This window comes from Hesperophylax consimilis, chromosome 8, assembly GCF_061612785.1.
Source record: "Hesperophylax consimilis isolate HC1 chromosome 8, BYU_Hcon_1.0, whole genome shotgun sequence".
NCBI lineage: Eukaryota > Metazoa > Arthropoda > Insecta > Trichoptera > Limnephilidae > Hesperophylax > Hesperophylax consimilis.
In genome coordinates this window covers 20010680-20082768 of record NC_142843.1, presented here as the reverse complement: position 1 = coordinate 20082768, position 72089 = coordinate 20010680, and the positions used below count along the sequence as shown (strand labels likewise).

General features: G+C 37.1%; 3 protein-coding genes across 5 annotated transcripts; 2 read left to right on the top strand and 1 right to left on the bottom strand.

The window, feature by feature from the left end:
• Positions 1 to 15962: 15962 nt before the first annotated feature.
• LOC149421693 (uncharacterized) lies at positions 15963 to 18783 on the top strand. Its single transcript, XM_089634311.1, has 2 exons — positions 15963 to 17380; positions 18778 to 18783. Exons 1-2 carry the CDS (start codon positions 16043 to 16045, stop codon positions 18781 to 18783), a joined length of 1344 nt encoding a protein of 447 aa, XP_089490437.1. The 5' UTR covers positions 15963 to 16042.
• Positions 18784 to 26773: 7990 nt separating this feature from the next.
• LOC149421692 (uncharacterized) lies at positions 26774 to 27616 on the bottom strand. Its single transcript, XM_089634310.1, has one exon. It carries the CDS (start codon positions 27614 to 27616, stop codon positions 26774 to 26776), a length of 843 nt encoding a protein of 280 aa, XP_089490436.1.
• Positions 27617 to 35298: 7682 nt separating this feature from the next.
• Positions 35299 to 63565, top strand: LOC149421691 (bifunctional 3'-5' exonuclease/ATP-dependent helicase WRN-like). 3 transcript variants are annotated; one of them, XM_089635016.1, is made up of 14 exons: positions 35299 to 35620; positions 35730 to 35790; positions 35870 to 36114; positions 36718 to 36844; positions 46468 to 46684; positions 48447 to 48640; positions 56413 to 56557; positions 56932 to 57060; positions 58378 to 58563; positions 59092 to 59212; positions 59299 to 59428; positions 60506 to 60716; positions 61020 to 61159; positions 61277 to 63565. In XM_089635016.1, the coding sequence occupies exons 1-14, from the start codon at positions 35561 to 35563 to the stop codon at positions 62554 to 62556; spliced, it is 3246 nt and encodes a 1081-aa protein (XP_089491142.1). In that variant the 5' UTR covers positions 35299 to 35560; the 3' UTR covers positions 62557 to 63565. The 3 variants fall into 3 exon arrangements, with proteins under 3 accessions (XP_089491142.1, XP_089491141.1, XP_089491143.1); XM_089635015.1 differs by having other exon boundaries at positions 35299 to 35635; XM_089635017.1 differs by lacking the exons at positions 59299 to 59428; positions 61277 to 63565 and having other exon boundaries at positions 35299 to 35635; positions 61020 to 61156.
• The last annotated feature ends 8524 nt before the right edge of the window (positions 63566 to 72089 follow it).

The window sequence follows — 72089 nt, the reverse complement described above, 5'->3', positions numbered from 1 at the left end:
GCCGTGTTGCGCTAACTCCTTCTTTAGCCGACGTTTCGGACAGCGTTGCAGTGTCCATCATCAGGGCAGAGAGGGCTAAAGAAGGAGTTAGCGCAACACGGCATAGCACCCCAAAAACAAACAACAAAAATGCTTTTGGCCGTGAAAATCTAAAAACTTATATGGACAAAGAACGTTAAACTATATGATTCCCAAAACAAACAATTGGTGAACTTACTGAAGACTCGGCTTACTGAAAGAATTAATTTGTATTCGCTTACTAAGATATATTATTCTAAAGACTTCTAAATTTGTTATTTATGTTTTTCATAATTTTTATTTGACTATATTTCGGTAAAATTTTTAATTCTTTGTTTTATACATATAATTGTAAAAATGTAACTGTAAACTCACTATAATAAGATTTATAATGAAAGAACCCGTTAGACAAACTGCTAAAAAGCAGTTTATCGGGATTTTTTACCTTATGTTTGTAAAGTGTATAATGTTTAAAAAATATATAAATAAAAACTTAGTGTTTTTTGTAAATACCGCACAACCATTGTTCACGAGTTCCAACCATTGCTACCAACCGTTTTAGACTATGAGGAATGTTCGTATGTTGTGAGGCTGAAGGTATGCAGTTGGTGGGAAAGGAGATGGGGCAGAGGAAGGTGAGGATATACCTGGTTATTCAGATCTGTTCTAAATATTAAAAATATCGATTTATAAATATCAGAAATCCTAATTGCGGTTTTCTGGGATGATCTGCGTGATGTAAAATATTCCTGCGTAATGTAATGCGTAAAATAATTCATGTACAATGAAAATTTATTTTTTTAAATTATAACTGATTATGGGAACCAAGCGATTAAGTACGTACTTACCAAAATTGTTTTATTTTAATAATAATTCTGTGTTTGAAATGTCTATTTCTTTCGTTAAAGTTTTTGACAGATCTAAATCTGAATCCAGAAAGATGAATTTCTGATAGTTCTAAATAAGCAATCCTTAGACAAATATTTTATGCATAAATTTTAATTCTAATAATAATATGCCGTAATAGTTTTACACTTTCTAACGTAACATTACATAATAAGATAATTCACATATGTTTCTAAAAATACTCCAATTTATTACGGTAATGTATATGACCCATTGAAATATCCCATTAATCAGGCATTGTGAGATTCCCGGACAGTCTCATTCTTAAAGTAAAAATGGACTCGGCTCTGCGTAACCAAATTATATACACCTAAGTATATATGTTATTAGACTAAGGGTGCTTTTATGGAAGGGTGCGCGGTGAATTTCCATTAAAAAAGCATTATTTGACATTTTAAATACATTTAGAAAAAATATTACAACATTGGGTTTATGTTAAACCCAAGGAGGTTAAATATATTATCCTCCAAGGTTAAACCAACAAAATTTAACGTATTTTTGAGTTCACGTCAACATTAAAATTTGTGAACTTTGAAGTTTGAAGATAATTTTATTTAATAAGGACAGCTTATTAACTTACGGGAGGGGGAGAAACTATAAAAAAAAACGCAAGATCCGGGGGAATTATTTTTTTGATCTCACAACATAAGTCAACAACAACATAACATAGTAACACTACATTTAAACAAACGTCACAAGTACACGAACATTATACTAGGCAACATAACAAATTGTACACACATACTGTAAGGACTGAAAGTGGCAAAAGAGGCATTGGCCACGAGGGTGTACAAATATACAATCTCCTTCCAGATAATCTTAAAACGGAGGGTATAAATGTATTTTAAAAAAACTTTTTAATCTTAAGTTATTAGAACAATATTAGAAAACTACTTATTTAATGTTATATATTTAAGTTAAGAAAGTGAAATGTAAATTTCTTTTAACTTAATAAATAAATAAAATAGTAAAAAAATAAATAAAAAGTCACCAAATGGTGATATACCACCATTCACACTTGAAGTTTTGCTTGATATGGCTGTAACCGTGATCACCTTTGGTGATCAGATCTGAATAGCCATGGTCCTTCCCCGCCTTTCTCTTCCACCTCTTCTACCCCTCCTCACTTTCTTGAGCCTCACAATATATGAACCCCCATTGGTTTGCCAAAGTACAGGGAAAAAATATACTTATATTTGAAAGTGCTAATTTATTAATAATCTCTTGAAATTATTCGTAATACTGTTAAACACGAATGAATTGATAGGTTTCCTAATAAACGTTTAGTAAATTACGAATGTATTATCACGATTTAGGAACTTTCTTCATTATACATTACCAAGGAAAATGTAGGTGCATGAACACGTGTTAGAATACATTGTGAATTTACTGAAAGTTTATCAGAAAACGGCCTGCATTCCTGTTTTTAACCGGATTACCAATAATTTGAAGAGATTTTTAATAAATTAGCAATGCTTATACTTCTCCGTGTATCACTGTATCAGTTCTACGTACGTACGTAAACACACACTTCACCACAAACTATATATTTGCCCTAATGATAGACAAAATGTTAGCTAAAGAAGGAGGAAGTGCAACACGGCATAATAACCCAAAAATAAATCGCGTTATTCTTCTGCTTTTTACTGACACTTGACATGAGCCGTTGATGACCTACATTAAGTACCTAATGGATTCACTTAACTTTTGAATGTCACGCTCGTAAACACTTACCTCCAATTTAATATAGTTTTTATTTTCAAAACCATTATTACGAGCTTCAAAATGTCAAAGAAAAACCAGTTAAGTTTAATTAACGACAAAACAGGTATTCGCATACACACCGACTCGTTATAAGCGGATAATTCTATACACGTAAAAAACATAATGATTCATTCTAGCAATGTTGTCAGGAGTGACATGGGTTCGTAGATAAAACACGGGTCCCTAATCCAACATCGTTACTGTGTTTATTAAATATCCTTTTAAGTAAATCTACCAACCACGGGCTTTTAATAAAATTGAATAATCCTTCTAATCTAATTTATGTCCCTTCCCTAAATCGTTACCAAAATGGAAGGACAACCTTTTGTATGAAATATTACGTGATTATGACATTATGGAGACATCTTACAATAAACCACATAAACCCAAACTGATACTGAGAAACCTTGAAGATTTTTTTATCTAAGATAACAATTCTAGTAGTTCTGTGTACAGTAGTCCTAGCGGCCAGTGAAAATGTTTCTAATTTTCGCTTATTTCATAAATCAAAAATAAAAATTTGTAAGTAAGTACTTTAACTATAAATCTTATAACATTTTGTGTTAAAAAATCAAATAAGGAACTAAACGATTTTTCCAAAGAAATGTCACTATCTCAATGACAATTCTTATTTCAATCTTTCTTCAGGCAGGTAGGTACCATAATATTTAAAAGCTCAGTCAAAGTTAGCCAGCCCGTCAAAGGCTTGCTTGAATTATAACGTGAATACAGCAGATTTGCGTAAACGCAAATCCATTCAAAGTTAGCCATCTAGTCAAAGTTAGCAACCTAGTCAAAGTAATGCTTATTTTAATTACAAAATGGAGAAGCAGATTTTAAAAACCTGAAACGGAACATGCCGGCAAATTTACAGACAGATTTTGTTTTTGTTTATACACCGCACGTTTGTGATTTTTAACGTCAAGTAATGATGAACTTTGATTATTTATCTTGATTTCGAGGTTGCAAGTTTGGGAAGCAAACAAAGATTGCAACCCTTTGCAGCCAAAGATTGGTTGGGAAAATTTGGTTGGTTGATTGGTTGTCGAAAAATTAAAAATATTTGTTTTTATTAACCCTTATGAAGGTTCGGGTTGAACTGAAACCGGTTGGTTATAAATGTATACAATAAAGTGGTATTCAAACAAAGTTATTTTATTTTAATTCTTTACTTTTAGTTTATTTGATATTTCACATCTCTGTAGCTCATGATCTAAATTGCTTTTGCGTTGACCTAGAAATTCCAGACAAAATAACACAACAGTATGAGAGTTTTATCAGATTTTCTGCTTTGTGGTTATTATTTTTAAGTTATTCAATATTCTCAGAGGACAATTTTATTCAATTTACTCGAAATAAATGTAATCATCAGATCCTTCTCAAGTACCTATATCTAATGCAATGAATGTTTCTACAAATCTAATCAGAAAATCCAGGACCATACAACTTTTCAAAATCGATGTGAAAACTAGTTGAGTTTTTACTCAATTTCATTGGGGAATTCGATAAAAAAAGATTTCGTCGCCCTCATGAAAAAACTCACCAAATGCAATTTTGGTCAAAATCAATTTATTTATACTGGCGATCTTGTGAAATCGAGGTCTTAATTATTAATAATATATCAAGTTCTTAATTATTAATAATATCAATCCTCACGAAAGATGGCCAGACCTTCGGAGGCACTGATGTTCGAAAAGAATTTATACCGGAACATTGTCCGTCTTGACGATATCCTTTACATGGAAATCGCCAGATACTTTTCCTGTAAGGTCTGCCAGGGTATACACTAAATCCGATTTCTTCTTTATTATAACATTTTGCACGAAGCGTGGGGACAATTTTTGAGAGAAGTAATTTAATGCGTTTGACTGAACAAAGTTTCGTCTCCACACGACGTCCCCTACTTGAAATGTGACGTTTCTTCTGCGTAAGTTATAACGATTCGCTCCCGTCTTGTAGGCTTTGAACAAAGCGTCTGAAACCTGCTTGTATATGTTTCCTAGACCCTGTAGCCTTTGAGTATAAGCGGAGGGCGAAGCTCCTTTTTCCGAGTTAATGTCCCCATTATCTATAGGTATACGGTGCAAATCTCCGTCGAGAATTTGCTCCCTGCCGTGCATAAGGAAGTACGGTGTATAATTTGTCGCGCAATTAACAGTGTTGTTCATTGCGGACTGAACCTGTGGCAGAAATTTAGCCCATTTACGGTGGTCGGATTCCACCAGGATTGACAACGCGGTTCCAAGAGTTTGGTTGTATCTTTCGACGAAATTATTCTGAGGAGTATAATACGAGTTATAAAATGGGGGTGGAACATTATAACTCTTAAGGAGGTCCTTAAATTAATTAATTTTAATTTAAATGGCAAAAAAAATATATATATATTAATTTTAATTTAATTTGTTCTGCATCATCACATTTATCCTCGCCGATTCTCTAACCTAGTTAGGAACTGGGCGATTGTCGCTGGTATTGGTTTTGGTAAAATTTCGAATCATAATTTAAAATTTAACATCTGAACCGGGCGGAAACAAAAATCACTTCTTGGCTGGACAGTCAACGTGTGGGTTTGCGGACTGTACAGACGATGGTCGCAGTGCTTTTCGTTTTTGAATAATTAATTGTACGGAATGTAATTCCCTTTTTTGTCGCCGATGAGTGCGATTTTGCTTACGGGCACGGCGGTAAACGTTTTTGTGACCGAAAAATAACCATTCCCGAAGTGGGTAATAGTGATTTCGCTGGACGGAAGTTGTTACGGACGGACCACGCGACCGCCGTTATACGATTGAACGGGAATCCGTAAAGTAACGGTCAATCCTGCGTAGGATTGGATCATACGCGATTTATATTTTGTGCCATGCATGGCTGTCAAGCGGGAACTTCGTTCTTTTTGATTTCTGGAGTTTGAATCCCGACATCGCACGTGTTCGACGGGCCGAGAAAGAGCCCTATGTATGGGTTGCAGCATCCCCAGGAACGGCTACCCGTTTATAGATAGCTGCAGTTTATAGATGTGGCCAGGAGGAGTATATCCACCTTTCCAGAAGACGAATCACGCTTCTACGGAGTTACGTCAGCCGCCGAATGGCTGTGCGGGACGTTCCGTCGCTTCTCCCATCAAGAAAAGCAGTGTTCGGCATTAGAAAACGCGATGTTCGGCTCCCGTAGTTAAGATACAGATAGCTAAAAACTGGTCGGTCTTTGGGGTAAGTCAAATTATATAATTCTGCCACAGAACGGGAAGTAAGAACAAGTCCGTCTACGTAATGAGTCTACGTAATTTCAATAATTGAAAACCGAATAAGACACATAAAATAAAAAAAGGTAACGGTCTTACCGGGACAACGCCTTTAACCACTCGGCCATTGAGACTTACTGATGCTTCGTGAATGGTCATAGAGCTAATATTTCAGGAGAAAAATCAGGTGACTCTAATTATAATTACAAAATCGACTTTGAGTTTTGACTTTGGCATTCCAATTTTAAGTATGTATGTTGTTGGGCTTAGAGCTTGGGAAGGGAAAAGAGATGGGGAAGTGGAAGGTTAAGATGTATGTACTTAAGATAAATCTTAGGACATTATGTGTTTTTTAATAAATTTATTTATATATTTATTTATTAACGCCCTTTTTCAGGGTTTTTTACATGTGAATATTAAAAAATATACATTATTTATTGTACATAACTGAATTGCTTCATTAACAACATTTTATATTTGTTTAAAGATAAATTGAAAATGTCCACTGACTTGGTATAATTGTTTCCCTCCATTAGTATTCTGGGCAAATAGGAATACATATGGTAGTTATTTCCAGAATTTCTGCACTGAAATAAATCCTGACTTCTAGTATTACGTTGTGGAATCCGAAAGCTTATCAATTCTAGCAATACCGGACTATCAACTAATTCATTTTGAATTTTAAATAGAAATTATTATAAATAATATTATATTTATTGTTTAAAAAAACTCATCATTTGCCATATTCAGTACTAACCGTTAGATAGTATTGCCTCTTTGCGACGATATTTCTTTATGAAAAAATATTATGGGTTTTCAATGATTTTTAATTAATCAATGCATTTTAAGGTCGCGTGGTTTAAAAATGTAACCAAATATTTTCCTACGTATGTACTAGTACCTACCTGAATTGTACTTTTCCATTTTACTCGTATTTCATATTATTTTCTTCTTGGAATGAATGTCTTTGTAATTCTATGTCTGGATGTTGCATGTTAACTGTTTACGGTTCATTTGTTTACCTAGAAAATTGTGTAATTTCCCAAGAGGGATATTATTTTCATTTTGCCCTGTAGTCGCTGTACAATATCCTTTTACTTTCGAAACGGAAACTATGTACGTGATCATATACTTCCACAAATTAACAAATAAATATACCTACCTACTTCTTTTCACATTATTTGGAATATAAAGTACCTACGTTCCTACCCATTACCTACGTTTGACGGAAATTAATCTGTTTCGTTTATTCTCGATGTTTAACACTATGTGATTATTTGCATTTTTTGTAGTTACAATTTCCAAATTAGAGTTGTCAACCTTGTTTAATTTGTAAACTCTCCCTTTGCATGAAGAATTTAATAAAACTTAGTAAACACTATTTAATTTTTAATCTATTTATTGGTATGTTTAGTGATGAATGGACGACTTGCATGCATTTAACTACTACTACTGTGTTTTTTATAATAACTTATGAATTCACAAAAAATCTGAGGATCTTTTTTCACACATGTTTAATAAGTTTTTCTTAAATCCTTTTAGGAAAAATCTTCATGCAAGTGGCTCCTTGTGGTATTGAAAATCTTCTGATGTGAACAATTAATGTTTTTAGAGAAATAAATATGCATGTATATTTTTTATGTATTTATTTTTAAGAATGTGGACCTATTTGATACAAAGTAATAATTCCTTTATGTTCCATTTTAACATTTTTTAACAATAATAATAAATTTTGATGATTTGCATAGCGCCGTTGCTATGAAAAAGATGAAATTATGTAGGTAATTTAAATTCCTTGAATCTGTTGCATGTATTTTAACATATACGTAGGACTCAGTTGCGTGCATTTTTACATATCGGAATCTGTTGCATGTATTATTACATATCCGAATCGGTTGCATGTATTTTAACATATAGGACTCGGTTGCATGTATTTTTACATATCGGAATCGGTTGCATGTATTTTAACATATAGGACTCGGTTACATGTATTTTTACATATCGGAATCGGTTGCATGTAATTTTACATATCGGAATCGGTTGCATGTATTTTTACATATCGGAATCAGTTGCATGTATTTTAACATATAGGATTCGGTTGCATGTATTTTTACATATCGGAATCGGTTGCATGTATTTTAACATATAGGACTCGGTTGCATGTATTTTTACATATCGGAATCGATTGCATATAATTTTACATATAGGAATCGGTTGCATGTATTTTTACATATCAGAATTGGTTGCATGTAATTTTACATATAGGAATCGGTTGCATGTATTTTCGCTCTTAGATTGATTGTGTCTCTAAATGGTGCTGTTTTATTTTTAATTATCTTAACTATTAGTTATTGTCCAATGTAAAAGGATTTTGTGTGAGTTTTATAAGTGCCAATAATTGATTTATTTGCACTTATAAGTAAAGGAGATATTTAATTTTCTCAGGTGATAAACAAATTATAAGTTTTAAAAATGATCATTATTTAATACTTTATATTTCTCTAAGGAAAACGCTTACATTGTTCTATGTTAAAATGTATCATCCTACAAATAATATTCAGATTTATGCAATGTTTTGCTGTGCATAATAACAAAACTTGCATATTTTACGAGACTCTGTTCTGCAGTTTTGTGTATTGTGCATAAAACGGTTTCCTTCAAAATTGCTCTGGCATTTTTGTAGTATAAGTAACGTTAATCAAATGCATTTTCAAGAAAATGCATTTGATTAACGTTACTTATTTGATTAAATATTAATTTGATCTTGATTACTGAGTTCGTTATTTTCAATAATTTTGAGTACAGAAACTCATTAATGCTAATAAAAATATTTTGTATGAAAATCAAGTAACAAATTACTGGCTCAAAAAGGGACAACCCTTGAAAAAGATTCCTAATACCATAAAAAAATTCATTCACTTAGCGTTAGTACTCAAAACCGTAATTTCGATGGAAATAATATTTTAAAAATAAGATAACTTATTGTAAGAATGACACACCTTTACCTACGTAGACATAATCATGGCGTCAAAAATGAAAATGGATTGTTAAAAAATATTTTGACATTTTCCCTGTTTCTAACAATACAACGAAATATTACCTTCCAAACACGACATACACGTAATTCGTAAGTAATAAAAACTTCTTGGTGCTGTCAAACTTTACAGTATCAAAGTTTTGTTCAAGAAAATTGAAAAAAAATTGTCTCAAGAGTCGACATGACTTTTTGTTTATTTAATGTATCAGGTGCGAAATGTTTTATTTTATTTTCTTGTACTGTGCATCTAGGTGCCTACAAATATTTTTACTTGACGAATAATTCCTTTTCTATCGAAAAAAATGTTTATTTTTCTTCTAAAATATTTATGTCTACCATTTCTGAAAAAAAATCAAGTTTTCTACCTGACCATGTATGTACCTATATGCTGCCTTGAAAAACAGATACGGAATAAAAAAAGTCCCATCAACAAACTTTCCGAGACTTTTAAACTCGAGTTAGAGCGAGGCTTCAGAATAGATAGTTTTATATTCTAGATTGGATAGAACATTGTTTTGAAGGAATTTTGAGTTCTGGCGTAACTTTTGTCTAGAGAGATTTGTAATGAAATTATTGGTAAAAGAAAGGAAAATAAATAAATTTATGGTTAATATTTGGTCATAATAAATACAACAAACAAAGAAAAGCATTACTATCTCCTTTAATAACATATTGCCAAACGGCGTTTTGGGGCGTATATAAGTAGAGGTATGTCCATATTCTACACTTAAAAAATATTCAGAAAATAGGATTACCCGTGTCACTTTTACAAAATCTATAATATGTTAACATAGACAAATTAATAGACTAGCGATCAGTCCATTAGGAAAGGTAAACAAACCAAGTGGACGCAGTGTCTTCATGACCGTATCTCTTTCCGTGAGCAAAATTGCGGGACGCTTAAAAAACGACAAACCTAAATCGTGTAAACAAAAATTCGGGCTTATTTACAAAATTTAACATTTTGTTACACTATTTATTAGACACTTTTATAAATGTGTTATAACTTACCCACTTTACTTATGTTCAGATCGCTGCGCTAGGCGGTTCGATAAATGAACATTCAGATCCTGCGCAGAAAAGTTCCACAACGAACTGCGCTGCAAACCGATGCCCGACTTTAGCGAACTTTGCTTTTCTGCGCAGGGTCTGGTTATTTCATTGTGCGGTCTTCTGAGGTCAACGCATAAATAAACCACTCTCTAGATCGATATCTTCGGGCTTTTTGTATGGCCCCATTTTGTCACCCCCTTAACCACAGACGACCACAGATAAAACGGTCGTTTGGTCCAGACAGGTAAATATATCGTGGACCATAAAGAAATCTCAAGGCCATTTAGAAAAAGTGCAAACATAGACAATATAACTGCACCCAGCTAACATCGTTCATTCACTAGCCCAAAAAATTATATTTTAAAATGAAAATATTGGAATGCAGGAACAGGAAAAAAAACCCACAGCTATGCACACATCAAAATATTTTTTATTTTCAAAAAGACAATGTACAGTAATACAAGACAGGGTCAGTACAACCGATGTATTGAGCATTGATTTATTATTGAAGTAGAAGATAATACTAATATATCTAAACAAAACATGAAACAGAACAAGACACAGAAAAATAAAAAGTAACGGTCGCAACTAGGAATCGAACCCAGGATATCTGTCTTACTGCAACAACTTAATAGGATTTAATTTGACCTTGCACAAAAATACAAGAATATATACACAAAATACACATTCAACGTGTTGAAAGATATTCATTGTGTCAAGTAATAGGAACGCCTTTTGACTTTTACATGGTATAATTTAAATCATAATACATAAACCATTATATAAGAAATAAAAACCGTGTACATAATAAAAGCTTGTAAAGAAATATAGCTTGTAAAACAACAAAAGATATTATGAAATAGAAGTTAAGAACATGTAATTAATATTTCTAATTTGGATACTGACAATTCGTGGTGGAATATCTATAAATAGTATAAAATAAAGTGACATTAGCGTCTGTCTGTTTGGTGCGCTTAGTTCACAGCACTAGAAGTTATTCAAATTCTTCTGCAAGGGTTTCATATAATTTCCACAGCTTTGTCGTCAGCAAACATTATGGAAAATGCTGGATAAGGTACTTAGATGATGCAATTCTGGATAGGTTTAAATGACCTTGTTTGATGTAATCGTGGCTTTGTTTGGCAGTTTTAGCATCCTAATACGTGGTATAGTATCGCGTCGGAATACGGATAGGTCTGAAAAGGAAAATTAATTTTTATTGCAATTAAATATCATGGTCACCCTACATGTTTACAGCATTATATTGTAATGAATAGGCTGATAGGTACCATGTAGGTATCCAATTCGCAGAAACGTCAATGTAACAATATTGTTATCTTAATATTTGAATTATTTTTTTTTAATATTTGTACTATTTTAAATCTCTTATAATCTTTGTACTATTTTTTTAATATTTTGTAAAATTATTAACCTCAACACAGGCTTGTCCTAGTGAGGTTAAAAATTATAACTTTAAAAAAAAAGATACAATGTAAAGAAACGATAAATAAATAAATAAATAAAATTATTAGCCAATGAAGTACATTCCGGAATTAGGAACATTGTATCAAAGAACGAGAGGTTAGTACCTGTATTTAACAACGGGTTCGGGTCCTTCTTTCAATTGGTGGAGATAGACAGAATAACACAACACGGCATTAATTTATCACCTTGAAGAATTTTAGCACGCAACATTATTTTTAGATGGGTGAAAGTAAATTCAAAATATTTACGCTAAAAACTTCAACTGACTTCATGCTTCAACTTCCGAAATGGCGTCTTGGAAATTACCGTTAATTTTTGTCGCAGCATAACCCATGCTTAGCTTCTCTTTTGTTACACAAGTCGCTATGGTAGAGAGCGAGAGATCAAACTACATTTTTTGCTCTGAGCCAATGAGATCTGAGCTTTCAGCTACAACAGCTTTGTCTATAAGAATTTGGGTTGGGAATAACTCCTCCCATCAGGGTTACAAGGTCAGACGAGAGTTATACGCCCCTGGGTCAACGTACCTACGACTAATGTTGCAGTTTATTCAAAGCATTCTCAAATCCTCCTTGTGCCAAAAATATGGTCACGAGGTCTGCCTACACACCTAGATTACATGTTAGGGCAATACTACCAATTATGTCTATGTATGTTGCCAACCTCCCGCTTTGACACAAGTAAGTAAATAGTGTTATAGATCACCTTCCGGCACACGGGGATCCAGTAAGCCATAAGCAAAGGGGATAAATTTGTAAATAGTATATTTAACGCGAACTTCTCTGCGAAAATGGGACTAGAAAACAAGTTTCGTGAAAGTTTTTTAGTTTTCCAAAATTTTCGGTTCAAAGCTGTTCTGTTTTGAAATCCGCAGTCAATTTTCATTTACATACTGTGATAATATTTGGTGAAGCAACTCACCTACATTGTTACATATTATTGCACAAGTTTATACCTATGCATTTTCCCTGAAATCCCTGAATTATCTGAACACAAGGCATCAAGTATCAAGCAAATAAATTTTAATTGCAACCGACATTTAATACTCACATAATGAAGAATAATTGAATGTTTTGGGGTTTCCCGAAACATTACACAGGTCTGCAACGTTTTTTTTTTTCTTTGAAATAAGAGGTAATTCCCATGTATTTTTAGTTGCTGAATTCGGGAAAATTATCAAAAAAATTCCATCACGTAAGGTTTTTCCGCAAAACGCAAAATACTGTGGGATTGCCTATCTTAAGTCGCAAAACGGGGTTTATTGCGGAAATATATATTTTTTATTAATTACAACTTATTATAAGATAATATTAAGTTTTATAGACTGAAACAAAACATTTAGTAACTCATGACGGTAAAATTAGTCAGCTTTGAATCATATATATTGGGAGAGAGCCTCGAAACCACAGCGATGACTGCTACTTCTGTTCGTGCAATGTGCAAGGGTATAATACCAAAAATAAAAAACAAATTCGCTACCCAAACATAGATTCAGCACTCCGCCCAGTCCCTCACGGACCTGGCATTCCTACACCACAAGAACCCCAAAGCCTGGACGATTTGCCATCATCAGAAAGTGAATCAGAAGAAAGTTCTAGTGACGAGTTTCAAGTAGGCGACTCCAGTGGACCTCAACAATTTTCTCAAACTGAATTAAATGACCTGATCCGAGATTTAAAATCTTGGTGCAGTTAGTGAGAAGAAAGGTGAGAGGTTTCACCAAGATATCAAGGAAATGGAGAGAAGGTATCAAGGTCGATGGGATATAAGGGTCATTCCGCCGTTTCGTTCAAATCGCATGTTCTTGCAAAAAAGTCATATGAAAAATAATGTTTTTCAAGAAAGTTTTATTAGAAAATGTAGTTATTTAAAAAAGGAAAAAGTAGTATTTACCGGATTAGGCATTTGTTACTTAATAACTTTATGGTATACAAAAAACATGCTAAAATCTCATTACCTTCCTTGTGTAAATGAGGGACCGGTAAATTGATCAATAAATAAGAACATTTTACACTAGTAAAATCACTACATTCATTAATCGACCTGAATGTACAACTAATTTTGCATATTTATTGGTGTTTAATTTATTTTTAAAGTTACTGTATCATAGAAAGAATTGAGATTTTGTTTTTGTCCAGAAAAAATCGCTGTCGTCTTCCGCCAAAGCGGTAATTAAAATTGTGACCGTGTTTGTCACTGTTCGTCAGCTGTACCCCACCCCGCGCCTCCGTTACTAATCAGTGTACCGCTATATCTGGACGGGGGAGGACGTGCGTCGCTGAATAAAGAAATATCTGCGATCTCCGTGCTCGAAAACGACTTTGTCACCGACCAGGCATCATTACCTTCCAGCATTTTTTAAAGTAAGTACATGTTTTAAAAATTCGAATCATAAACCTATAAACTATAATTAGTCGGACTATTTTTTATTGAAACATAAAGATTTGTAATGTCATTATTAAGCGAGTTATTAAGGAAAGATTGTCAAAACCTCATTACCCTCCGTCTCATTACCTCCCGTATCGTAAAATTTTTTGCCGGATGGTAATTTAGAGGTGTAGAGGGTAGTGATAAATTTGTAAGGGTTATTTTTACGTGCATCTGGGACCATTTTTGGGGGTTCATAAAAGTTAATATTATCAATAAAAGCAGTTTCTTGCGTTCTAGCGTCGGACAATTTCAGTTTTGGTGAAATACATATTTTCGTTTTATCTATTTACTGATATGGAAAAACAATCTGTTAAAATTTACCCTGCGAATTTTTATTTGAAAATCGATTTTTTTATTCAATGATATAATTATAATTATTCAAATGTAAACGAATAATATATTAAACAAATGGTTTAACTATTCCCCTACAGTCACAATTATTTTCATTACTTATCTTCATTACTTCAGTTGTCTATTAAAACAGATGAATTTTTACAAAATTTCAAGTTTCTAAACAAATCCAGATTTGAACAAAAATCTATATATAGGGCATTATTAAGAGTCCAACGCAAATTTCTTGATTAAAAAACCATATCATTACTGTTAGATTTTAAATCATTTAGGGAAAAAAATATTAAACAAAGATATAAAAGTAGTGTAACAATTTTTGGGCTCTCCTGTAAAAGTAACGAAATTGAAATTATCCATATTTGTTATTCAACTTCTCACTTGATCCGATACTTATGATAATTTTTCTTTATTATTTGTTACAGGCTAAACACCATAATCCACAATGGCAAAGTTAAATAAAAAACTGAAAAAAGAAGAAAAGTTATCCAAGGACAGGCTGCGTAAGCAACAAAAATATGCTGAGATTAAAAACAATCCGGAACTGTACAGTCTTCAGAAAGCGAAAGAAAAAAAAAGATACTTAATGCGAAAAGCGCAAAAAAAGATTTGCAGCATTGAAGATATGAGTGAAAGAGCCCAGAGAGAGCAAAGACGAAGATGGCGAAAGAACTCTGTAAATTATTGGAAGAAAAAAGAGGAGCAGCGTAAAATAGAAACGATTACAGTAGAAAATATGCCTCCAATTCATGAAAATGTCAAGGAAGTACCCAATAATGTGCAAAATACTCTAGATCCTGACCCTCTCGCAGTCGAGAATGAACAACAAATCATTAAAAAAAATGTGCGTGGTCTAACGAATGTTAGAAAATTGAGGTATAGATCATTGAAAATCATTAAGACGTTACAGGACCAGATAAGCAAACTCAGGAACGAGAAAAGAAACGAACAAAAGAAATTGAAGGCGTTGCAGCTACAAAACGTAAATAGACCAATCGAAGATACAGTAGAGAAAAAAGTAAACGACATAGTTAAATACATCCCAATGAATAAAGTCGAAGATGTAAAAAAGAAATTGTTGTTCAGTGAATCGCTGTCTCGAGGATTAAATGAAAAATACAAGGCTTTAAAAAAAACAGAGAAAAGACAGTTTGCGAATGAAATACTGAGAGACAAGAACAAGCTAAAGAAATATAAAGTACTCAGTAAAGTTCCCTTTCAAATCAGAAAGACTTTAGCTGAAAACAAGAATAACAAAACAAATGAAATAAAACGGAAGATACAAGATTTTTTTGAAGAAGATGTAAATAGCCGGGTAGCTCCCGGAAAAAAAAGAATTTGTGAAACGCAAAGGTTTAAAAAAACAGAAAAGATATATTACAGATAACTTCAAAAACCTCCACGACAAATTCTGCAAAGAACAACAAAAAATCAGCTATTCGACTTTTTGTAAATATAGACCCTACTGGACTGTTTTCCCCAAAAAAGAACGAGACACTTGCCAATGCAAACTTCACTGTAACGTTGATCTTCTCATTAAAGCTCCGAAGAAAGCAAAGATAATTGTAGAAGGATCAGATACAGAAGTATTGAAAAGCCTGTGTTGCGATACTAATAATAAAGAATGTCTAGAAAGATCATGTAGTTCATGCAAAAATAAAACATTGAATTACGGAGAATTTAATAACAGCACAAACATTAACTACTATGAGTGGACAATAGAAAAACAAACCTACAGGGGAAAGGATGGAATCCAGAAAATGAAAACCATAACAACTAAAAAGAAGCTCGAGGACAACCCTCGTAAAATAATCGAAAAGTTAGATGCCACCATGGATGTTTTCTTAAAACACACACGAAACATCGTAATGCAGTACTCCGCTATCAGAGAATTGAAAGATAATCTGACAGACACGGAGGTTCTCATACATGTTGATTTTAGCGAGAACTATTGGTTGAAATACCATGAAGAAATTCAGTCCTTTCATTTTGGTGGCAGCCGAGGACAAGTCTCTCTTCATACAGGAGTACTTTACTATGCAGACAGCCAGACGGGTCTTCCTTCAACCAAATCATTTTGCACGATGAGTCGGTGCCTCAATCATGATGCTTCAGCTATATGGGCACATCTAGTACCTGTTCTGAATATGGCGCAGGATTTGGTTCCATCGCTTGCAACGATTCACTTCTTATCTGATTCGCCATCTAGTCAATATAGGAACCGCTACATTTTCTATATGATAACGAAGTTAATAGATCAAGTTCCTAATATCGAGAGGGTCACATGGAACTACCAAGAGGCGGGACATGGTAAGGGGGCCCCAGATGGCATCGGAGCGGTTGTGAAGAGATCTGCAGACAACTACGTGAAATTTGGCGGAGACATCGGTTCCTTTGAAGAGTTTGCTGAAGTTGTCCGTCAAAATGTTCAAAACGTCGAATTGACTGTCATTGCAGAAGACGAAATATATCGGAATAAATTTCCAGAAAAACTCCCCGGATTTAAAGGAACAATCAAAGTACATCAGGTGATTTGGTCTTCGTCGTTGCCATACAGTGTTGTTTTAAGAAGCCTCAGCTGTTTCAGTTGCCAACACAGCAATCTGTTATGTAAGCACAGCAAACATCTGGGAGTACTGAATGTAGAAAATGACGAAGCCTGTATAGATGTCACAGTTGACATGAATATTGAAAACTTAAGCCTACAAATTGACTCGCCTACTATTTTCAATAATATTGATGACAATATGCTATTGAGCGAATTCGACGGCTCCATGTTTTTGGACGATACTATTGCTTCAACGCCCGAGCCTGTTAAAACTATAGAAAAGAAATGTAAAGTGAAAATACTCTCAAACGTCCCGTTCGACTATCAGCATTATTCCCTTTATAAAAATAGTACGCAAGAATTCAATCCTTTCGATCAATGTGAGTTCGAGAAGTTCATCCGATCCCTAAGAGTAGAATATCCTGATTTCGATGAATCAAAACAGCAGTCCCCCAAAACTGTGGAACTCCCACACATGGACATTGACGAGGAAACCAACAAAGAGGATAAGGAGGCGCCATTCAAATACTACTTAGATGACTGGATAATGGTTCAATATAAAATAACTAACACGACACATCATTTCATTGGGAAAATTATTGGAAAACATGAGTACACACTAGAGTACAAAGTAATTTTTTTGAAAAAAGCTCAAGGGAATTCCAAAAAATTTGTCTGGCTAACAATTAGTGACGACGATTTCATTTTGGAATCACAAATTCTTCAGCGCTTGCAAGATCCAGGTGAGAATGAAAGAGGACAATTCACTTTCAAAAATTTGCCGAACTTTGATTTGAAATAGTTTTCCAGCAAAAACTTTCACAACAAGCAAGAATGATCTCAAGTTCCTTAAATATTATGTTCCTATTTAGATGTAAGACCTTTATCTTGTACTTATTAGTTACATATGTTGTGTTTGTTTTAAGTATCTCTGATTTTATTTTAAACTGCATTTCAATTGACTTCTCATTTTTTCTTATTTTTAATTATTATTTTTATTATTTCTATTTTTCAAATATTACAATGTTTGCTTAGGAATGTGAAAATTTTGTATTTCTTGTGTACAAACCTACTTATAAAACGTAATTATAAAGAATTTGACTATTCCTTATAATTTCTGGGTAAGTAGTATACCTAATAGGAAAATTTTAGTTGTGTTGGGTTTGATGTTCCAGCTGCCTTTTCTTAATTTGTATTTTGATATTTTTTCCATTATTTTTTAACAATTCATACAGATATTGCAAAAGCATAAGTAAGCAGAACTGATTACGTATGAAAAAATGTATTTCTTGTCTCCAATGTTCAAAAGTCTGAATAAAGCATTTAGTTTTTCACTATAATAGGTTTTTCTTCTTTTTCCTAATCCGCTCACCACGTCAAATGATTCTTAGCATGATTTGAAATCTATTTTATTATTCAATTTCTATTCAAATTTCATTATTCACAGACATTTTAAGAACCTTAAACATGTTCACTACCATCTATTAATATTTCATTACCAAACTTCATTACCATCCAAATGTTTAAATGACCATCCAACAGTTTTTCATTACCATCCACACCTTCATTACCTTCCATCAATTTTCTTCGAATCCAAGTGTCGCACAAAGGTGCCCTTTTCACTTTTATACATCTGATAGGTACGGGAACCCATTTCTATAAAAATATATAGTAAAAAGGCAAAAAAAAAATAATCCGCGGAAACAGGCAAATTTGAACGAAACGGCGGAATGACCCATAAATATGATGGGCGACTACTGCTGGATGCTGCATAGGGAAAATATAACGTCCCACAAACGAAAAAGCACAAAACGAAGCTTCCAAACTAAAAAAAGCATATTTTATAAAGATTTATAATTGCATATGATGTAAATAAAATATATTATGACTTAAAATTAATTAAATTTGTATAATTTTATGATTTTTTCTTTTGAACATTCCCTACAGAAGTAGTGTAAGGCGGGTTTTGCCTATATTTTAATTTCCACTTTGCGGAAAATCCTTACGTGATGGGTCAAAATGGATGGCATTCTCGAATTCAGCATTCCAAAATACATATAATTCAACCATTACCATTTAAAAAAAAATTCAAAAATGTCAATTTGCAGACCTGTGTTATTCTCCATTAATCATAATTGGTAAGTTTCTATGGAGTTGCTTCAATAATTTGATTTGTATGTGAATAAATGAAATGATTACCATCACAAAGGAAGAACAAATAAATATATCGTCAAGAAACATAAAATTAATTAAATTTATTTTATTATGTATTAGCTAAATATTTCACTCTCTTAACTGACTGATATATTTAAATTTTTTGCACAAGAAGAAATTGCAATGCGTAATCCCAAATACCTAACCTCCAACGTAACATAAAATGGTTCCTTACGATTATATATTGTTCTCTTGGGCTGGATTTTCATTCCTTGTGCACCCTTTGTTTAATTTTACGATTTTGTTACTGTGACCGGCGCAAACTGCTAACAGCCACCAGCGAACATGCGAAAAATGCGAAATGCGGATATTGTGCAGCGAAGGAGGACGATTCCTGCGGCTATGCGATTCTGGCTAATGTGCCTCTATAAGGTAGGCCAGAAAAACTCCAAAAGGTCTCAACCAGAGCTATGCAAATATGTGAGTGCGGTTCGCAGTGTCGAATACTTGACAATATCTGGCGACGTTCCCGAAAGGAGTTTCACGAAATTCACGTTCAGATATTGGTTCGGGTCCGAGACACAACAATTACAAAACCTCTGCACACGTACGTTTATTCTCTTTTCTGTCTTCGGGCTATCAGGAAGGAGATTATATGGGCTCATGACGTAAACCACTTTCAGTCCTTACTGAATTTGTGTATTATTTATCATGTTGTCTTGTGTAATATTGTAATGTAATTGCGATTTTTTTTTATAAATGTTGTATTCGTGTGAATAAATCCGTTTAGAATTATGTAGATTGATAGGCCATATGTCACATTCGTACAATTTTCTGATTTTCAGATTTTCGATTATTGGTATCCTTTATTGGTAACCCATCTGGGTTATAGTTAAAAAGTTTTGTATTACTTTTTTCTGTATTATTTGTAAGTTGTTTAAATGTGTGATGTGTATTTCCCCATATTTCTAATATGATATTTAGATTGGACTAGATTAATCTATAGTATAATCCCCTATTTAGTAGTGCTGGTAGAAGATGACCTATTATACCAAATTTAAAATTCTACCAATTGCATTATAAAATTAAGTTAAATAGCCGGTTGTCATTCAGTTAATAGTGTAACTTTCACTTTAACCTTGCCTTTTGTTGCGTACTGTATTTTCTTTGAAGATCTCAGTTGACCTTTTTAATTAATTTAAGATTTCTTTCCTTTCAACTCGCGTTAAAAAAGAAGACTTCTCGCCTTTTAATTTGACGGGTCATTTCGTTTTATCTATGTTGCTTTGTAATTAAGTATTAAAACGTTTGAAGGAAAAAAATACATTTTTGCTCCCCATGCTTTTACCCTAGAACCTTATTTCCTCCAATCCTATAACACTTAACCTTCGTCGAGTCAAATACGCCGAAGCACAATTACTATCGTATTTTTGTAACGTATTGACAGAAGTTTTTAAACTTTCTGTAGTATCATTCTGCATCTCGTACCTTGATGTACCTCTTTTCAATTTTCAATTATTATTTTTTTGCATTAAGAATATTTTTTGCAATAGTCACTAGTATAATAGCAACTAGTCCGCTGTAAGTATTTAACATTATTTTTGAACGCTTATCCGAATCGACGAAGGTTTGTAATAATAATAAATATATTCTCTGTAATTTAGTATGTGAATGGCACATGTTGTGCCGTATATGTGAAAATAAATAAATTAATAAATAATAACTATTATTATTTATTCATTCCGGAAAATGGAAAAGTAAATGCGATCCACTCATCCCTTGCGAATCTTAATGTGAAACCATTGTAAAATTATTAACCTCAACACAGGTTTGTCCTAGTGAGGTTAAAATTTCTAACCTAAAAAAATTATGCAATGTAAAGAAATGATAAATAAATAAAATTATTTTAGATTTTATTTAATATGAATCGGTCTACATTTTCAATACCAAAAATATGCTTTGTTAAATTTCATATTGTGTCTCTTGAGTAGAATTAAAATAAAATTGTTATTTACTTTATAAAAAAATACCGTAAACTACCAAATAATGTATTTTTTCGTTCGAATTTTAAAAATATATCATAAGAAACTATTTTTAAGAAAAATAATTTTATGGCTAAGATTATCTGTTACGGTTTCCCTTGATTATTTTTTTTTCTTTCTTGCCAAGCGATTTGTTTGCCTGTTACCTATATTCGGGCTGACATAAGAGACACTAAGAATGTACACATTTTTGGCTTGTGTTTTCTTCTTAAATTAATAAGTTCATTTTCATAAATTTATTTATTTATTTATTCAAAAGCCATAAAATGGCTTTTACAATACAGTGAAAATTAACAATTCAGGTCTGTCAGCGATTCAATGATACTTATGGATAAGAAATAATAATTTTTAATAAAATAATAAATATGTTAGCTAACACTATAAGATATCTGAAGTAAATAGTTTAGAAATACTAAAATATGAAATAGGAGCCATGCAGAAGAATATTATCATTCCTGACATTGACTATTGTGTTTGAGGTATGTCATTATAGCCTTCTTATAACTATATTCCGTGCAGTTGAACACATCTACTATTTCTGAGAAAACATTGCCAACTGAATGCAATCTAGGTATAAGCAAGTATCTAAATGACTCTGTCCTGATATTTTTGTTGCAATTAAAAAGAATTTTGGATCGACTAGTTCTTATAGGTATGTTGAAGGTAATTAGACTTAATAAATCAGGGCTGTCTACAATACCATTAACAATTTTATAAATAAAAATCAAGTCGGAAACAAGTCTTTTATCTGAGAGCAATAATAAAAAGATAAAATGAACTGACTTGCTTTACAGACATCATGCTTACGTTGTACAATATGTACATTGTGTACAATGTACATATAGTTGATAGGATTTTCGAGCACGACCGACATAATTACGCGTAAGACCCGGTTCAACTGTCCAGGATTTGGATTGCATGGTGGAAAATGAAAACATTTTATTCATACTTTATATACCGTAAGCACTACGTTAACCCATATAGCGGAGGTAGAAAAGCGATGCCCCGGGGAACAGGGGTGATATTTGAACCTAATTAAACGGGTGGGGCTACCGGAACCTTAAATTAATTAAAGTTATTATACAAGATATTAATTGCACTAGGTAGGTGCTCATCGCAGCATTCTGTAATAGGAGTTTATACTAACCTAATTGTAATAGTGCTAGTATTTCTGTGAACAGCAGACCTCACGTCCAAAAAATGTATGTTTCTTATTTTTTCTCTATAATAAATCACAACCAAAATTTCTTCTGAAATCTATACATTTGTAAGTAGGTACTTAAATTCCCACCTACTTAATTATAAAACATATTATATTTTATAAAACTTTGTTTTTATTTCGAATAAGGAATTATAAAATTAGTCCAAAGAAATCTCAATGACGATTCTTTTTTCAAACTTTCTTCATCATAATATCGAAAAAATGCAAAAAAGAAAATCCAAATAAACACGATGATTTCACATTTAAAAACAAAATCTTTTACTGAACCATGGTTAAAGTTAGCCACATTGTCAAAGTTAGCCACCTTGTCAAAGTTAGCCATCTAAAGTTCCAATCAAATATCAACACATGGTAACTCAACATGTTTGCTACATTATAATGAATTAGTTTCCATCAGCTATATAAGTACCCAAGAAACATTAATTTAACAGTATTGTTTTTTTTTATATTAGTTTGTGTTATTTTATAAAATCATTAACTTCAACACAGGCCGGTCCCAATGTTATTAAAAATTGAAATGTAAACAATAATACCTTGTGAAGAAACAATAAATAAATAAACAAAGTAGGGCTTGCATGAATAATAAAGTGGATGCTGCAAAATTTCGGAAAGATAAACAGAACACGAAATACCAAATGGTCGAGTTAAAACAGTTGTCCGTCATTAGGGCAGATGTGTAATTACACATCTACCCTGACGATGGACACGTAACACGGTCCGAAAAGTTGGCTAAATAAGGAGGTAACGCAATACGGCATAATACCCCAAAAAGAAATCTCGATAATCGATATTTTATATAAATATCAGATAATTGTGTAGGCAACATCTATTTTTTATAGTATGCATTCTCTATATCTATTACCCGGCTTCGTGAGATATTTATGCCCGTTGGCCGTTGATGGTTGTGTAACGAATACCATTTGAAAATATCTGTTTACCTTTTTCGGTTCCACCATAAATAAACCACTCATTAGATCGATATCTTCGGACTTTTTGTATGAAACAAATTGGTCCTAAAAAAACATAGATATATTAATATACACGGTGTCCGGAAACTCGTAGTACAAGCGGGAAACTGGAGAATCTACACCACATGGGGAACCCAAAAAAACATAAAGTTTTTTGATTTGAGCATTTTCAAAAAAAAAAAAAAAAAAACCAAAAAAAAATATTTTTCGGCTATTTTAGGGTTAAAGTTTTTTCTGGTGTTTAGGGTTGAATAACAGATGTTTTAACCCTGCAGAGCAGAAATATTTTATGATTACACCGGGTTAAATGAAGGGTGATTTCAAAATAATGCTTCAAATCCGAGTTTCTTCATTTGTTTTACTTTCAAATAGTTTTAATTAGTTGGGTACTTTGATCTTCAGTAATAATTTATAAGAATTTGATTAAAAAAAAAAAAAAAAAAATCAATTTCAAACTCGATTTACTCGATAACGAAAGCTCAAATAAAAAAAAAATATACTACAAAATCGACTCCAAATGTGATGTAGATTCACCAGTTTCCCGCTTGTACTACGAGTTTCCGGACACCCTGTATAGACAGTAAAATTCTCATTCGGAGCCTACTTATTATACCATACACCAATGAAAAACTCTGAATGTTTATTCCATAGAGTTTTAGAGATTTTCATTGGTGGATATAGTTAGGCAATCATATGACGTCATAATATTTCGATACCAATTTTAGATCGGAGTTCTACCCCCCCGGAATCCACCTTCTTAAATCGTAATCATGTTGGTGGGTAGGTCATCATCATAGCGATCTCGAAATCGGAAGATTTTTTTTTGTTTATAAACTTAACCACGGAACCTACTTTTTAAGTATTTTAATATATGTTTTGATCAAATACAATTTATAAAGCGTAAAACACCGCCACCAAATACCAAATAAATTCAATTTGCCGCCAGTGAAAGGAATGTCAAAGTCCACGTGCTTCACTTGCTCCCTCTAGCGGCTAGAGTTGTTGAAATTGCCACTATTTCAGTAGAGTTGGACGTATTATTAATATTACAGGGTATTTGGTAATATGTAAAAGATATTCGAAGACTGTGCACTTATTCTTCTAAGTTGTGAATCAATTTCATACATTTACAAACTATAGTTGATTCGTCTTCTCCTTTGTCTTTATTTTTCTAACCTAATATCACCATAACATATCCCGGGCAGCAATCTGCAATAACAGTAATGAATAATAGCATATTAAATTAAATATTAACATTAATATGATATCTGTTGAATGAAAGCAATGATACATTCCATTGAACGGAAATACAATAGTATTTAAATCAAATTTTTTTCACACTTCTTCATAATAAAATAATTTTACCTACCAATAAAATTTATATTTTGTTTCCATCGATGCCTGGAATCCATTATGAGAGAGAGCTTGCTCTTTCGCCCTTTTCATTTGCGTTTCGCGCGTGTTTATTCCCTATATTTGCCCCTTTTCTCCACTTGCCACACTTTCTCTCCCTACTGGCAACACTGTAGTGACGCGCATTTCAGGTCACGTGATGTTTTTGTTCATATGACTCGTAATGCACCAGGTAGGGATTACCTGGATTCCAGGCATCGATGGAAACAAAATATAAATTTTATTGGTAGGTAAATTATTTTATTTTGTGTTCCTTATCGATGCCTGGAATCCATTATGAGATGTGTCTGCTCTCACCTGGTGATCTGAAACTTGCGTTATATGTGATGCTATTTAAACTGGAGTAAAGAATGGAGCCATTGAGCACTGGAGGTGTTCGCTACCCGAGTGAGCGACCTCCCTTCGGTAGAATTTCCGGAAGGTGTGCTCAGATTTCGAATTCCCTCTTGTGAGTATCTCCTCTATAGGATAGTCTTCCAACCAGTTTAGAGAGGCTACAGCCGAGCGTACACTTCCTGGGGTTGCGTGGACTCCTGCTTCTCTGAGGACTGATTTAATCCACCCCCCTATTATTGTCTGAGTTGCAGGTTTTGCCTCTCCTGATGTGGTCACAAACAGGTGCTTTAGTAGCGGGCCTCTTCTGGCTTTAGAGAGAGCAACAACTTTCCTCAACCATTTAAGTGGGTTGATGTTGTCTTTTTCTGAACCCGTCAATTTCCAGCCTGACTGTTTGTGCTTGGCTGAATCGGTCTTTGCTCCGAAAACTGGCCACAAGGTGATCGTACTCCTCTTGTCGATAAAATGGTCTGGGGTAACTCTTAGGAGAGTTAAATCATGAACTCTCCTGCCTGACGCCCAGACGAGAAGTATTGCTGCCCTTCGCGATGCTTCAAATAGTGAGTCTTCTGCGGGGGGATTCTTGACCAACCAGTCTACCGCCTGTCTTGGGTCCCAGATGGGGGCTTTCTCTTTGATTCCTCGTGCCATTGAGATTGCCTTGAGAACGTGTCTCACCAGAAAATCAGAACTGATTTTTCTCGCATTCTGAGCTGGGCCGCAAAATGTGACGATGGCTGATTTGTGGACCTGAATGGTCTTAGGGGCTAGACCTTCTCGAACAAATAAGTGGGCTAGATACCTGGCGACCATTGTTGGTGGGGGATTGTTGACATCTACACCGTTCTGCGTGCCCCGTCTACGCCACCTATCCCATGCAGGTTTGTAAGTCTTCAGTGTGGACTCTCTCCAGGATGAGTTGAGGAGTTGGCGTTCTTCCCGACTCCAAGATGTGAGGGCTTGATCCCACCTGCAATTCTCCACACCTCTAGTTCCAGATCCTGGATCCTGGGAGGAGGCAGTCCTGTCGACGTGTCTATTAGGACTCCCTCTAGACTTTGCAGGTGCATTGGGGGTTCGTCTGTTCGCTGTTTTAGGTCGCTTCTCCAGAAGGTCCTCTCCCATTTTGGGACGACTAGCAGAAACATGCCCCTTGCCTGATTTAAGTGTGCTAGCACTCTCAGAACGAGATTTGGCGGAGGGAATACCCATGCTAGATTGTAGTCCCAAGGTCGACTGAACGCGTTGGGAAAGCAAGCTGAGCAGTCGCTTGAGTCTCTGGATACGTAGGTTGGTACCACGTAAGCCGTGGCTGAAGCGAACAAGTCTATTTGCGGGCAACCCCATTTTCCAAATATCTTTTCCGTCACCGGACTTAGTAGGTGCCGCTCTGGGAGCTGTGCGCCCCGAGAGAGACGGTCCGCAATTCCGTTGTATCTTCCTGGAATGTATTGGGCTGTCAGAGATATCTCCATCTGGTCTACAAAATCTAGTAACTCCCGCGTTGTTTCTAGAAGGACAAAGGATTTTGTGCCCCCTTCCTTGTTGACGTAAGCCACAACTGTCTTGTTGTCCGTCTGTAGTAAGACATTTGTCCCTGCCAGGAGATGAGCTTGGTCTTTGATGACCGCTAACACGGCGTATGCTTCCTTCCGGTTTGAGTGCCATAGTGCCTGCTCCCCCGTCCAATGACCCGCAACTGTGGTGTCGTCTAGTTGTCCTCCCCATCCTGTGTCCGCTGCATCTGTCGTCAGGAAGTGATGGAATGGGAGGGGTTGAATTGGGCTCGTGCTTCCGATGGCCCCTAGCTACCACTGTATGTCCTGCAGTGCTGCGGTGGACAGAGCAACCGGCCGAGACGGTTTCAGATGTTGTATGTGGCGGCTGAACCTCTGCAGTCTGCGGCAATGCAAGCGACCACGAGGGATCACGAAATTTGCAAAGTTGAGTCTTCCCAGGAGACCTAGAGCCTGCCTGGGAGAGCAACTGCCGACTTCCAAGGGAACCTGTAAGGCTTGGCGTAGACCAGAGCACTTGCGGTCGGAGAGAGACTTTTGGTCTGCTCTCGTGTCCCATGTTATGCCCAGGAACTCCAACTTTTGCGTGGGCGTCAGGATGCATTTCTCCAGGTTTATGCGCCAACCTAGTTGTTGAAGTGTGTGCACTATAGTAACGACTTGGCGGGCCAGGTGTTCTCTGCACTGGTTTGCTACTAAGAAGTCGTCTAGGTAGACTACTGTCCTCAGCCCCTTCCTTCTTAGCAGCTCCGCTACCCAGTTTGAGAGCAGCGAGAAGATCCTTGGCGCTGATGACAGGCCGAAGGGCAGACACGTCATCTGAAGGAGTTCTCCATTGTAGACGAGGCGCAGGAATTTCCGGTGTGATCTTGCGATCGGCACGTGGAAATAAGCCTGGGAGAGGTCTACTTTTATCATCCAATCGTCGGGTTGGAGGAATTCCGGAACCCGAAAATGGCTGAAAAGTTTGAAGGGCTTTGAATCTATGAAGACGTTCAAGGCCTTCAAGTTGAAGATGGGTCTGAAGGTGTGGTCTGATTTGGAGGTAAGGAACATACCTGACAGGAAGCTCGGAGAGTCGTCTGCTGCCTCCAGAATCTTTGACGCTTTCATCATTTCGATGTGCGCGGTCATGTCTGAGGACGACTTTGTCCTGAAATTCTGCCTGAGCTCGGCCAACGGGAGAGCCAGAGGAGGTTTGGACACAAAGTGAATCCTTGCTCCTTCCAGGATGTTCAGGATTAGTGGCGACGCCCCCAACTCCCTCCACACCTCCCGATATACCTTTAGGCGTCCTCCCCAGAAGAGCTCTGGCCTCCAGTCACCTCCATCGCCTCCTACCCCGATCGCTAGTCGCCTTGCGAGAGGGCTCTTGCTTCTTGGTGGGCTGGCGATGTGTCCTATCTTTGTCTGGCCTAGGAGTGGGTCGAAAGGGCTTTCTAGGGAGTGAGGGTGGAGCTTCCCTCACCGGCCTTGCCATTTGTGAGGTAGAGGGTTGTGGTTGACGGGGGGTATAGGACGAAGGTGCGACACTGACAACCTTGTCTCGTCCCCCGTTTGCCAAGATATAGGCCGCAAGTTCCTCTTTATTAAAGAGGTGACTGGAGCTCGGTGGGATCCTGGCGAGGCCTTCCCTGGTAAAGGGGTCTGTTATTCCCTCCAACAGGGCCTTTCGCCTACTTTGGAGACACTCAGATCGCCTTCCACATACAATTTGTAGGACGTCCTCCGTGATCCTACTGTATGGGGATTCCTTGGCGAACATCTCCTGGATTTTCTCGAACAGGGTCGAAGGGGTCAAGCAGGTGCCGGGATCGGCTGCCCAGTTTACCAGCGTCTGCATATTCCCTTTTACTGCCTCCGTTTGTGATAAGATGGCATTCGAGAGAGCTCCCAGGGAACGATCCAGGGCTGGTGCAAAAGAGCTGTTCTTGTCGAGCCTCTTCAGCTCTTCATTCACCTCCAGCTCTACGAAGGCAGGCGTGGCGGTGTAAGCCTTTTGGGTTTCGGCGTAGCGAACCCGCGACCATTCCTCCGAGTTAAAATGCTGAAGAGCCGAAATAACTCCCACTCTTCTCGCGTCCGCTTTCGGGATCGGTGCCTCTTTCACCAGGGTGCTCGGGTTTCCGAACTCCAGAATGTTCTTCTGGGCGGCTAGGCTGGCGGGTAGTTCTATGAACCCCGATCCTTCCCGCCGTGTACCTTCAGCGGGGTCTTCTCTCCCCGGATATTCCTCGAGTTCTACGCGACTGCCCATTAGGGCGTCCGTCAGAGCGGACACCTGTTGCGTCAGTCGTTCAACTCGCGTGTCCAGGTGTCTGTAACCCCTCTGACTGGACGAAGAATCGGAGTCCGAATCCTCGCGTCGGCGCTTGCGGGAATCTTGCGTTTGGTCGCTGTTGCCGACCGACGCCGCGTCATTATTTTCGATGTCACTCATTTGCGCAACAATCACAATTAAAAGACGACAAAACACTGATAAACACGATAAAACTATGAGTTAATTTCTCGTAAACAGTATATTTATAAAGGCTAGGGAATAAACTATGATTTATGCACTTAAAGTTGATTTTTAAGAACAGCACAAACACGAAACGTACTTAAGGCGCGAAAAAACGGCGTCATATGAACAAAAACATCACGTGACCTGAAATGCGCGTCACTACAGTGTTGCCAGTAGGGAGAGAAAGTGTGGCAAGTGGAGAAAAGGGGCAAATATAGGGAATACACACGCGCGAAACGCAAATGAAAAGGGCGAAAGAGCAAGCTCTCTCTCATAATGGATTCCAGGCATCGATAAGGAACACAAAATATAATAATTTTAAAGTTTCTCTTTTTTTCACCGAAAAAACGGGCTCTATTGAAAGTATTAAGAATTTGTATCAGATGTCGTCACCATAGTTGTCAATCTATTGACGATCAATCACGGTCAATCTATCAATCAGATGACATCATGAAGGATTAAATCAGTTATTGGTCTCGCAAATTCGGCGCAATTATAGAGGATTGTGTGCTGTGGTGCATATATTATGTAGGTATACATTTCATACAGTGATATCCTGGCGAAACGTCACCGAAAAATAGAATTTAGTCTCACGTACCTACACCTACTTATTGTTTTTAACCTAAGTGTAAATTCCAACTATACGTTGTTCGCATTCGAATAATCGAAATGTTTCGAATAAATTGAAATTAAAATTAACCTTCAATTTTATAATTTTAAATGTGTTTCTTAACAGATGCATCAATAAGGAAGTTGAGTGAAAAATATTTTGACTTATAAAAAATATGTTCATGTAGATCAAAAAATATCGATTCTAAATATATAAATATATTTCTATATTATTATTCCTGGAATTAGTTAAACGTTCTTGAAAAAGCATTCAATAGCAATAGACTGTATACGCTCCACGATTGGTCGAAAGAATTCTGACGTCACATGTGTCGTGACTTGTACGTACAACGGATCACCTATGGTGCATCTCTTTCTATTACATGAGAGATGGTCGGTTTAGATGAGAGAGGTGTATAGGCCAAAGGTTTATTTGGGTTTGTCAAATATATGTACGTATTTGTTGTTATTATTATATGAAATGGATTTCTAAAGATACATATTCGTATAGTGCTTTATAATAATATGTTGTTTATTGCATAACTTAGAAGTTTTTATTATTATACATGTCACATAGCATGTGATACACTTCAGGCCGCCGGCCGCCCAGAAAAGTCTCACAGTGAACTGGGCTGTAAACCGTTATTTTACTTTTGGTCTTTACTTTTCTGCGCGGTGGTCCTGAATTCGCGCGGGGAGCGTCAACAAGTAGCGACGGCAATACCGTACAAGTACCGTACCGGGCGGGAAAAGCAAATATTCTAACTTAAAATATTAATTTAACTATGAAATCTTAATCAATTTTCTTTTTTTTTAATAACATCAATTCTAATAGACGGTTAACATTGGTAAAAAAATTACTGGAATTCCTTGTTGAAGAATTACAAATTTTTCCATAAAAAATGCTTAAGCGACGTGGTTTTCACAGTTCGAATGACGTCACACCACACCCCGCCTCTTACCGCTCGGATTCCGCTCGTTTTGGCGGGCTTAATAAAATTTTAACTTTGAGAATTAATTTAATTATGAAAACAAACTTAAAAAAAAAAAATACCAGTATTTAAGTTTGAATGCGAACATTGATAAAAAAAATAAAAAAAATGGACTCAACTTCCTTATTGTACCTGCCTACTTAATAATGGATGTTTGCTCAAGTATTTTGACTTAAATTCCTTATAACTTTAAAGACTGAACGAAGGGCAATTATCCCTAATGCGCTTTACCCCAACTCACCTTACGATATTTCAACTTTGAGAATCGGATTAATGTAATTAAATCTTCTCGAAATGGAAGGAACAAATTGGACCAATGCGAGTGAATAGTTCCTACGTCAGCCCATCACATATGTATTACTGTCACGTGTGCTGTGTTCCCATTTATCCCGAGTCTGAAGCGGACGTAATTTTGAATGAAAAGAGAAGAACACAATGGCGACACAACACATCGAAATATATTGTTTCGACCAGAGATAAAGCTCTTTCTGAGTTCTAAACAACAACTTTAATTAAATTATATTAATCTAGATTAGTAGGTACCCCCTTGCGTTGGTCAAAGGCATAGATAAAATCGGTGACTAATTTATGGGTGAAGAAGGGCAGATTGTTGCAAAGTCGAACTAGTAACGAAATTAGGCGAAGTAAAATATTGAAAACAATGTTGCACAAGAATCCTAACTGCCCGGAGTCAGTAACCGGAGGAACTACGGCATCCCCAATTCGTAATTGAGGTTAACCGGGATTTCAGGCCTTACGAATGAATTAACACGTTTCCTGATTAACTTTTAGTAAATTGCGAATACATTATCATGATGTCGGAACACGTGTTTTTGAAAATCCGAATATTTTTGCAAAACAACAAATCAAGGCAAATCGATGAAACATACTTAAATTATTTAATTACCAATAATTTTAAAAGATTCTTAATAAATTAGCATTAGTCATTTTTCTCCGTAGATCCATCCACTTTTGTTTTAAGGGCAAAAAATTTCGTATTTTCCACGAAATAATTAGCAAATTTTCTTTTACATAGACCCAAAATCTTAATAAATTTTCGCTTATGTACATAAACCCGATCCCGCTAATAAAGGCTACTTTTTCTAATAAGTACAAAAATTAGAATAGAACCCAATATAAATCAATTTCCATTTGCTAAGTAGAAATATTGGCCAAAATGAAATAATAATACCAAGTTAAATAAAGCTGTACAAATATTTGTTTCACAAGAGATGAAATTTCCCGTTAGTCTTCAGAAAGCGAAGACTTGCAAATCTTCATATTAAATCATTTATTATTCACAGAGAATCTGTCTGAATTTACAGAAGCGATTTGGTTTGATTTAATGGCAACACAATAAGTATTTAATAAAATGTCTGAGCGTTATATTTATTTTAATACATAAAATTGTATACCCGACGTGGCTTTAAAAATAATGTAATCTACCATATAGAACCATCTTTATTATTATTTAATTCATATTTAATATAGGATGTAGGACTAATACAACTGGGATTTAGGCAAACTTTATCACAGGTAATCTCGGTTACAGTCCGTCATCATAATTAACTTTGTCAAACAGGTAGGTTTACCTTTTCTGAAAACATTAAATAATATGTTGGTAATGGTAAGCACTTATAGCACGCGCAATTAGAATTGATCCAAACAACAAAACAACCGACACTTGGGAATGTGTACATCGGTGAATAATATGTAGGTATTCACTTCCCGACGGTGGTGTTATTGAGAAACGTCACTGAGAAACAGCATTTTGTCTTGCTTACGACTAATTTGGGTGTATAGGTACATTGTTTGAATTTGAATAATATATTTTTTTATAATTATTATTCGATAATTGTTATATTGTATTAAAAATTAGCTTTTCTCATATTCGCTGAAATTTCCTTTTCTGACGTCGAAGAACGTGTTTGAAAAATGTTGTATGTAAGCAACGTATATTTGGGAGTGCTGTGTTCGTGTCAACTCGGACTTCGCTACATATAAAAAACTATATTAACTTTTTTTTATATTAACTCCACACAGGAGGCCCTGAAGAAAATAATTTCCCTCAGGGCCTATGTCATCTTTGGGGATGCTGTGTGGAGGGTCTTTTTGTGGAGAGGAAGGAGTGAACATTGGTCTTGAAGAGTCCCATGTTGTAGGAGGGAGGAAACACAGAGGCCGGCAGTTCGTTCCACAGCCGAGCTGTTGAACGAATGCATACCTATTTGAAAATTCATATTTACTTAGTGAGAAACTAGCGCAGACCCGTGAAGAATCGCGAGATTTTATAATTCAGACTTTGAAAAGGATAATGAAAATCATTTTTTGTTAAAAAAATAATAATAAATATATTATGTACTTAGGACGGGTTGTTTCGGAGAATTTGAACAATTCATCAAATTTCAACGTTCATTTTCAAGTTCTGTGAAAGATTTTTTCAAGTTTTGTTTTTATTTCAGTTTTGTCAAGCAACTAGCCTATACTGATATAATAACAGAACTTGAATAGGACTTTCACAGAACCAGAAAATTAACGTTGAAATTTGATGAATTGTTCAGATTCTCCGAAACAACCCGTCCTTAGGTACTTTTTCGCTTTATTGAATGTGTTCCAATATTGAAAATTACGCATGAATTCGAAGCAAATCCTGAACTCTAGAACTAGAGTTCATTGAACCGGAGTTACACACAAGCAGACACACAACCGAAATTAGTATTTTAATAATACCTTACATGCATGCATTTATTAATTTCACACATTTTACGCTCTGTGCTGTACATAAGTTTTACAAAACCTCGATGGTAGACGTAAAACTAACAAGAACCAGAAATTGCAAAATTCTCGGATGATTGGATTATTTACAAACTTGACATAACATCATATTCACGTGAGAACACAGTAAGTACGTTTTTCAGAAAAAAAAATTACGATGTAGGTACTGCCTGAAACTCACTTTTGGGCTGTCTAGTTTATTCCTTATTCGTATAATATTAATTCACTCTTAATTTTGTGATCATAAGAACAATGTTTAATGCATTGAATGGAGAATAACTTATTTTATTTTCTTCAGTCATTGGTTTATTGTATCTATATTTATTCATAATTTATTTATTATTTATTTATTAACGCCCTATCGGGCTTTTACATAGTAAGTTGACAGTAAATGTATTTAAGTGTAACATGTACATGGATAAAATAGCTAAATATAATTTACTCATAAGGTATTTAGAAAATAATATGGTTTAGTAAATCAAAGTATGAAAACAAGATCTTTTTTAAAGCTAATAAATATTACAAGTTAATAACTAGCAAAAAGGTCTAAAATTAGTTGCCTTTTGAAACTCTCAAAGTTATTAACACCAAATATGTCGATAAGTTTACAATATTTGTTTGCAAGGTGATGAATTCTTGGAATTGGTGAGTACAAAGAGTAGTTAGTATTGAGGTTATTGTTACATTTAAAAGTGTCTATGCTACGAGTTTGTCTGGCAGGTACATTCATATAAATTAATTCCAATAATTCAGGGCTGTCAATGAGAGATTTGATAATTTTGAATAAAAATAATATATCAGTTAGAACTCTTCTATCCGATAGTTTGAGAAGTCTGGTTTCGGTACGTAAGTTATTATAATTTATAAATTCGATGGGAATATTCATTTTAAAATTGATGTACCGAAGAAATTTATTTTGTACCTTTTCTAAGGCTTGAGAATGGACTTTGTAGAACGGTGACCATACTGTTGAATTATATTCTATTTTACTTCGTACTAATGAGCAATATAAATTTTTTAAAGTTAACACATTTTTAAACTTTGCCCCCATTCTCAAAATAAAACCGAGCATTCTCATTGCATCGCTAGTAGTTTCATCGATGTGTAAGTTAAACTGAAGACTTTCGTGGAATAAGATACCGAGATCTAGAATCTGTGAAACTCGAAGAAGATTAGCGCCATTAATGAAATAAGAAAAATGAAGAGGATTTTTACTAAATTAAATTTACAATCATTTTTATTGTAAAATTCGTGTAAATTTGTTTTAATATATTATGTATATAACCATAAATATTATATTATGTTGACCTATCTCATCCTTTTTTACTCATAGATCTGAAAGATCTCATCCAGAAATATATTTTGAAAAAAACTGAGAACAGGCACTTAGTACTTACGTCATGAGAAAAAGAATTTTCAAGTCACATTCTGATGTACTTTTACTATGATAGGTTATGGATAGGTTGATAAAGAAGATGAAAGTCTTGTATATCAGAATTTGACTTTTGCAAATTCCTAGCTGCCTTTTTGCTTATAACGGCAGCACAATAGGTAGGTACAATATATTCTATTCGCCCACGTCCAGGGTCCAGATCAAAAAGTTTACTTGTCCATTTTGCGACTAGCAAATATTCACACCATTTTTCAGTATTATGATGGTATTATGTTTTGCTACATCGTCAAGGGGTGGCGCTGTGCGAGGTAGAATTTTCTCAATTCTGGTACGAATCGAGTTTAATGGGTAAAAACGCAATCTCCTCTCTTATCACTACCATTTGGTTTGCTTCTGAGAATCTGAAGACATTGTAATTATTTCTCCAACCCGCGATTGAGTGCGGTGATATTAGTTACTATAGCTTATTTGGTACTAAAGAATTATGAAACGTCTAAAAATATGTACGTTGACTTCTTTAGTTAATAATTACGCCGCCAGTAGCGCTACGAAATTCAGTCTTTTCTTTTCAGAGTAAGATTAGATTACAGGTTTTTTATGTTTTCGATTATTCCTTGCATATTATTTGCCGTTCCTCGAATTTTCACTTGCAGTCGTAAAGAAAAAATAACTTAATTTCAATGACTTGTTTTATACAAAGAAGTTTATTACTGCGCACAATCAAAATAGTGGTGTCCTGTCAAATTAAGTTTGTAAACAAAACCGAACGTCAAAGTTGTAAAACTTCGTTCCAATAAGTAGTGAAAATGATTTCGGATATGCTTGATGATTTCTTTGAGGACAATCAGGATAGCAATATTGAAAATGTATGTTATAATCATGTACGTCATATCAAATTTCTACCTTAGTACATATTTCTAGAAAATATTTTTTTATTTTTCGGTAACGTACCCTACTGTAGTAAATATTTTTCAGATGGTTCCTGACAATCAAAATGTTGCCAAAATTCTTCAGAAATGTTCACACTTAATCAAAGGTAAATATTTTTTACATCGGTACCATCCAAAGAGTAAAATAAGTTTACATTACTTTTGAAAACTTTTCTTCTGTTATAGAAGTACAACCGCAAGACCAACACTGTAACATTCTGAAACAGTATTTTGGACACACTGTGTTCCGACCTTTACAATGGCAGATAATCCAGTCTATTTTGGAAGAGAAAAGGGACAACTGCGTTATAATGGCCACTGGCTATGGAAAATCTCTCTGCTACCAATATCCCGCTGTGTTTACTCAGGGTTTGTCAGTTGTCATCTCGCCTCTTATCTCACTCATGGAAGATCAAGTGATTTGCCTGAAGGTTTGTCAATATCTTTTGAAGCTTTTGTTTTCAACCCATAAATACATCTGGAATGTATGCGTGTTTTCAGTAATACGTCCGTAAAGACCAACAATATGTTTTTAGTTTCTATATCGTTTAGAGGGTGTCCGGGGGTACAGTGTGCTAACTTCAGAAGGTAATCCAATGGTTTAAAGAGACCGGTGGCTTTATCCGGAAGTGTGGATCAGGGCGACGTCGCTGCACATCTGAAAGAGACGATCGCTTTATTATCTCATAAGATTTTGCAATAGGTGCCATTTTTGTGACGCCAAGTGTAGTTTGTATTTTGTGATAGTTTGTTGTCCCTCTTGAACATATTTACAAAAGGTTCTTCTGATGTATTGGACTTACACCGACGTTATAACCTACTATGAAACAAATAAGTCCAAAATAAATAAGTATCCGATTGTTCACAGAAACAGCGCTATGTAAATCAGCCAAATGTTATTATTATTAAATGAGAGTAAAGTCTTGTCTTCCAAGTAAAGTTTTTTTGGTAAAAAAATATCCAAAGGGTTAAGTTTGTTTTTTTACATTGTAATAGGTAGTAATTTTATTTTAATATTATTACATTTATTTCAGAATCAAAATATTCCAGCCTGCTTTCTTGGATCGGCTCAAAATAAGAAAACGGAAGTGATTAATCGGTTGATGAACAATCACTATCGCGTAGTGTACTTGACTCCTGAGTACGCCACTGGTGAAATGGGTAATTTTTATTCTTCCTCATTCTTTTAAAAATGTTCATGTTATTTTGTGTGATTGAAAATTGAAAACTACCGATGATCAATTTTACTTCTGTCACAAAGTAAACCTGTGTATTTACTTTCTGTTGGTGTAGATGATTTCAGTAGATAAGAGCAGGATAACAGCCTTCAATATAAAAATTAAATGGGTATTTAACCGCCAAAATGTTCCTAAACAAATCAGTATGTACTCAATACCACTGACCACACACCGTGCTCCTAACTTTCGATTCAGTTCCTAACTAACTAACTAACCATCACGCCGTTTCTCCGCAGGGGTAGGCAGAGAGGACGGACCGCCAAACAATTCGGTCTTGGTACACACTCCTTGCCTCATTCACATTCATACATCGTATACATACATACTCTTACATACTCTTCTATTATTCTGACTCTTGACATGGCCCGACTCAAGTATCTGATTCACTTGGTCGTGCCATGTCTTCCTCGGGCGTCGCCGACTTCTGCTACCATTCACATTTGCATCGTATATTCTCCTTAAACTCCTTTCTTCTGTCATTCGCTCTACATGCCCAAACCATCTAAGCGTCACTTTCTTGATCTTACTCATTACACATCAGCCTTGCACTCTTTGCAGATCTCCACATTACTCACACGATCATACATGGTTTTACCACACATACGCCTCAGGGATCTCATTTCTACAGCATTCAGTCTACTTTCATCCTTTCTCTGCCAGTTCCATGCCTCACTTCTTTACATCAGGGTAGGTACCAGCACTCCATTGTGGACTGCTAGCTTCGCGTCTTTGGACACATTTTTGTTAGCGCCAACTGCGTTCAGTCCTCCATTAATGGAGTTACCTGCATTTACCCTTCTTTCAATATCTCTGTCAGCCTTCCCATCTCTCGTAAACAACTTCCTACATACACAAACTCATCCACCTCTTCCAAGTATTCCTCATTCACAACTATATTGCACACTGTTTTCGTACTCTCTCTTTCAAACACCTTTACTTTAGACTTACTTACATTCATTATTAACTCATTCTTCATGCATACTTCGTTTATCCTAGACACGAGAGACTGTAGATCATCCATACTATTAGTAATCAGCACCGCATCATCAGCATACAACAGGCAACATACTTTCAGATTACTCAAATTCGTGCCAAATCCCACCTCTTTCAATTCTTGCATACAATTATCATTGAATAACCACGGTGACATTACGCAAGCCTTGTTTAACACCTTTTGTGATATCAAACCACCCCGTAAAACCACCTTTCACCCTTACAAGTGCAACGCTTCCCTCATACAGAGACGCAAGATTGCCTAAGTCAGATTCGTATTCACTCCATACTTGGACTATACCTTCCACCGTTGCCAACCAAAAAATAAATTTTCTTGCAGTCAAAAGGTGTATCAAACGGGTATTCTTTATATTTACTGTAAATAGGGGTACCGGGTTTCTAGTTGGCGAGCTGCTATTTTCATGGCCTGGCCCAGTTGCTGCGAAATGTGAAGAAGCAGTCGAGGCAGAGCAAAGCGGTCGGAGTAGATGTTGCGAGTTTGAGGTTTGGAAGAGTGATATGAGATAGCTTTTTGCAAAATATTTATCGTAAAGCCCGATACCGTGAGCAAATTAGAGTGCGCGCACCAGTGCCGCCCCTTGTTAACGAAGTGCATATACGTACAGTTTCTTATGTTCTAATCTAAACTACTTTTTCCTGGCAGTTTTATTGAGTTCAGAATAAATTGTACAATTTGAAATGGAGGGCTATGTGTAGGTGGATTGAGAGATATTTTTGCTATCAGTGTGTGCTTTAAGCTCATTGGCTGGCGGTGACCGCCCAGTGTGGTCATGCGTCGTAAATACTGGGTCCGCAGTGCACGCCCCGTTCAGTCTTGTGCAACCAGGAGGGGTTGCGATGTAAAAATTGGTTTTCTTCTGCTGCCATTGTCAAAAAGCTTCTTTGCGGTTTTTGGCCTACATTCGCATTCAATACAAAAGGAATAATGAAATCAACCAGTGAAAAAGATTATGGCTTAAAAATATTTATTAATATAGATCACAGACATAGGAATTAATAGACGAGAAGATAATGGCGAGGGGTAAAATCAACTGTTGAAGAACGAAGGGAGTGAAGCTGACTGTGATTCGTCAATAAATCAATCTGACAGTAAATAGGCATCTCGCATTATAATATCACCATTTACTTCTTAAAAGTAAAATCTGCTTTTGAATGAATAGACATTTTTACATGGGAGCGCAAATTACTCGCCACGTTATGAACAAATTTGCGAAGTCCAAATTCGGCAAAAAAATTCGGTTCTATTTTCAGAGTCGAATATTTCGTTTAAGTATTTAGTTAAGACACTTTTATAAATGTTCATAATTTACTTCCCAGCAACCAACCAGCTTTGTGTTTCGCGTCCAGACGTTTCTCGATGTGATAGTAACAACTGATTCATATTATACGATGTGAATATGCTTAAAATAAAGTAAAATAATGCTTATATATGGAATGTAATACGACAATTGGGTTTATTCTCTTTTTCACATCTATTTTTACAAGTTTTCATAGTACAAGTCAACATTTTGCCGTGTTATTTCGTAAAATGAACCGATGATGCCTCGACCATAGTTCGCACAAGAATGATGACGTCACGTTTTCAAATTTCACTTGAGGCCATACGCGAGCACAGCCGGCTCCAATGGAACCGGTATGGGGAGTGGGGATAATACGCTTTTAATCACTTAGGGCAGGTCTACTAATATTCATATGTCTATGATATAGATCAACAAACGCCGGTTCCGAATAAATAAATTTTCTTACATAGAATTAATAAATGGTTATTTAAAAATGAATAAAATCTCTTCAAAACGCCCTGTTTGGTTGGTATTACCAAATACCCTATAATATTAATAATACCACCAACTCCTGACGTTTCCCATACATTCTGATGGCAGCCTGCTACACTAGTGCCACCTAGTGGCTTGAGTTGTGCGCCTTGGTTTTCTCTCATACATTTTAAGGTTAAACGCAACGCTCGTTGTATTCTACGTGTTCACAGATGGCGTTAATTAATTAATTTTGTTTAAATACGCTTTTGCAAGGTATTGATTTACAGTATTAAGACAAATTATTTGTTTGCACCCTCATATACGCAATATGAATATGAATAAATAGTATTGTCCATATAAAAACTCAATTCTATCGAGAAAGGCATACAAATACAATATTGGATTGAATCATCGGTAAAATATTGTATTTGTGTGCCTTTCTCGAAAGAATTAAGTCTTTAAACGAACAAAACTATTGATTCATATCCATATTGCGTATATACGAGCGCAAACAAATGATTTGTCTTAATATTGTAAAGCAATACCTTGCAAAAGCGTATTTAAACAATAATTAATTAACGCCATCTGTGAACACGTAGAATACAACGAGCGTTGCGTTTATTTTTTTTTTTATTTTTTTTTTTTATAGTCGGAGGCGGTTTACTTACGTTCCCCGCGAGCACTTAGGCCATAGGCCCATTGTACTATCTCCCATTTTACCTCATTCCCTTGCCAGTAACCCGGTCCCTTTTATGAAGTTCACCAGGGCTGTCATTGGATATGTGGCGATGTCTTCTGGTTCCACACTGTGTCTTCCCAGGTATCTGAGCCTTATTCCCAGCAGAGCGGGGCATTGGCACCATAGGTGAATTGGAGTCTCTTCCTCCTCTTCACATTTCCTACAGATGTTGGTGTTTTCCACTCCCAACAGTTGCATGTGTCTCCTGAGATGGCAGTGTCCCGTTAATAGTCCTACCAGTTCCCTCAGTGAGTTTCTGTCCATATCGAGTAGTTGCCTGGTTCGGTTATGGTCCGGTCCGTTTATGAGTACTTTAGATTGCCTCATTCCGGGTGCCTTCTTCCATTCCTTCCAGTGTTGGGATTTGACCCACCTCTTGATATGTAGTTTGGTGTGGCAAGCTGCTACTCCTACGGCCGGCTCAGATCCCACAAGTGGTGCTTTCGCCCCTTTCCTTGCTAGTTCGTCAGCCCGCTCGTTGCCCTCAATACCTTTATGTCCTGGTACCCAGAGCAGGGTTACTTTATTGATGGTCGCCAGTTCTATTAGGATAGTCCTGCATTCCATCACCAGTCTGGAGTCGCATCGGTTACTTTCCAGTGCCATTAAAGCCGCCTGGCTATCAGAACATATGTTTATGTTCTTATTTCTGTACCCGATACTCATATTCTCCTGTGCGCAGACTAAGATGGCTTTCATCTCAGCTTGAAACACAGTGCAGTGCATTCCTAGAGGTATACTGAGTTCCCTCTTAGATCCCTGTAGACAGACCCCGGCCCCTGTTCCTTCCTCCATCTTGGACCCGTCTGTGAACCAGATTAGTTCCTGTTTGGAGTTTGGACCTGGGACCGTGTCCCATTCCTCCCTTGTGGGGTACGTCACTTTAAACAGCTGTCCGAAGAAGTATTCGGCTTGTTTGCCGTCCTGCTTCATCCCAGCCGTCGGACTAATTGCCCTCAGTCTTATTCCTATCTCCGTGTGACTGTTTCTGGGCAACTCTCCTCTCCATTGGCCATTGCAATGTAACCTGTAGGCTGCCGCCATCGCCGCCCCCTCTATTTCTATGTTTAGTGGGGGTAGGTTCAGCAGCACTCCCATGGCTAGTATTGGAGTGGTTCTCATGGCTCCTGTGATGCTTCTGCATGCAAGTCCCTGTATGTGATTGAGTGTGACCATCACTGTTTTCAGTGTTGTTCTCCTCCACCAGACCAGGGCTGCGTGCATGATCCTTGGTTTTACAACGGCTGTGTAAAGCCATTGCATCATTTTAGGTTTGAGACCCCACGTTCTGCCGCAGATTCGCCTAGTTGCCCACATCAGAGCACAGGCCTTTCTGCCTACAGTTTCCACCTGGTTTTTCCAGCTCAGTTTGGCATCTATGATGACTCCGAGGTACTTAACCGTGTCAGAGGGTTCTAATTCCTTTCCATAGAAGGTTGGATTGCTCCATCCTTCTAGTTTCCTTTTACGCGTAAAGATTACTAGTTCTGTCTTGTCTGGGTTGACTGACAGTCCTGTTTCTTCACACCATTCTTCCACTGTTGCCAGTGTTGACTGTATAAGGCCTCGGGTTGTGTCTGCATCCCAACACCTTATTATGGTTGCAATGTCATCCGCATACCCTTGCGTATATAGGCCCCTGTTGTTGAGTTTCCGGATGAGGTTGTCCACCACCAGGCTCCACAGCAAGGGTGATAAGACCCCTCCCTGTGGACACCCTCGTGTCACCAGCACTTTGATGCTTACCTCACCCCTTGTCACCGTAAGTATCCGGCCTGAGAGCATGTTCCTCAGCCACCTTCTGGTGGTTTTGTCGAGTCCATGTCTTTCTGCCGCTTCATCAATGGATTTAATAGTGGTGCAGTTAAATGCTCCCTCTATATCCAGGAATAGCCCTACCGCCAGTTCCCCAGTCGCTTGTGCCTGCTCCAGTTTGTACACCAACCTGTGCAGTGCCGCATCGACTGACTTACCTGCTTGGTAAGCAAACTGTAACTCGTGGAGGGGCTTCTCTTTCAGTGCCCCGTCCCTTATGTGCCTGTCCATTAGCCTCTCCATTGTCTTCAAAAGAAATGAGGTGAGGCTAATTGGGCGGAATGCACCTGGTTGGTCGTAGTCAGCTCTCCCCGGTTTGGGTATGAACACTACCCTTGTCTTCCGCCATGGTATGGGGATGTATCCGAGGGCACAGCATGCCCTCAGGATCTTCGTCACCGGAAGTAGGATTGTATCTAGGCCCCTCTGTAGAAGTGCCGGAAAGATTCCATCCTCTCCTGCGCTTTTAAAAGGGTCAAACCCTCTGATTGCCCATTTAACTCTGGAGGGAGTAACTATTTTAGCCGCAGTGTCCCAGTCCTTACCTTCCCGTGTAACTCGGGCTGGTGGTGGACCGGTATCATCTGCTTCTAACTTTTTGTAGCCGGGAAAATGTTTCCCCAGCAGTACCTCCAACTCCTCCTCCCAACTGTTGGTATATCCTCCATCAGCTTTTTTGAATGGGCCTTTTGCTGCCCCTGGGTCTTTTGCAAGAATTTTTTGGATTCTTGCAGTCTGTGGGATGGTTTCCACCTCCCCACAGTATTTCTCCCAGGAGCATGTTTTGGCTTTCTGGATTGCCACCTTGTACTCTTTCTGGTATTGCTTGTGGGCATCCCAGTTTCCTGACTTTTTGGCCTTGTTGAAAGCTTGCCTTACTATTTTCCGTAGCTCCTGCAGTCTTCTGCTCCACCACGGTGTTTTGTCCCTGGTACTTGTCTTCAGAGGGCAGCTATTTTCGTATGCCCTTATCATTGAGTCCCTCAGTACTTCTACTGCGTCCTCAATTTCTTCGGGGCAGCCGTATTTAGCTGGGAATCTTGTCATTCCTATATTTAGTTCCTCCGAGTATCTAGTCCAGTCAGTTGCTTTTGGGTTCCTATATGTATCGGTCCCCGTTTTGCTTGTTTCTCCCTCTAGTTTAAATTCTATGTGTCGGTGGTCCGACAGGGATGGTTCGTCCGATACTCTCCATCCTGAGACTCTTAATGTTCCTAGGGTCAGGTCTATCACCTCCTGTCTGTTACTTATAACGAAGGTGGGTTCCCTGCCTCTATTAAGAATCTCAAGGTTCACTGTCATCAGGTATTCCAGGAGGTCCTGTCCTCGTTTGTTGATGTCCGTACTCCCCCACACAGTGTGGTGCGAGTTAGCATCTGCTCCGAGTATCAGTTCCCTACCCTTCTCCCTGCAGTCTTGGACGAGTCTCGTTATTTCCCTTGAGGGTGGTGGTTCCACAGAGTCATAGGGCATGTATGCTGATGCCACAACTACTTCCCTGCTTCTTTGGTCCAGCGTGACCTGTAGCTTCACAGCCACTAAGTCCCTACTGCAGTGTTCGGGTAGCAGTGTGCCAGGTATCCCTCTGATGAGAATACAGGCCCTGGGTCTGTCCCCCGACTCGTTATAATAGATTAGACCTTGGTTCATGTTTAGTCCTCTGACCTTCCCCCTATAAGTCCAGGGTTCTTGGATCAGCGCGACGTCCACACTGTCCCGAGTGACTCTACTGCTAAGCACTGCAGTCGCTGCCGGACTGCGGTGCAAGTTTATTTGAATGAACTGTAAGTTTTTAGCCATTACTGCCTAATCCTTAAGTCATTCCTCCTATTTACGCTCCTCGGTGTTAGGAGAGCGCACCGTGAAAGTGGCCTTCCTTATCCCGACATGCGCCGTCATCCCCATCTCCTTCAGCACCTTCACACTTTCCTCGTCCACACTCATGATCAGGCGATACATGTTCTTATCCCTGATCGAGTCGTGGACGATCCATTTTTTTGTGTGTAGCCGGGGAGTCTGGTTCTCCAGCAGTTGTAGCAACCTCTCGGTGCTTACTGCTCCATTTTCGGGGATTACTGCCATAACCTTTACGTACTTTGGCAGTTCCTGCAACCCCACCACCTCCAGGTCGCAGCCCTGCCATTTCCGTATGGTCGGCACCATCTCCCTCAGCCATGTCTCTGACTCCTTGTCGGAGCAGGTCATTTTCAGGACGCCCCTCTGAGTGAAGCATTCGTCGAATCTGGGTTTGAACTGCCCCTTTGGGATGCTCAAAATCAGATCCGCGGCCGCCTCACTCACGAGGGCCTCCTGCTCTTTTGTAAATTCTTCCTCTCTGTTCCTATGTACAACAGCCACTCGAATTTTATTTCCAGCGGCTTCCGCATAGGTAGCAGAGGTGAGAATTCCTCGGGGCTTTTTCCTGGAATTTCCCGGTGAAAGCCCCAAGGGTTTAGGTTCTGGTGAGGTTCTTCTCCTCTTCCCAGCCTTCTTTTCCCCGGGCGTTCCAGGTTGCTCCCGGTTACCTTCTGCGGTCCCCGTTAGCTTCCGGTCTGTCCCTGGTTTGCCTTGACTGGTTCCGGCCTTCGAGGTCCCTGGTTGTCCCCAGCGGACTTTTACAATCCCTGGTTGTTCCCGGTTTCCTTCCTGCCGCCCCTGCTTCTCTCTTTTGAGTTTTCTCCTCGCAGCCCCACTGAGTTTCTTCCCACTGATGTGAATTTTTTTCACATCGTCTGACAGGGACTTTACCTTGTCTTCCTCAGCGGTGGTTGTTGGAGTGAGTCTCTTCTTTAAGTCCCCCCCTCTCCGCTGGTTCCCCGATGGCCCCAGTTGGAGTCGGGGGTTCTTAAAGAAGTTATTTTCCAGGTCCCCTGATGGTCCCTGCATTTCCACGTCTGAATCCCCTGGGGGATCCCGCCGTGTTGCGTCCGTCGGAGGTCCTTCTTTATGGTTCCCAGAGGGCCCCTCAAGGGAAGAGTCCACCAGGGTGGTCCCATCTCTCCTCTCCACTTCCTCTTGGTTCCTCAAAGGCCCCAAGAGGGATGAGTCCACCGAGGCGGCCTCAACTCCTCCTTCCACTCCCCCTAGGTTCCTTAAAGGTCCCTCGTCAGTGTTGTTTTGGTTTTTGTTTTTACAGTCCATATTTGGTCCCACGAGTATCTAGGGAAATAAAAGGTCCACCCCAGCAGAGCCCCGAATGCTGGGGTAAGGTCTGTATACTCCGAGATGCGACCTTGTGTCTCGGAGGAACCGTTCGTGACACTGTTCCCCAGTGTCATTCAGCCCTGAGCACGGTATCTCACACCTTAGCTTGGGATGGGGAGCGTTGCGTTTAACCTTAATGAATTTTATTTGAAATTATGTTTTTTTTTTACGTTAATAAAAATGTTTAAATATTTTTTTTAAATTAGATGTCCCACATACGACCACGACCATACTGCTTTTTTTGGCACGTACCTTCAAAAAATATTAAACCGGTTATTAACCCTGTCTTTGATGGTTTAGAAAGGTAATAAAATATTACATAATATAATTGTGAGAAATTTTGCAATGTGAATTGAAAATATTGTAATTTATTAAAATTACTAGCTGCACCCCGCCACGCCTTGCTGTGGCTCAGTCTGTCTCTCTGTACAGATAGAGAAACTATAGCGCGTGTTGCTTTTAGGTCCAACAGTTGGCGCTGTTTTTCAAAAAAGCATGATTGTAAAATAAATTTTTCGAAAACTTTGTAAATTATTTTAATTTTTAAAACTAACTATAAAAAATATACAGGTATTTAAGTTGTCCAGCTTGTCTAGCTCATTGGTGGCACTTTTCAGGAAGTGAGGATGGATCTACTGGCTTATGGTACTGCTACTTCACTGTAGCCCATCTTTCTGTTACATGAGTCGTTTATGGGAAGATGAGAGAGGTACAACCAATCTATTAGTAGTACACTCAACAATGTTGTGTAAATATTTTTTTACTGATCTCGCCAATCTATCCCAACAAGAGGCTTGTTTTGTGTGTTTTAATCTTCAAGAATCATATATGTGACATCCGCGTAAAAGGATAGCCGCCGTTGCTCACATATGCGACAGTTGCATAGTTCAGATTAAGAGCACTGTTGAAATGTAAAGGGGATTTTAAAGGAAATGTTGTATCAAAAGGATTTGCATTATTTGTCCCTCTTCTACCAGAAATCTCTAACAAATTCAATAAAAATTAACCTTTTATATTCAGGTGAAGATCTACTGACACGCCTCCACCAAGCCACAAAAATATGTCTCCTGGCAATAGACGAGGCCCATTGTGTGTCCCAGTGGGGCCACGCTTTCCGCCCCCAGTACAGGGACCTCGGGAAACTCCGCAAGCTGCTGCCGTCCATTCCAATACTAGCCGTCACTGCAACTGCAACCAATGCAGTCACTAACGATATCATTGAGTCATTGGGACTAAGGTGGGACTTAGAAATATGAGAAGGAATAGTCTATTTGATTATTTATATTCACCGAAATCTTATTAGGATTCTGAACATTTTATTATGAAACCATTTTTTTGTGCTGTTTAGTAAAGAATTTGATCTCAGGGGTGCTTAACAATTTTAACAGTGATATAGCTATAGCATTCACACGGGGGGTTTCGCCCCTGGAGGGAGGGAGAAAGGGTGAAAAGGGTCGGGTGGGGGGAGTGGTTTGAAAATTTATTAGAAAGTTTTTTGGGAACTCTACTTACCACAACTTATTATTTAGTTTTTTTACATGTAATGCGAAATACTGATGGGGGGGAGTTTAAAGCCTGTAAACCCTCCCCCCTTATACACGTCCTTGAATTTTAGGCATGATTTTATCAGTTTTCTGAATAATAAGCTTTTTTGATTTACCACACTGACATTTAAATAGCAACAAAAGAGTCAACACTATAAAAAAATGTTGATTTCACCCAAACAAAAAGTAATAATGAACAAAACCTTCACCATTGTTGATACAATCCATCGTAATTCGTACAAGTTTGCTTTTGCACAATACAATACAACAAATTCCACCTTTCCTCAGCAAACACTGTAGAGCTTCCAAAAACCATGTCATGCAGCTATTGAGCTATATTGAGCTATATAGCTATATACGCAGCATGCAGCTATTGAGCTATAAGTACATTAGCAAAAGCATGTCATGCAGCATGCAGCTATTGAGCTATAAGTACATTAGCAAAGGAATGTCATGCAGCATGCAGCTATTGAGCTATAAGTACATTAGCAAAGTCATGTCATGCAGCATGCAGCAATTGAGCTATAAGTACATTAGCAAAAGCGTGTCATGCAGCATGCAGCTGTTGAGCTATAAATACATTAGCAAAAGCATGTCATGCAGCATGCAGCTATTGAGCTATAAGTACATTAGCAAAAGCATGTCATGCAGCATGCAGCTATTGAGCTATAAGTACATTAGCAAAAGCATGTCATGCAGCATGCAGCTATTGAGCTATAAGTACATTAGCAAAAGCATGTCATGCAGCATGCAGCTATTGAGCTATAAGTACATTAGCAAAAGCATGTCATGCAGCTATTAAGCTTTAAACATTAGCACATAGACAACAATGGTACTGACCAAAAATAAATGCTGTAGGAAAACCTTATATTTTCTAACAGTTTTCAAGGGACCCAATGACTAGACTGGCTCAGAGATTATGATGTTCCACTTTGACCCCCACCATATCAATGACTAGACTGGCTCAGAGATTATGATGTTCCACTTTGACCCCCAAAAAGATATTAGAAGAACGAGATATGCTATGTTGGCCGCCGGACCGTAGGCGGAGTACTACCTAATTAGGGTACTTTGAATACTATCGGGACGTGTACGCACAGAAATCTGTTCTCTGTATTAGTGCGGATACCTTAGCGCAAGCGAAGGTGTGCAGTTAAGTAGTATTGGTGAACAAAACCGGCGACACTGGGCAAAACAATTCCGCACAGTATGAACTGCTCATAGCACATCTCGTTCTTCTAATATCTTTGGACCCCCACCATATCAATGACTAGACTGGCTCAGAGATTATGATGTTCCACTTTGACCCCCACCATATCAATGACTAGACTGGCTCAGAGATTATGATGTTCCACTTTGACCCCCACCATATCAATGGAAAAGAATTATATTTCCTTACATTTTTCTCTCCTTCTAACCTTAACTGTTCTATAATTTTTTTTCTTCTTTTTCCAGAAGTCCTCAAGTTCTGTGTTCAGGATTCGACAGACCAAATTTGTTCTTTGAAGTCAGAGATAAGTCACCCAGTATATATGCGGATTTAAGTTCTGTCATCAATGAAAATGATGCGTTCAATCTAAAAAATAGTTCAATGATTATTTATTGTCTAACAAAACTAAACACAGAAAAGTTAGCATCAATTTTAAAAGGTAAAATGAGATTTTTTCAATAAAATAACAACTTAATAACCATGATGCGTTTACCCAAGGGTAGGCAGAGAGAATGGACCACCAGACAACTTGGCCTTGGCACACACTCCTTACTTCATTCCCATTCAAACATCATCTCACACATACTCTTCGGTTATTCTGATTCTTGATAAGGCCTGACACAAGTATGTGATTCACTCAATCATACCATGTCCTCGGGCATTCTACATTAATTACAAACAACTCGGCCTTGGCACACACACCTCACTTCATTCTCATTCTAACATCATTTCATACACACCCTTCTGTTATTCTGATTCTTGATATGGCCTGACACAAGTATGTGATTCACTCAATCATACCATGTCCTCAGGCATTCTACATTAATTACAAACAACTCGGCCTTGGCACACACTCCTTACTTCATTCCCATTCAAACATCATCTCACACATACTCTTCGGTTATTCTGATTCTTAATATGGCCTGACACAAGTATGTGATTCACTCAATCATACCATGTCCTCAGGCATTCTACATTAATTACAAACAACTCGGCCTTGGCACACACTCCTTACTTCATTCCCATTCAAACATCATCTCACACATACTCTTCGGTTATTCTGATTCTTGATATGGCCTGACACAAGTATGTGATTCACTCAATCATACCATGTCCTCAGGCATTCTACATTAATTACAAACAACTCGGCCTTGGCACACGCACCTCACTTCATTCCCATTCAAACATCATCTCACACATAGTCTTCGGTTATTCTGATTCTTGATATGGCCTGACACAAGTATGTGATTCACTCAATCATACCATGTCCTCAGGCATTCTACATTAATTACAAACAACTCGGCCTTGGCACACACTCCTTACTTCATTCCCATTCAAACATCATCTCACACATACTCTTCGGTTATTCTGATTCTTGATATGGCCTGACACAAGTATGTGATTCACTCAATCATACCATGTCCTCAGGCATTCTACATTAATTACAAACAACTCGGCCTTGGCACACACTCCTTACTTCATTCCCATTCAAACATCATCTCACACATACTCTTCGGTTATTCTGATTCTTGATATGGCCTGACACAAGTATGTGATTCACTCAATCATACCATGTCCTCAGGCATTCTACATTAATTACAAACAACTCGGCCTTGGCACACGCACCTCACTTCATTCCCATTCAAACATCATCTCATACATACTCTTCGGTTATTCTGATTCTTGATATGGCCTGACACAAGTATGTGATTCACTCAATCATACCATGTCCTCAGGCATTCTACATTAATTACAAACAACTCGGCCTTGGCACACACTCCTTACTTCATTCCCATTCAAACATCATCTCACACATACTCTTCGGTTATTCTGATTCTTGATATGGCCTGACACAAGTATGTGATTCACTCAATCATACCATGTCCCCAGGCATTCTACATTAATTACAAACAACTCGGCCTTGGCACACACTCCTTACTTCATTCCCATTCAAACATCATCTCACACATACTCTTCGGTTATTCTGATTCTTGATATGGCCTGACACAAGTATGTGATTCACTCAATCATACCATGTCCTCAGGCATTCTACATTAATTACAAACAACTCGGCCTTGGCACACACTCCTTACTTCATTCCCATTCAAACATCATCTCACACATACTCTTCGGTTATTCTGATTCTTGATATGGCCTGACACAAGTATGTGATTCACTCAATCATACCATGTCCTCAGGCATTCTACATTAATTACAAACAACTCGGCCTTGGCACACACTCCTTATTTCATTCCCATTCAAACATCATCTCACACATACTCTTCGGTTATTCTGATTCTTGATATGGCCTGACACAAGTATGTGATTCACTCAATCATACCATGTCCTCAGGCATTCTACATTAATTACAAACAACTCGGCCTTGGCACACACTCCTTACTTCATTCCCATTCAAACATCATCTCACACATACTCTTCGGTTATTCTGATTCTTGATATGGCCTGACACAAGTATGTGATTCACTCAATCATACCATGTCCTCAGGCATTCTACATTAATTACAAACAACTCGGCCTTGGCACACACTCCTTACTTCATTCCCATTCAAACATCATCTCACACATACTCTTCGGTTATTCTGATTCTTGATATGGCCTGACACAAGTATGTGATTCACTCAATCATACCATGTCCTCAGGCATTCTACATTAATTACAAACAACTCGGCCTTGGCACACACTCCTTACTTCATTCCCATTCAAACATCATCTCACACATACTCTTCGGTTATTCTGATTCTTGATATGGCCTGACACAAGTATGTGATTCACTCAATCATACCATGTCCTCAGGCATTCTACATTAATTACAAACAACTCGGCCTTGGCACACACTCCTCACTTCATTCCCATTCAAACATCATCTCACACATACTCTTCGGTTATTCTGATTTTTGATATGGCCTGACACAAGTATGTGATTCACTCAATCATACCATGTCCTCAGGCATTCTACATTAATTACAAACAACTCGGCCTTGGCACACACTCCTTACTTCATTCCCATTCAAACATCATCTCACACATACTCTTCGGTTATTCTGATTCTTGATATGGCCTGACACAAGTATGTGATTCACTCAATCATACCATGTCCTCAGGCATTCTACATTAATTACAAACAACTCGGCCTTGGCACACACACCTCACTTCATTCTCATTCTAACATCATTTCATACACACCCTTCTGTAATTCTGATTCTTGATATGGCCTGACACAAGTATGTGATTCACTCAATCATACCATGTCCTCAGGCATTCTACATTAATTACAAACAACTCGGCCTTGGCACACACACCTCACTTCATTCCCATTCAAACATCATCTCACACATACTCTTCGGTTATTCTGATTCTTGATATGGCCTGACACAAGTATGTGATTCACTCAATCATACCATGTCCTCAGGCATTCTACATTAATTACAAACAACTCGGCCTTGGCACACACTCCTCACTTCATTCCCATTCAAACATCATCTCACACATACTCTTCGGTTATTCTGATTTTTGATATGGCCTGACACAAGTATGTGATTCACTCAATCATACCATGTCCTCAGGCATTCTACATTAATTACAAACAACTCGGCCTTGGCACACACTCCTTACTTCATTCCCATTCAAACATCATCTCACACATACTCTTCGGTTATTCTGATTCTTGATATGGCCTGACACAAGTATGTGATTCACTCAATCATACCATGTCCTCAGGCATTCTACATTAATTACAAACAACTCGGCCTTGGCACACACACCTCACTTCATTCTCATTCTAACATTATTTCATACACACCCTTCGGTTATTCTGATTCTTGATATGGCCTGACACAAGTATGTGATTCACTCAATCATACCATGTCCTCAGGCATTCTACATTAATTACAAACAACTCGGCCTTGGCACACACTCCTTACTTCATTCCCATTCAAACATCATCTCACACATACTCTTCGGTTATTCTGATTCTTGATATGGCCTGACACAAGTATGTGATTCACTCAATCATACCATGTCCTCAGGCATTCTACGTTAATTACAAACAACTCGGCCTTGGCACACACACCTCACTTCATTCCCATTCAAACATCATCTCACACATACTCTTCGGTTATTCTGATTCTTGATATGGCCTGACACAAGTATGTGATTCACTCAATCATACCATGTCCTCAGGCATTCTACATTAATTACAAACAACTCGGCCTTGGCACACACTCCTTACTTCATTCCCATTCAAACATCATCTCACACATACTCTTCGGTTATTCTGATTCTTGATATGGCCTGACACAAGTATGTGATTCACTCAATCATACCATGTCCTCAGGCATTCTACATTAATTACAAACAACTCGGCCTTGGCACACACTCCTTACTTCATTCCCATTCAAACATCATCTCACACATACTCTTCGGTTATTCTGATTCTTGATATGGCCTGACACAAGTATGTGATTCACTTAATCATACCATGTCCTCAGGCATTCTACATTAATTACAAACAACTCGGCCTTGGCACACACTCCTCACTTCATTCCCATTCAAACATCATCTCACACATACTCTTCGGTTATTCTGATTCTTGATATGGCCTGACACAAGTATGTGATTCACTCAATCATACCATGTCCTCAGGCATTCTACATTAATTACAAACAACTCGGCCTTGGCACACACTCCTTATTTCATTCCCATTCAAACATCATCTCACACATACTCTTCGGTTATTCTGATTCTTGATATGGCCTGACACAAGTATGTGATTCACTCAATCATACCATGTCCTCAGGCATTCTACATTAATTACAAACAACTCGGCCTTGGCACACACTCCTTACTTCATTCCCATTCAAACATCATCTCACACATACTCTTCGGTTATTCTGATTCTTGATATGGCCTGACACAAGTATGTGATTCACTCAATCATACCATGTCCTCAGGCATTCTACATTAATTACAAACAACTCGGCCTTGGCACACACTCCTTACTTCATTCCCATTCAAACATCATCTCACACATACTCTTCGGTTATTCTGATTCTTGATATGGCCTGACACAAGTATGTGATTCACTCAATCATACCATGTCCTCAGGCATTCTACATTAATTACAAACAACTCGGCCTTGGCACACACTCCTTACTTCATTCCCATTCAAACATCATCTCACACATACTCTTCGGTTATTCTGATTCTTGATATGGCCTGACACAAGTATGTGATTCACTCAATCATACCATGTCCTCAGGCATTCTACATTAATTACAAACAACTCGGCCTTGGCACACACTCCTTACTTCATTCCCATTCAAACATCATCTCACACATACTCTTCGGTTATTCTGATTCTTGATATGGCCTGACACAAGTATGTGATTCACTCAATCATACCATGTCCTCAGGCATTCTACATTAATTACAAACAACTCGGTTTTGGCACACACACCTCACTTCATTCCCATTCAAACATCATCTCACACATACTCTTCGGTTATTCTGATTCTTGATATGGCCTGACACAAGTATGTGATTCACTCAATCATACCATGTCCTCAGGCATTCTACATTAATTACAAACAACTCGGCCTTGGCACACACACCTCACTTCATTCCCATTCTAACATCATTTCATACACACCCTTCTGTTATTCTGATTCTTGATATGGCCTGACACAAGTATGTGATTCACTTGATCATACCGTGTCCTCAGGTACTGACTTCTACATTAATTGAATGTACTATTAAGAAGGACCTAATTAAATATACTATAAAGAAGAAAATTAATTATGTAAATCTTTAGATAGTTATAATATATATGTTGTACATTGTAGTTGAATTCACCACTCTAAAAAAAACCCTATATTTTAGGCATGTTAAAACGAAGACGACAATATCCACCACTGTTCTAAAAGTTAGATATGGCGATGGATGAAGAGTCAAAAATACCATTGGCTGCTGCAAAGCTGACAGGAGAAAAAATGGCAGCATCCCATACATTTTTGAATTATCGTGTTTAGTTCCGCAGCAACAATGAAAATCTCCTTCAGGTTACAGAACAAAAACGGCAGTAATTGTTTGGGCCAATCAGAGATCCAGAAATATAAAATTCTAAATGGCCGCCCCATACAAAGTGTGAACCTAAAAAAATGGCGTCTTCAGTTGCTAACAATACCGGCAAAACCCGTATGTGTTGCAACAAAACTGGCAATATTTAATCTCTACACAACAAAAACGGCATACTCCATACATTAATTGAAAATAACTAAATAGTTTACCAATCAATCACAATAAAATATTGAGTGGAACTTATGGAAACACTTACTAACATAATTATATTTTAATAATAATAATGATTGGATTATTTGTATGGCGCCGTTTTCGTGAAAAAATCACCTCATAGTGTGGTAAAAATACACAAAAAAATCATTATTTGCTTATTACTCAAAACGAAAAGTAGTGAAGAATGCTGTCTTTGTTTTAACATTCGTCATTTATACTAATTACATTAAGTCTTAGGCAGTCGGTAAAGAATTGACGAAAACCGAGAGCCCATCGATCCATATATTTGTATTGGGGCCTGCAAACAATGCCAACGGGTCACAGAGCGAACGGGAGCGATTCGATGTTCTTCCTGTATACAGCTTACTCACTACTAGGGAATGCAATCCCGCAAGAAAATGTCAATCCAGGTATTTGCGGGACTGAACAATCTTAGTCCCGCTGGATCCAGGTATTTGCGGGATCCAGCAGAGTGGACTTAGATATCTAATCAATCGTATAATAAAGACCTCGATCTACCAACCTTGTTTTTAGAGTTTTAAATTTATACCTATAATAAAACAAGTTCTTTGGGACATTTTAAATGATTAATTAATAGGTATACCTTTAGTTAGACATAGGTAAAGTTCAAGTCATAAATTGGCAATGAATAAGATAAGACATAAATTTACATAACATATCCGCCTCTTAACAGACTTTGTCTAGTGAGGTAGGTAAAAGAAATCTATGTACACAAATGAAAATAAAATTAACGCCCGGATTGCCGGCACTGAAACTGAAATTGAACTGAAACTTAAATTTAAATAATAACGTTCACACGATAAACAATATTCTTGTACAATGAGCATCATAAGTTTAATTAAACATTATTTTGGAGTAAGTATTAATTGTGTCATCTGATAAACGGCTTCTGATATTGGACACAAGGTAGCCAGCTGGTTGGCACAATAGTCATTAGCGCATTGTAAGTGAATTGAAGGTATGTGCCTTTTAATCCACCGGACTCGAAGTAATTCAGAGTAAGTGAGGGTAAATCTGTAGTTGCTCTCTTTCAGCTTTAAAAGATCTTGAATAACCATCATTTTTAGTGTCTTGCCGTAATTCATAACCATTAATTTGATTGAATTAGACGATGTTGGTAAGTTAAAACCCCCGGCTTTAAAAAGATCTCGCAAATCCGACGAGGTACAGAAAACTCGGAATAGTAAACCATCTTTAGACACCATTCGTGATACCCTCTTTTCGACGGTATTGTTTTCGCTTGAAAAATGGTCAGTGATTTTATTTGTTGATGGTTGAGGTTCACAATGAGCCGATGTGGATGACCTGACGTCAATGCAGTTGTAGTTGTTGTTTATATAATGAAGGCCTCAGCACGGGCAAGCCACCCAGTGAGGCCAACATTACTGGAAAACTTTGAAATGTAAAAATATATTGTACCAAATTAAAAAAAAAAAAGAAGCTTCTCTGTAATCCCGCCAGTCCAGCGGGATCCCGCAAAATTTTCGACCGAGATTAGTCCCGCAAAATGTCTGCGGGATCTCGGTATTTCGGGATCCCGGTATACCGGGATTGCATTCCCTACTCACTACCATATGTACTTACAGTACCAAGATTCAGTGGGCGCTCGATATTTATTATCATTGTTATCAATAACATTTGTTCGTTTTTATTCGCGACTGCCATTCGGCCGTATTCTCAGACATCTGTCTGCAATACCGACAACAGATATCTGCAATACCGACAGGTTACTGAGCTACAAACTACCACAAGCTACATAGCTTTTCTGTCATGTGCAGAGACCATGCAACATTTACCGCTTCCTTACAGCACTTGGTTTTTGGCGATTCCTTACCGTCCCATGGAAGGACAGCCTAAATGTAATACTTTCTGACTTTTTAGGAATTGGTTTTAATTGTGAATTCTATCATGCTGGTCTGCCCCTTAAAACCAGAAAGAAAATCCATGAACAATTTATTAACAATGAAATTCAAATAATCGTTGCCACAATCGCTTTTGGAATGGGCATAAACAAGCCGGATGTAAGGTAAGAAAAATCTATTTAAATTTACTACTAGTTATTACCCAGCTTCACATGTGTTTTAAATCACCCTTTTGTCTAAAACAATATTGCATCTAATCTTTTTTTTCTTCCGTGAAAAGCTTGTATCAATCACAATGCATTGCTAGCTGAAAATAGTTGCTTTAATCTACAAATTTCAGACATAAAAATCTGTGCATGTAACAAGACCCGGGAGCTCACCATTCAAGAGCTTTGCTACTTCAGAATAGGGATGTTTGATTTATTGTTATGATATTATCCCGTAGAATGCATAACATTCTGAAATATTGTTGCAATAAATTGTTTCTATGAGATTAATTCATCTGCTTATTTTTCAAAACTTCCTGTTTAATTTCTAGATGTGTGATTCATTATGGTACATCATCTGAAATGGAAAAATATTACCAAGAGGCCGGGAGGGCAGGCCGTGATGGCCTCCCAGCCCTATGTGTCCTTTATCATTCCCCAAAGGACCTTGATGTCCATAAGTAAGTCATATGTATTATTTTTCTAATATAGTGCCTAGGTTGGGCGACGCAGCCAGAATCCTGGATTTAGACAATCTACAAACATTATCATGGCCTGGATATTCCGACAATCTCTAGCCCCACGTCGTGGCAATCTTAACACCCTTAAGGCGGGAAGGGTAATTCTACCTTTTACGCCGGTCCTAATTTAATTCTGGGAAAGCATATCTGATATTTTTTATATGAATAGTCAATTTCTTCGTAAAGGTCCCAACTGTTTGTATAAAAGATGTTATGCACATCTTCCTCCTCTTGTCTTTCGGTGGAACAGTATTTTATATTAAACCGCTAGACCGGGTAATAAATCCTTAAGGTACGCATACACTACGACACTAGAGACTCGACACTCAAACTAGAAATGTAGACACTAGTATATGAGCCGTCCTTACCATCATGTTCGAGTGTCTGGATCAGCATCCGCAGTGTCCGAGTTGCAGTGTTGCTACATTTGTATCGGGGGTTTCTACACTACACTTGCCTACACTAAGTGTTGAAAAGTCAATTATGGACAGACAGACTGTTCGTAGCAGTTGACGCAAAGTTGCGCTTCTTTTTAAATGACGTTGATGTAAAAATAAGAAGATTTGGATCAAGGACTGGATAAAAAGGAGAGAAAAACATGCGGCTTCAAATAAACTTCTAATTGAACTGAGAAGTCGATTGGCTAAATAAACACTTATATTTATTTTTGTGTTTCGCAGTTGCTTTAATAAATTTCAGTCTTTCAAAAAGTGCCCACTTGCAAATATAATTGTCACCTGTACCATGTCAATGTTTGTTTTTTTCCGTAATTCATTATTTAATTGTATAAATCAAATAATGTATAATTTTACTCTGTATTGTTGCAGTATTTTAAAAGACTACTGCCAAACTCCCAATCGCTTTTTATTTTTTTTAGAAAGGATTCAATATTTTGCAGAGCTCTGGAAGCCCTTCCACATTTTCAATTAAATGTTTAGTTGTATCATCTTTGCTCCACGGAAGCGACATGATCCAGCAAGTCTAGCTTAAAGTGTTCTGCTTTTCAAAAGTCGATACACCGCGGGCGACACTCTGACTGCACTCTGACATCTGTGGTCCGACACTCTTTCGAACAGCGGTGTACACACTCAGACACCCAGTGTATACTCTTAGTGTCGAGGGTCCAGTGTCGTAGTGTATGTGAAATATTACATTTGTGACTGTAGATGCGGAATAGATATGATAAACTTAAATTAATTATGTATGTCATTACTATTTCAAAGCACGTCCCTTACTTAACACCAGTCTATTTTCTAGGTACTTCAGAGATTTTTCCCAGCTCTCCCCGGAATTAAAAGCTCACAAAGATGCTCTGAGCATTGTCATGCAGCGTTATGTTTCTACGAGTGGATGCAGACGGCATTACATAATATCATACTTTGAGAGTGATAAAGAACCACCGACAAAAGCCGAGCCAAATTGTTGCGATAATTGTAACTTAAAGTAAGAAATTATTCTTTATTTTTAACAAAGTATTCTTTGAAATTTTTATCATCTTTTGATGAATAAATAGCGCAGACCCATGAAAAATCACGGGATATTATAATTCCAATTTTGAAAAAGACAATCATTTTTTGTTAAAATATTATTTTATGGGGAGGTAGGTACCTACTTTATCAGTTGTCTGAATCCTTGACAAGTTCCAATTTTGAAAATGACACTTAAACATGAAGCAAATTTGAGTTCATTGAACCAGATTTCACGGCAACACACAGAACATAATTTTCTTGGAACTTTGCCATGTATTTTTTTATACTACCACGCTGGAATCTCACCCTCCATATTATAACATAAGGATAAGGGATATCTTTTTTTTCTTCCATCCCTGCATTTTTTAACCTTATCTATGCGGTTGTCGCATAAGTGATCCATTGGCGGCCATACCTGTATGTGGAACTCCATACCAGTTAGTGAATTAGCAAATGCAAGTTGTCAGTGGTAAGAGCATAATACCATGTTTATTAATTTAAGGAGACAAAGAGAGGGGGTGGTGCGTGTTGAAAAGCAAATGCCCCCGATTAAAGATGAGCCTACGCCACAGGTATGTTCCGTCCAAACACAGCCGCAATGTGATAACGAAGCACTAGCAAAGGTAGGAATATTAATAGCTTATAAAATTGCATTAAATCTCAAACAATGCACAATCTTTACAAACTCTCTAAAATGGTTTTATTTCAGGAACTACAAAATCTAAAAAATTCTTTAGAAAGTATTAAAAAAATGATGCCTCAAACTGTCTCCATAGATGATGCTTTAAAGGAGCTGTCGGTATTGACAACTTCTCCAAACTTTCATGGAAACAATAATGGTCAGACTATTTTCCACTTCTACCAAATTATCTGCTATTATCGTCTTCCCTTGCTAATAAAAAAATAATTATGTATTTCTGAATAATTTAGATTATCTGCCTACGTATGTATGTAGGTCTCTATTTTATCACAATCATGCATACATGGATATGTAAGCAAAGACTTCATGACAAAATAATAAATAATGAGCTTGATATTGTGGCAATATGTATTTTTTATTAATTTGATCACTTATAAATGGCAGATAATCTCGAAAGCTCGATACAGATGGCACTTGTGTGGTCGTCGGTCATTTGCATTCTTTGACAGCTATGAGATATGGTAAGAATAGTTATAAGGATTTACAGACATTCTTTTAAATAGTGGTTGGAGTATAAAGGAGTTAATAAAAAATAATATTCAGAAATAGAAATGCTAAAGAAAATGGGTAAAAGGAAGACTTAGTTTGTTTATAAAGTCAACCTATTTCAAATTGCTTTCCTATGAACGAATGAATCTTCACATACTTTTAACAGAGTAAAATGTGAAATAAGTTTTGCTGTTTTATTTTAAATTGGCTTATTACAGAAATAACAATTTTCAAATGATTTTCTCAGAGCCAGAATGTTGAAAAGTGAGATTAACTCAAGTATTGAAAGTGGTGTACCAATTAGTGTTTATTTGTATTTATATTAAAATATCATTTTGCTCAAATTAGACTGTACTTAGGATGAAAACAGGTTCCAGAGTCATCACATAGTCTAATAGAACAAAATGTTTATTGCAAATATCACAATTTTTTATAAGTTTATTTTTATGAATTGAGTCAAAATCCACTTTTTTCTTAACTGTTGGTCATTTGGAAACCTATGTCCAGACGTTCTTGATGAACACAAAAGACATATTACAATATTGAGACATTTTAATTACAATTATAGATAAACTGGAAAGAAAACTCTCATCAGTGCGTAGGAATAAACAAAGATTGGCATGATCGCCTACTACACCAGCGCCAACGGCTGATTCGAGCATTTCAGATTACCTGCCATTAATTATCTTCATCCGAATTTAGCTGTCGTCTCTTATTCTTTTTTCAGTCAATGAAGAATCTTTACATACTATTGAACAACTTGGCCAGTCTTGTGTTGATATTGTCCAAAACACTGTTGAGACAAATTTGCCGCAAGAACCAACTGTCTTATTTGATGCACTGAGAAAATGTCCACTGCGTTATATAAAGGACACAGAATTTCTTTCTGTATCGATGTTTGAAGATGGGATGGCACTTCATGAAATAGCTAACATGAGGTAATATTTATATTTTTGATAGTAACAATTTTTGGTCGAATTTCATTATAATGATTTATTAAAATCATTATTACCCTGGTTTAAGGAAAAACTGTACAAGCCCGAAGATGGCCATGATAGGCTGAAACCGGTAACCAACAAAAATTAAATTTAAAAGGAGGATAAAAGTTTTAATATTGTTTCAATAAATCATTAACTTGAGGTAAATTTATTTATTTTGAATTGGAAGTGTTTCACCTTTTCTGTATCTTTAATTACATATTTTTGTGTCTTTTGATTATTTAATTGTTTTTCCTATTTCAGAAATTTGTCAGAAGACATAATCCTTGAACACTTAATTTCTGGTGTAGAAGCTACTTCGCAAGTTGATATCCGTCGACTCTTATCAGCTTCTATTCTATCCAGTATTATTCAAGCCACTCAATCACCGACTATTAATTACGGTAAAATTTACTTTCCATAGCAACATTAATGTACACTTTTTAATTTTATTTTTCTGAAAATGTCCCATTTTCTTTCCACAATAATTGTCTCTAAATATAGGTACATTTCTTTTACAGATTTGAAAAAACTGACGGAGATTAAATTTATTTGTGCAGAAAACGTTTCAATAGACGAAGTTAAAATTGCCGTGGCATTTTTGAATGTCAGAATTCATTTAAGAAACATTCCTTACAAAGATGACTATGCTATTACCACTATCAACAACAGTTTACAGTTTGTTTCTGCATTGGTGACACCCTCCAATAATTGGATACCAAATTTATCAAAGTATTCATCCTCATTTGTTAACGACTACGAAAAAACTCTTGTTAAAAATGATCCAGACGAAAAACCAAAAAATATCATTAATCCTTGTGCATTCAAGTATAGACCAAGTTCTGAAGTAGAAAATATTTTCAATAGGTACCAAAAAAACATAATCATAAAAGAAGATCCTGATGAACACCCAAAAGCTAATACTCTCGATACCCGGGTATTTAACAATAAACCTAGCTCTCAAGAAGAAAACATTTTAAATTACTTAGAAAAAAGTACAGTCATAAAGAAAGAACCGGATGAGGACCCGAAAGCTAACAGTTTCGATACTTGTGTATTTAAGTATAGACCAAGCTCACAAGTACAAAATAACTTCTCTGATAACTCATTTATAATTGACATAAAGAAAGAACCAAAAGAAAACACACTCGATACCGATACTTGTGTATTTAAATATAGTCCAAACTCTCAGGTAAAAAATATTTTACAAAATAGAACCCCTCAAAAGTTTCAAGACTTAGAAGATATTAATAATGTTTCTGGTTGTATAAAATTAAATCCAGTTCCGCTGATAGAATTGTTGGATATAAAAATTCCTACTCTGGGACTTGTAGAAACAGACACAGTTGATATAATATCTGATAAATTGAACATAGAAAAGGGAGAATGTATAAATGCATTCATGAGAGTAAATAATAATAATAACCAATTTAGCATTTTGAATGAGGAAAAATGCAATGAAGGTGATTTTATATCTAATAATCTCGACGAAATAGAACCTAATGTACACTCTTCTACTTCAAAAGAAACAATTATTATATGTGAGTGGGAAAATGATAGTATGTTTTCAAGTAATAGTTTTGATCAACTCGATCAAGTTGTGATTGAAGCTTTGTCCCAGGGTTCAATTCATTCAATGAATAGCCAACCTGAGAAGGTATTGGAATCTCAATCAATTGCAGAAGATATTGGGAAAACCCAGAAACGAGCCATTTCAAAAAGAGTTCTGCCGGATTGGATGAATTCTAACACAGTTTTAAAAGATAAAATAAAGAAAAAGAAGACTGTCTATATAGATTAAGCTGTTACCTATTTAAAAATACTATGTCTCCCTGACTTTAAATTTTGTCTGCTGTGTTATAAGACGATGAATAAATTATAAAATAATGTTCCCAGGCAGAGCTCGTACCAACGTCATCAATGAGCATTTGAATGGAACGTATGTCGTAACTTGCTTCTTATTATATTGGTGTGTCACAGTGACCATTGATGGGACCTTTACAATATAATAAATTTATATCAATAATCTAGTATCAATAAGTACTTACGCGGATGATTCAGATACACAATATCTGTATGCACACATTAATAAATATGTGGAATCGAAATAAAAAAGTAAATTAGTTTAAGAATTTTATTTATTTATATGGACATATTTACTTATGTCGAAAATTTACTTCTGAAGAAATTATTATTAATTTGCATGTATATAGAAACACAAAATTGCAGCAAAATAGAATTTAATTAGTTACATTTCACAAATAATAAAAGATCATTCAATTTTCACACAAAGAAAAAGACAGATAATATCTGAATATTATTTTTTTTCAAGTGTTCTAAAAATTCCATTATTTAAAATTACGTGGTCCCTTTATCATTCCATTACTTTGACATTTGAATTTGAAATGTTACAAATCTAGAACTAAATCATCCCGGATCGGAACTTATTTAACTTTATAACATAACATCATATTGTTTGTATGGTAAAATTATTAATTAATAAATATGAAATTTTTGAAATATCCTCATCCTGTGCGAATTTCATTATCATTGCGAGCTCTTTATGAAATAAAGCATTTAAATTATTTTGCTTGTTTTTATAACTGGCAATACCATAATAGTTATACCATTCGAAAGAAACATACGTTTGCCAAATATTTATAGAAATATGATTAAAGACATTCGACATTCTGGTATATTCGGTTTTTTCTCACTCAAGACGTATGAGTGGGATAAATGTTATGAACGGCTTTTAGGACGATCGTCGATGACGTGCATACGATCTCTCCCTGGGACTATATATATATATATATATATATATATATATATATATATATATATATATATATAGTATATAATGATGAACATGATCGATAACAGATTTATAAATTAATAATGATGTTTCCAAATTATTATTATTTTCATCTTATTTTGTTTGAGTTATTTCAAACTGGATTGGGCCTCAATTACTCACATCATTATTAAATTAGATACTACTATTTTATAATGCTGTATTTTTAGGAATTAGTATTATAATGCTGAATTTTTTCAATACATATTATGTACATTTTTAATAATTTACATATGTTATGCTAATGTATATAATACTTTTATTTTTCAAATCCAATGACCATCACAAATAGTCCATAAGAATATTTGGATATGGGACTCTACTACATAAAATCTGAGGTGATTACTGCAACTAGGTAACTCTGAAATCAGTTGTTTTCGGGTTACAACAAAATCATACCAGTACATAAAGATGTTTGTGGCATACATGGGTGAGAAAATAAAGATATGGTTGTGTGTAACTCGAAGAAGCTGATTTGGAGTAATCTAGTTGTAGTAATTAGTTATTACCCTGCAATATTATTTACTCAATGGTTTATTAAAGCGTAATGGTGTTTTACAATAAAATGTTAATTTAAAAATGTAAGATATACAGGGTGTCCGGAAACTCGTAGTACAAGCGGGAAACTGGTGAATCTACATCACATTTGGAGTCGATTTTGTAGTATATTTTTTTTTTATTTGAGCTTTCGTTATCGAGTAAATCGAGTTTGAAGTTGATTTTTTTTTTTTTTTTAATCAAATTCTTATAAATTATTACTGAAGATCAAAGTACCCAACTAATTAAAACTATTTGAAAGTAAAACAAATGAAGAAACTCTGATTTGAAGCATTATTTTGAAATCACCCTTCATTTAACCCGGTGTAATCATAAAATATTTCTGCTATGCAGGGTTAAAACATCTGTTATTCAACCCTAAACACCAGAAAAAACTTTAACCCTAAAATAGCCGAAAAATATTTATTTTTTTTTGAAAATGCTCAAATCAAAAAACTTTATGTTTTTTTGGGTTCCCCATGTGGTATAGATTCTCCAGTTTCCCGCTTGTACTACGAGTTTCCGGACACCATGTATAGTTTTTGCTACGAAGTAGATATGTATATTATATTTAAGTTATTGTAATAAATTTACTTCTATTTAATTCTGAATGGAGTGTATGGTAAATAAATAAAGTTTTAATTAAAAAAATCTAAATTGTAACAGGTTTATCAAATAAATGCACCATTTTAACAGTAAACACAATTAGTCTTTATTTTGGTATATGTAGTCAATTTGCAAGTGTGATACATTTTTATAGCAGTTCAACAATAGTAAGTGTAATGTTCATTACTGTTTAAATAAATAGGTTCTTTTATACGAAGTTACGTTTATTAATTATTCAGTTGTTTATCAAGTACAGTGCAGTCTAACTGCTAGGAAGGAATTTACGAGAATGCGCTCCCGCGTTGCCCGACCGCCCGCTGTCCAGCAGAGTCGGAAACGTTCGACAACCCTCGGCTATCTCCGGTGAGCATGAACGCCTATATGATATACTACACCGTTCCCTCTTTAACTGCAGCGCTACGACTACTAAATAACAGAGATATAGGGTCCCTAGTTACCGCTTTATGTGGTAACCCTACTGCTAAAATCTTATCATTGTCAACAATATACTTGAAAAAACATATAAATTATACCACACACATAAACTAAATATTTTAAACTAAATATTTCACACAATTAATAATATGTACATAAATTTAAAACTCTTCAATAATGTTGACTTGAGAAGTAGCCTGCTCTTCTGGGGTATTTTGTCTGGGCCGAAGTCGATTCGCCCACGGACTCCTTTGTGTTGGTATTGGTGATGTCCCTGATGGTCCTGGCCCGGCACCCTCCACATCTGCCAACCTGAAATCAGGAGAATACCCCTTAAAACCACGTAGTAAAACCGAGGTCTCCAACTCCTGAGGGTCGTTCCAACTGATCTCAGACGCGGACTGCGACCCGTTGAGCTCCTCACCCCAGCTTACTGACAGCTCCCTGATTTGATCCAAGTGTCTCTTCCACGTCACATTCGAATCTCCCACTCTTACAATGAAAACCTTTTTTCCCAGAGACTTACAAATCACAGCTTTTGTCCATAATACTTTATTATTTTGGCGATAATCTCGCACAAGGCATTTTTGACCTATCCTAAATTTGCGAGCCTTGGCTCCACCAAAACCTTTAATCTGTCTATTCTGACTTTTCGCAATATTATCGTTGGCACGCTTAACCAACTCTGAGTCTAGTTCTAGCTCTCCCACCTTGGGTAGAACTAACCCGTCAAACGAGGAACGAAGCCTCCTGCCTACTAACAAAACAGCGGGTTCAACACCCGTCGAACAGTGAGGCGAGTTTCTATAATCTAATAGAAAATTCAGTAGTTTTATTCTATAATCTTTGTGTAAGCTAGAACCAACCATCACCTTTTTAAGAAAACCTTTTACAGTTTTCACTGCGTTTTCTGCTAGTCCGTTACTTTGCGGGTGTCTTACCGGTGACGTCATAAACTTAATGTTATTTTCACTATGGTAGAGAATTTCTTAAAATCTTCACTCGTGAAAGCAGTACCATTGTCTGACACAATCAATTCAGGGTTACCAAAAATCGCAAAAATTTTCCTTAATTCTAAAATGGTGTGAGTACTATCTGCTTTTGTAACCTCGATGCAGTCTATCCATTTAGAAAATGAATCGCAAATTACTAAGAACATCTTGCCTGATAAAGGCCCACAGTAATCTATATGCAAACGACTCCACACTCTCCCTGAATTTGGCCAAACAATTAATTGACTCTTTGGTGGTGATTGCCTATTAACAGCACAATCCTGGCATGATTGAACCGTCTTTTCTAGATCCTTGTTCAACGATGACCACCAGAAATACGCTCTCGCAACGCCTTTCATCTTGACTATACCTAAGTGCGACCTATGTAACAAGGTTAACACATGATTTTGTAAAGAAGCTGGAATAATTATCCTATGGTTCCAGAACAAACAATCATTTACAATAGAAAGTTCGTTTCTCTTAACCCAAAAATTCCATAAAATATTGTCACGTTTCATAGACTTAGGCCAGCCCTGCCTCAGATGAGTAACTACTTGCTGTAGAACTGTGTCTGAAAAGGTCGCTGCTTTAACCGAACGCAAGTCTAATTGTGTTCCTTCTTCTATAAAACTCACAAAATCTGCACTAAAATCATCATTCCCGATTTTATCTTTTAACGCGAACGGTACCGGTCTCGCGTTATGAAACACTGGATTTGAATCCCGATTGACTTTAAAACATACTTTATGTTTGTTAAATTTCCCTAATTTGTCTGAAAAAACTTCTGGAAATTCCTTCAAAAGTTCCTCTTTTTTTCCATTCACTGTAAAAACTGAATCACGATTAATCGGCGCAATTCCCAAGTCGAAAAGTTCCATGAAATCACGACCCACAATTAATTCTGAACCCTTAGCGACAACTATAAAATACATATTATTTTGAGTGTTGTTGTATGTTACCGAAAAAATTGATTTACCCACGATTTTTAATGGATATCCGTCGTAACCAGAAATTGTACGCTTGTCAGTTGACAACTCTATATTTTTAAACGATTTTTTAAAAACAACCTCAGGAATCACCGATACACTCGAACCGCTATCTACCATAGCTGAACATGAAATCTCATTAATTTTAATCTCGACTTTATATGGACTAATAAATGCAATGTGCTCTTTATGAATTGCCTTTTTTACAAACAACGGAGACACTTTATTATTCTTGCACATATTTTTAAGATGACCCACTTGTTTACAGATGAAGCATTTTGCGCGTTTAAACTTACAATCACTTAACGCGTGATTCGCTCCACAACAAGTACATTTTATTTTTTTATTTTTTTTTTTATTTTTATTATTATTGTACAACAGAACATTCGTTCCAGTTACAGTACAATTTTACAAACAGTATAATTTAAAACAAATTCAATACAATTTTACAAACAATTCAATACAATTTTACAAACAGTATAATTTTACATCATATCAGCATTTGGGTAAGTGACTCTTCAAAAATTGTTTTAGGTCGTTTAAAGAACAGTCATTTACATCCAAATTCTTTGCTAATTCGTTCAACAGCACCACTCCCCTCGTCATGCTATGCTTTGCCAAGACGTCGGTTTTGCCATTTGGTACTCTAAATAAGTCATGGTATCGACTTCGGCTGTAGTGGTCTGGTACATATAAATCATAGCATCCCAAGAGGAATGGGCTATCAATAAAATTGTTCCAAATTTTGAAAGATATAGTGGCTAGGCTTGCTTTCCGCCTAGTTTCCAGACTCACAGAATTGGTTTCCTCAAGTAAGTCGATATGGTGCATGAACCTGGGATAGGTTCCATGCGTCCGCATATAGACATACCTGAGGAATTTCTTCTGGATTTGCTCTATCATTTCAATGTACTTCTGGTGGTACGGTGCCCAAACATCGCTCGCATACTCCAGCTTGCTTCTCAGTATGCCATCGAACAATGCTAACATAGCATCTTGGTTATTGAACTGCTTGCATGTCCTAATGACGAATCCAAGAAGTTTGTAGCAAGACTGAGTGAGCTGCGATATATGGCCAGAGAATTTCAGTTCGGGATCAAAGACGACACCGAGATCCTTTACAGAATTTACACGTGATAGTGTTTCGCCCTTTATCTTATAATCGTAAAGTATAGTGTTTAAAGAGCGAGTGTAAGACATAGTGACACATTTTTTTGTATTGAAATCTAATTTGTTTATCAACGACCATTCAGATAGTGCATCCAGATCAGCTTGCATTTTAAGACAGTCTTGTTGGGAGCTTATTTCCATTAGAATTTTAAGGTCATCTGCAAACAGTAGACATTTACTATTCTGAACATAGTTTTGGATGTCATTTATTAGTATTAGAAACAACAGCGGTCCGAGGTTAGACCCTTGAGGAATTCCAGATTTCGCTGAGAATTTTTTTGAATTATGTCCATTTACCGAAACAAATTGTTTTCTGGATTTTAAATATGATGAGAAAAAGTTTAGTGTTGGTAGGTCGAAACCTAGTTTAAACATTTTCCTCAGTAAGATATCATGGTTAACACGGTCAAATGCTTTGGCAAAGTCGGTGTAAACTACATCTGTTTGGTGCCTTGAGTCTAAACCGGTGGCTACCAATCTCGAGAAAGTAAGCAGATTTGTGACTGTTGATTTCTTTGGAAGGAAACCGTGTTGATTTTCTCCAATGAATGGCATAATCTGGAGACTTAATTTGTCACAAATCATTTTTTCAAATAGTTTTGGTAGCACTGATAATACGGCTACCGGTCTGTAGTTTTTGACGTCTGTCTTGTCACCAGCCTTGAAAATGGGACTGACTCGGGTCAGTTTCCATATCTGGGGGAAAGTAGAAGTCAAAATACTGGTATTAAATATATGACAAAGAGCTTCACTTATCATTGGCGCTATGCTAATGATAGTACTGGAAGGGATTCCATCCGGCCCTGTAGCCTTGTCAGTCTTCAGTTTACGGATATAAGCTTCTACCTCTGTCGGGCTCGTTAATCTTAGGGAAATGTTACCTACGTTCCATGGGACCTCTGTTCGCGTAAAATCTGTACTAAGATTAGGGGTTTCACTATCATACACAGATTGGAAGTAGTCTGCAAATTTCTGACAGATAGATTCTGAGTCCGTTATAAATTTGTCTCCACTATTCAGGCCGTTATGTGACCTGGAGTTAGCTTTCTGTGATTTTATAAAATCCCAGAAGCATTTGACATTGTCTTTAATCCCGTCCTGAATTCTGTTTAAATATTGTCGTTTAGTTATGACAATATCTTTTTTGAGCTCGGATCGCATTTCTTAAAACCCGAGAATTTCCTCACACTAGGGCTTCCCGACCGTGAATCCGTTCTTGAAAACTCCTGTTTCCCTCTAGAACGCGACCTTTGATCACCCCATGTGTTCGTTTTTTTCTTGATTGTACTCACAAAACTACCTACAGAACCCTCTTCCTTAACTTTCACCCCTAGATGGTCCAACCCCGCAATCCTAATTGCCAGTTCCTCCATCTTAATGAAAGACAGACTAGGTCCCTCCAGATAGATTTTTTCCTTTGCTCTCCCAGGGATCAACCCCAGAGCAAATACATCCGCTAAATTCGCTTCTAAACGCGTCCCAAATTCACAAAATGTACTAAGACCGCGTAATCGCACCGCGAAGTCCTTAGCCGACTCCCCTGGCGATTGTTTAGCTGAAAAAAACAATTCTCGTTCCCTAAAAACCGACTTTGGCTTAGAACAATGTTTTTCTAATAATTCCAATAAATTATCGAATGATGTATCTGTGACCTTGGTAGGAAAACATAAATTGATCAATAAAGTGAGCGTTTCAGCTTCGAGAGAGCTCAACAAATATGCTCTCTTTTGAGATGCATCGAGTTTGACGGTTTTTGTGTCATCACGGATCAGCAGGAACTGCTCAATCCTCAGGCGGAAGATTCCCCAGTCATCACGTAAGTGGCTAAACCGCGGGATTCCACCTGACTCCATAGCTGCCAGATGCCTGGTCCGACACCCGAACTAGCAATGACACAGCAAAAATACCAACACAACTCGACAACAATAACCTCCAAAAGAGAAGACTACTTAACTCAACCAGGGTCCACGGCGATGGGCTGCTTGGCTAGTTAATTTACTGACTGCTTGGCTAGTTTAGTCTTCCTTCTGGTCGGATTGACCGTCTTCCTTCAGGTCGGATTGACCGTCTTCCTTCCTTCTAATCTTAATAAAACAGACCGGAAACTTCCTCCACCGGATGGCAAGTCTTCCTTCCTTCTCAATATTAAGATTCAGCCGCCTTGGCCTGAATTTCCGTACTTCTTCACAACTGAAGCTCCTTGCTCCGGATAGTCCTTGCACAGAAGCGACCTTCAGATGTTCGTGACAATAAAATCCGTCTGAGCAAATCTGTCGAGTAACCCGCACACCCAAGTACCTTGTGTGTGCTAAACGACATTAATTAACACTTCGCAACGTATAAATCACTTCAGCTGCGCCAATTTGTAATGTTCATTACTGTTTAAATAAATAGGTTCTTTTATACGAAGTTACGTTTATTAATTATTCAGTTGTTTATCAAGTACAGTGCAGTCTAACTGCTAGGAAGGAATTTACGAGAATGCGCTCCCGCGTTGCCCGACCGCCCGCTGTCCAGCAGAGTCGGAAACGTTCGACAACCCTCGGCTATCTCCGGTGAGCATGAACGCCTATATGATATACTACAGTAAGACAGTGTAATAAACTTTAATAACCGCTTTTATGGGTTCACTGGGAAACACTTTACAACTGTCTCGGTCCTCCCAAAGGAATGGGTTCCCTTCACCCTGCGGTTTACGTAAAGCGTTGCAATGAGTATTCTCCCTCCGGGTTAGCTGAACTCCTAAGCAGATGGTTAACGAAATGTCTCTTGGGTCAGACTTACCAGAGGTAACTGATGGCGCTTAAGGCATAGGGAATTTACTCTACCTCTGGGTTAGGTAATAAACTTAAGCACCCACTTTTTGCATTCACTGAGAAATAGATTACACCTGTTTCGGTCCTCCCAGATGAAACGTTATAGGTTCCCTTCGCCTGGTGGTTTACAAAAAGGGTTCCAAAGAATATTCTCCGTTCGAGTTAGCTGAATTAAGCAGAAGGTTAACGAAGCGTCTTTAGGTCAGACCTGCCAAAGGTGGCTGATGTGGCACTGGGAAGCAACTTGCTCTCTGGATGAAACATGACCCTTTATAGGTTATCACATCTGTGACATTCCTTCCGGGTATGGTCTTGAGTGGCGGCAGTCCATAAGTTAACCAATGTCATCCTCGCACTAGTTAGTAAGAGCCGAAGCAATGCGGTAATGAGAAAGTATTCTTTTTTTTACATTAACTCCACACAGCAGGGAAATAAATTATTTCCCTCAGGGCCTATATCATCTCTGGAGATGCTGTGTGGTGGGTCTTTTTGTGAACATGTTGTAGGAGGAAGGAGACACAGAGACCGGAAAATCATTACACAGCCGAGCTGTTGAACTCAAGAACGAGTCATAGAAGTTCTCATGTGACAAACATCAACCGTGTACATATGTTGGGCGTGTTTCCCGATTACGCACCGGTAGCGGAGGGATCAATGACGCTAGATCCTTAAAGCATCTTCCATTGTAATACCTGTAGAACAAGGACGGCATACCTACATGACGCCTGTGTTCTAAAGATTGCAACCCACTTGTTAAGATGGGGGACGGACCGCCCGTTTCTGCACAGAGTCAAGACCTGACCTGAGGTGACTACCAAATTCAACAGTGGGGTGCCCTTGCGATTTGTACAGGGTCAGCAGTTATGTACTATTAAAGTATCTGCGGGCCATGTACACTGTACAGTACACCCAGCCTATGTGAGGCTATCTTGACTCTGTCT

Excerpts from the sequence above, each read along its gene's own strand:
- LOC149421693 (XM_089634311.1), top strand. The coding sequence starts at position 16,043 with ATGAAAACCATAACAACTAAAAAGAAGCTCGAGGACAACCCTCGTAAA.
- LOC149421691 (XM_089635015.1), top strand. The coding sequence starts at position 35,561 with ATGATTTCGGATATGCTTGATGATTTCTTTGAGGACAATCAGGATAGC. Across the intron at positions 36,115-36,717 it reads ATCAAGTGATTTGCCTGAAG|AATCAAAATATTCCAGCCTG; the intron begins GTTTGTCAATAT and ends CATTTATTTCAG. Across the intron at positions 36,845-46,467 it reads GTACGCCACTGGTGAAATGG|GTGAAGATCTACTGACACGC; the intron begins GTAATTTTTATT and ends TTTTATATTCAG.
- LOC149421692 (XM_089634310.1), bottom strand. The coding sequence starts at position 27,616 with ATGACCGCGCACATCGAAATGATGAAAGCGTCAAAGATTCTGGAGGCA.